Source organism: Cynocephalus volans, chromosome 6 (genome assembly GCF_027409185.1).
Source record: "Cynocephalus volans isolate mCynVol1 chromosome 6, mCynVol1.pri, whole genome shotgun sequence".
Taxonomy (NCBI): Eukaryota; Metazoa; Chordata; class Mammalia; order Dermoptera; family Cynocephalidae; genus Cynocephalus; species Cynocephalus volans.
Window position 1 is genome coordinate 60,153,513 of NC_084465.1, and position 72,089 is coordinate 60,225,601.

Consider the following 72,089-nt stretch of genomic DNA (forward strand, 5'->3'; position numbering starts at 1 on the left):
CCAAAATATGTCTGTCATTCAGTACTTGAGCACAGGTTGCCAGTAATTTTTGCTGACAAAAATCCAATTTTGTAGAAACTTGAAATATTCAGAGTATTGCCTCTCAACATCATCAGTGAGATTTAGCATCCTGTTGTGTGTTACTGAACATTTCTATTGCCTTTTAATCCTTAACTGACACCGTTAACATTCATTTTTCCTTGCTTTCCTTTTTTCCTGCGTCAATAGTATCCTATAATTCCTTTTAAATCAAAAAGTTTTATAGCATTCCTTTGTATTTCCTGATTAAATAAATTTGGGCTGATATTATTTATGTAACCCACATTTGCAACATAGTGGCAATAAATCTTGGTGTTCAACTTTTCTATGAATTCTGTACATGGTTTTCTGGCAGAGTTAAATATCCATTAACTAGAGTATATCTCCCATTCCCAAATTCAGCAGTGAGGCATATATGCAAATAGTGTTCCAATATAAACACAGAAATGGAAAACAAACATTTTGTAACAATTCTAGTTTACACTGAAAATATTTTTTGCTCTTTTTCTAATCAATTAATAGCATGGCGTATGGTGATCTTTCATAAGTTTTACATGTGAAAGATTTCTATAAAACCATTTATATGCCTTATTTCTATTAAAGAGTGTCATTCAAATTAAAATGAATAATATATGCATCACCATCATTATAGCATGTTCTCAAAATATAAAATGATTTTCACTTCTCTCTCATTTATTATTAAGCCCTTCTGAAACAGTTGGTTAAGTAATCAATTAGGCGTGAGAATATGCAGCATTATCATTTCACACATCTAATGTGAAAAGAGCACTGTTAAGAGTGTCAAGGAAAGGGAAAAAATTAATTGTTTGGATATTTTTGTATTTGTCAAGTTGACTTGGTTGAAAATTGTTTAAAAATTCAAGTTTTGAGATCTAATAAAAGTATCTGTAATTGAGAAATAGGACCACACATTGGAAAATGTTAATAATAGACCTTTTTTTGTTAGAAGCATGCTGTGTATCAACCTCTGTGTTGAATACTTTACATGCATTATCTCTATAGGAACTCAGCAATCTATCCCAAATATAGATCATATATGTGTGTGTGTATGTATATATACACACATATAAATACACTTGCACATGTTTCTGTATCTATCCCAAATATGTAGCTCATATATATATATATATATATATATACACACACATATATATACACACACACACACACAACTGTGTGTGTATATGTATACACAAGTATATAAAAACCACTGTTCAGAGAGACTTAATAACTTACCCACATCATAAAATATTAATCGATAGTCAGGATTCTATCTGTACTCTCTCAGAGCATTATTAAATTGTTTAAAATCCTACATATATACATATACCAAATTTCTACAAGGCTACAGAACCAATGTATCATTTACTCTATTGTGGAAAAAACACGTCATTCTTGTTAATTTACTTTATATGGAAAATTTGTTTACAAATTACTGTGTCAAATATGTCCCCCAAAAGTTCATGTGTTTGAAACTTGATCTCTATTGTAAAAGTGTTGAGGGTGAGAAATCCAATTATGGTATTTGAAAGGTGGGGCCTTTGAGAGATGGTTAGATCTCGAGGACTGCGCCCTCGTGAATGGATTAATCCATTCATGAAGCAATGAGTTATCACGAGCATGGACCTGATGGCATTATAAGGAGAGTGAGTGAGAAGGTTAGCTCCCTTGTTGGGACCCTTCTGCCATGTGACAACCCGGGTACCTTGAAGAGAATCACCACCAAGACAAAGGCCCTCACCAAATGCACCCCATGGAACTTGGACTTCCCAGCCTTCAAAAATAAACTGTAAGAAATACATCTCATTTCTTTATAAATTACCCAGTTTCAGGTATTCTGTTATAAGCAACAGAAATAGACTAATAGACAAATTGAAAACAAAAAAGTTGCATGAGTGAATGCTTCTTCTATTATTGATTAATTGATTTGATTGTGGATAAGTACTATCTAGATTCAGTAGACAACTGCAAAAGTTATATTTAATAAAATTGTTACATGCTGTTGCTAATTAGTAACCTGATGAGGGACTTAATTGTTTTAGTCCATTTTGTGTTGCTATAACAGAAATACCTGAGACTGCATAACTTATAAAGAACAGAGGTTTATTTGGCTTATGATTCTGGGACAGCACCGGCCTCAGGCTGCTTCTACTCATGGTGGAAAGTGGCAGGCAGCCAGCAGGTACAAGCAGATCACATGGAGAGAGGAAGCAAGAGAGAGGAAGAAGGAGAGAGAGAGAAGGTACCAGGGTTCTATAAACAACTAGCTCTCGTGGGAACTAATAGAGCGAGAACTCACTCATTAATCCCCTCTCCCCCAGGGAGAACATTAATCCATTCATGAGGGATCTGCCCCATGTCTCAATCAGTTTCCAACACTGCCACATTGGGGATCAAATTTCCATATGAGTTTTGGAGGGGACAACAGATCCAAACTCCATCATTTTGCTCCTGGCCCCTCAAAACTCATGTCCCTCTCACAAAGAAAATACAATTTTTCCATCCCAACAGTCCCAAAAGTCTTAGCTTTCTCCAGCATCAACTTAAAAGTCCAAAGTCCAAAGTCTCGTCAGAGACTAAAAGCAAGTCTTTCCAGCTATGAACCTGTAAAAGTCAAGACCGAATTTATCTACTGCCAAGGTACAATGGTGGAACAGACATTGGGTATACATTCCCATTCCAAAAGGGAGGAATAGGCCAAAAGAAAGGAAAATCAGGCCCCAAACAAGTCTGAAACCCAGCAGGGCAGACATGAAGTCTTAAAGCTCCAAAATAGTCTTTTTTGACTCCAAGTCCTGCATCCTAGGCACAATTGGGCATCTGGGCCCCCAAAGAATCAGGCAGCCTCTCTTCCACAGCTCTGCCAGGCACAGCCCAGTGGGCTGTGCTGGTGCCTGCAACATTTCCAGGCCCGCGTTTCATGTTACCAGTGGCCTTGCAGTTCTGGGGTCCTGGCAGCAGACCCACTGCCTTGACTCTACTAGACATTTCCCTGGTGGAGGCTTTCTGTGGGGGCTCTGACCCCACATTTCTGCTTGGCATTGCTCTAGTAGATGGTCTCTGCAGTGGCTCTGCCCCTGTGGCAGGTCTCTGTCTGGGCTTCCAGGCTTTTCCATACATCTTCTGAAATCTGGGTGGAGGCTGCCATGCCTCCACTGCTCTCACATCCTGATGGCCTGCAGACTTAACACAATATGGACACCACCGGGGTCTCAAGCTTCTACTCTCCAGAGCTCCTGCACAAAGCACACTTGGGGCTGCTCCAGCCAGAGCATCTGGGATGCAGGGAGCAGGATCCTGAAGGCAGCTGCACCCCAGGTCTGTCCTCTGGGACAACTCAGTCCTTCTAGGCATCAGGGCCTGTGATGGGTGGGGCACCCTTCCAGACTTCTCAAATGCTCTTAGGGTTTTTTCCCCATTGTCCTGGTTCTTAGCATCTGGCTGCCTCACTGCCAAGATAATGTCTTTAGCAACCAGTTTATCTGTTTAACCCTTGCATTTTTCTCTGGCTCTCCTCTTCTCTACCTCATGGCCAGGCTGCAAACTTTCCAAATCTTTACACTCTGCTTCCCTTTTAAATTCTGGCTTTACATCATGCTTTTGCCACCATAACTCAGCATAGGCTGTGAGAAGTAACCATGCAGCTTCCTTAGTGCTTTGCTGCTTGGAAATTTCTTCTGCCAAGCTTTCTGGTTCATAACTCTTCAGTCTCACCTTCCACAAAGTCCAAGGGCATGGACACAATGCAGGCAAGTTCCTTGCTATAGTGTAGCAAGAGTTATCTTTTGTCCATTTCCCAATAAGTTCCTTATTTCTATCTGAGACCTCATCATCCACATGGCCTTTACTGTCCACATTTCTATTAACATCCTCATCACAACCATTTAACCAGTCTCTACAATGTTCCAAACTTTCTCTCATCTTTTCTTCTTCTTCTAAGTCCTCCAAACTCCTCCAATATTTGCCCATTACCCAGTTCCAAAGCTGCATCCACATTTCCAGGTATCTGTATAGCAACACCCCACTCCTCAGTACCAATTTTCTGTTTTAGGTTATTTTGTGTTGCTATAACAGAAATACCTGAGACTGCATAACTTATAAAGAACAGAGGTTTATTTGGCTCATGATTCTGGGACAGCTGCATCTGGCACGGGCCTCAGGCTGCTTTGACTCACGGTGGAAAGTGGCAGGCAGCCAGCAGCAGGTACATGCAGATCACATGGTGAGAGGAAGCAAGAGAGAGGAAGCAAGAGAGCAAGGGAGGAGGTGCCAGAGACCTATAAACAACTAGCTCTCATGGGAACTAATAGAGAACTCACTCATTACTCCCCCCTACCCCAGGAAGAGCATTAATCCATTCATGAGGGATCCGCCCCCGTGACTCAATCAGTTTCCAACACTGCCACATTGGGGATCAAATTTCCACATGAGTTTTGGGGGGACAACACATCCAAAGTCTATCATTATTCTGTTCATTTCACCTAATTTTCAAGAAAAGAACTCTAACTAGGAACTTCACTATTTCAAGTGATCTCAAATAGAAATCCTCTATAAAATATGCTTTTCTTATTCCCAATGTAAGGATTCAAAGTATTAAAAAAAGAAAGTTGAAAAACTAATGTTTTATAGTACTCTAATCCTTAGCACTTTTTCAATTACTTTTCTCCCCAATGTGACTTCACTATATTTCAATATAGCTAATTTTTAGTAATTATGAACAGTTTCTTCAAATACGTTTCTTGTCAGGCCTGGTAGTTCTCCTGCCCAAAATGACAAAATCAATCTTTTATAAGCAGTTAGTATTTTCCACCACTGACACAAAAACAAAACAAAAGCACATACAGATTTGTCCTTGCAATGTCAATTTTTCCTCCAGTGTGGCTCAAATTTTCTGTTTTATTCTTTTCAAAATCCAAAAGCCTGGAGCAAAGTCTATAGATAATTGCAAGTATGATCTTCTAAGCAAACAGATTAATGGACTCATAATAGATTACATAGAGCTGTAGCTAGTACTTAACATAAGATACTTTTCATTGCTTTTTTGAAAACCCACAAAACCAAGACAGATTCTATTAAGTTTTACTTACATGTAAAAATTATTTACTAATTAGATTTTGAAAACAATCTGATATTTTGCTTTTGAATTTCTTTTTTTTTTTTTTTTTTTTGTCCTTTTCGTGACCGGCACTCAGCCAGTGAGTGCACCGGCCAGTCCTATATAGGATCCGAACCCGCGGCGGGTGCGTCGCAGCGCTCCCAGCGCCGCACTCTACCAAGTGCGCCACAGGCTCGGCCTTGAATTTCTATTAAGGAGAAAATGCCACTTGCAGCCTATGTGTAGTACCATGTTTGTCCTCAGACCTAGAGTCAACAAAATAGATGAAAAATTCTTTCAGACTTTAGCACACTTCTCTCAATGCAAAACAGAACAAGTAAACAAATATAACAATAATCATAAAGACCTAAAATATCTAATAAATTAAAAATATACTTATATAAAAATTAAACTCTGAAATAAATCTTGAGTATACAATTTATTTTTAAGCACAAATAAAATATTCTTGAACACTGGTTATATATTAAACCCAAGATCTCAAATTTGGGAAAGCCAACATTTCTGAGTAAAGCGAGGCTCGGGGGCTGAGGCCCGTGGAGCACTCGGGAGAGTGCGGCGCTGGGAGCGCGACGACGCTCCCGCTGCGGGTTCGGATCCTATATAGGAATCGCTGGTGCACTCACTGGCTGAGTGCCGGTCACAAAAAAGACAAAAAAAAAAAAAAAAAAAAAAAGCAAGGTTCAGGAATTTGAGCCTGAAACACTTCATGAACTGCACAGGGCAGGACATGGGAAGCTCATAATGCTGAGAAATCAAAAAGAGCTCAGGACCTGTACTGAAGTAGGAGCTCCAATAAGACTTTTGGAGGGCTATATCTTAGAAGTTGGGTGAACCAGAGTTAGACTGTCTCCTGAAAATTGCCATCCAGATTAGAATTTGTCATTTCTATGTGCCCAACACGTAATAAACATTCGCTGCAGGAAGAGAACATCATCCAACCCCTAAAAATATATTATATGCAACTACCTGTATTCTGGATAGCATTAAGTTAAATTAAAGAAGATCTAAGTATAAGGATGATGGAGTGAAAGACTTAATAGGATGGAGTGAAAGACTTAATAGGATAAAGATATTGATCCAACTTAATTTGATCTATAAATTCAATATAATTGCACTCAAAAGTCCAGCACTTTGTATTTAATGAAAACTAACAATCTTATTCTAACATTTATTTTAAAAGAGTTGGGAGGCAAAACAGCCAAGAAAAAATTTTAGAGGAATAAATGCCCTATTAATATTAATATTATTAATATTAATAATATTAGCATTAATATAAGTATTGACTCTTTTGTATTAATCTTTACTTATTATATTAATATTAATATTGATATTAATACTTTATTTCAAAGACAGAAAAATTGAAGAGTAGAAGAATAGTCTGGAAACACAACCATTTGTGGTCACTGATTTTATGACAAAGGTGACGTGTTGTTCATTTGGGAAGGTATCATCTTTTCAATAAGTGTGCTGGGCCAATCAAATATCCATATGAGAAAAATAAATGTAAACCTTAATTTACATGAAAATAATTCTGGATATAATGTAAAGACCTTAGCAAGAAATCTTCAGGATAAAAATATCAGAGAATATTTTCATACACTTCAGGTAGGTAAACATTTCTAAATTTAGCAAAATAAATAAACAAATTTATATATAAATGCCTAGTCTTAAAACAAATTTTGATAGAGTAGACTAGGTTAAAATAAAGATCTACTTATTAAAAGATCTCATGTGGAAATGAGAAGTCAAGACCGAATGGGAGAAGTAATAGGCAATTCATATATTTGACAAAGATTAGTAATCATAACATAAAATAAACTACAAATCAATAAAAACAATTGAGACATGCATAACATAAATGAACAAAAGACTTGAATAAGCTCTTACAAATGAGTTCATGTATAAAACCAATAAAATATACAAATAGCTGTTCCACCTCATTAGTCTTCAGAGATACGCTAATTAAAAATTTAATAGGATACCACTACATGCAATCAAAATGGCTAAATTTAAAAATAAACAACAGTACTAAGTATTGGCAAAAATGTGTAGCAACAGAATTTTTTAAACAGTAGAAATGTACATCAGTGCATCCATTTTGGAATATTGTTAGATCATTTGGCAATATCTACTAAAGCTGAACAAATACATATCCTATGACAAGCAATTTCATTCTTAGGCATTGACCTAAATTAATGTGTGTATTTATCCACCAATATCAACATTTAAAATATTTATTTTCCACTGTTAATATAGGAAAACTGAAAATTACCTAAACGCTCATTAACAATAAAATGGATAATTCTTTTTTGTTATGTTTATACAATGGAATACTATACTGTGTAATATAATAATGAAGGAACATTGCTACATGCAACAGAGTGAATAAATGCCAAAAACGTCAAGCAAAGAAACAAAAAAAAAGTGCATACTGTGCCTTTTCATGTATTTAAAGTTGACTAACCATAACTAGAAGTGGCAATAAGTTACTCTTGGGGAGATGTAGTGACATTTTCTAAGATGCTAGCAATATTCTATTCCTCTATCTGGAGGCTGGTAAATGGAAGGGTTCATTTTGTAAAAATTGATTGTTTTGCTTATAATTTGTTTACTTTTTTGTATGTGTGCTAGCCTTCAATAATTTTTAAAAGGTGATTCTGATTCACAGCCTTCACTAATAAAGAATTTTGAATTTCTTGATGAAAAACCATATATGTTTACAACTGTAATAAATTAGTAGTACTAAGTATCTCACGGCTAAAATTATTGCGTTTTCTGGGAATGTGCTTTCTCTCTAGAGAGAGAAAAATAGAATAATTTATATAATACCTTGTATTAAGTTTGAAATATTCAGGATGTTGGCAGCTACCTTACCTGCCATTCATTCAATGGCAGCTTTTGCTTTTAGTCATAGTACCTAAAAGGAATATGTCTTTTGAGTTCTGAATTAGCAAATAAAATCACATGTATATTTTGCAAAATGTGTTATAAGAATGAAAGACAGAAGAATATGTCTATCTTAATTACCTATTAAAGGCTCACTTATGAGCAGTTAAATTAGATTCATCATTGTGAGAGCCCCCCATTATTTCAAATGTTGAAATTATGAAACAGGTGATCTTTGCCACGTACTAATTTTTTAAGAAGATATCTAGATCTCTCTGCCTATATTGTTTATTTCTTTCGACTCATGGAAAGCTTCAGTTTTAGCATTATCTCCTTTCCAGTAGTGGAAAATACTAAAAAATCCACTAGTATCTTCTGCTTTAGCTTTAGTAATGTCCTTAATCCTAGGAAACTATCTCTGTTCACTGTATGCCTGTAGAAAGTGGATATAAATGGCCCAGTTTTATAATCTTTTATTGATGCAAATTTTATTTTCACAGTTTTATGTCTTCCCCAAATAAGGCTATGCTAAAACTCAAGCCTTCAAGAGAAATAGATTTGTATAGGAAAAATATAGCAAGAGGTTGAAAAAGTTCAAGGAATCAAACAAATAGAGCATGACATTTGGTCAGCATCTAAAATGGGAAAATCAAACAAAATATCAGTTACATGAGAATAACATGGATTTCAATGGCAAATAAGATTTGTTCGTGCCATGCTGAAATATTGTGCCAAAGCAAACATCCATCATTGTAAAAAAAGTACTGTTTTCAGGCTACCTAAGAGCCATGAAATAATATTTTCAGCCCAATTAAAGACCAAATGAAGGCTTTAAAAACTGACAGCTTGACATTTATCCCTCTTTAATAAATAAAACTTTTTACTTTACATATAGTTACTGTTTAGGACCACAGGACCACAGCCCAGGTCTCTGCTTTCCTAGAACACTGAAAGAAAACCCAGCACAACAATAAAGGTGTCTTGTTTCTATATAGGTTGTCAACTTTCTCAAGTGTTTGTAAGAATGCAGTATCTTTGAAAACATTTCTTTTGCTTAAAGGAATAAAAAGTAAAATCAGTTGGATCTTTAGCCCCAAAGCAAGATAAGATTCTCCCAATTGATATTTTTCTTTAAAATTTAATATTTAAATCAACTAGCTCCAGGCAAAGATAGTGATGATTAAAGGCAATAATTATGAAAACCAAAAATTAGTTTAAAAGGTAAAAAGAAACTATTTTGCCTTGTCATTAAAGATAATAGTGATACTAGTATACTCTCAATATGGACTGGTTGATATGGAAAGACCAAATGTTCGCAAATGCTTAGCAGAAATCCCTAGACCATTATACGAGGAGATAAAAAAGGGACAGTGGATATAAACAAAATGCCCTCATGTCTTTTTACTCAGATTTAAATCCGTCTGACTATAAATTTGTATATGAGGTTGAGAAGTGAGACTTTTATTATTCTGTATATTCATTCAGAACACTGTAGTAAGCTCCTTAAAACATAGTAAGTAACTTAGAACATAAAAATGTGAGTGGCTATGTTTTATTTGAGAGTAAAAGGAAAATTTATAATGTCAATCAATAAATATAATAAATCTTTACTAAGAGCTTATTGTGCTCAGCAATGTCCAGACATGAGACATATTAAAAAAGAGTTTTGAGGCATGATCTTAATGCTCAATAAGTTAAAAAAAAAATATTAGGTGGAAAAAATTAAAAACAATCTCTTACATAATGTAAATATAGGTTAAGTATAAAATCAAGAACCTACTTTTTGTGGATCAAATGAGTAGTGTTTAGTGCACAGAAATACTGCATGAAATTTCAATAATATCTATGGCATCAATTTAATTTTTCTTTAGGATAGTGTATTAGTCCATTTCTGTTGCTTATAAAAAAAAATACTTGGAACTGGGTAATTTGTAAGAAAACTAAATGCATTGCTTACAGTTTGGGAGGCTGGGAAGTCTCAAGTCCAGGGAACACATCTAGTAAAAGCTTTGGTGGTGGTGACAGTGACCCAGAGGTCTCACTTGGAAGAACGGTGAAGGAAAGAGAGAATTTCACATGCTCTTTTTTAAAGCCCTCAGAACCATACCCATGATCACCATTATTAATCCATTCACTAAAGCATAGTCCTCACAATCTAATCACCTCTTCAAGGCCCCACCTTTCAATTACCTTAATAGGATTTCCCACCCTCTTAACAGTCACAGTAAGGATCAAGCTTCTAATACATAAAACCTAGGGGACACAATTCAATCCATATCATTCTTCCCTTGGCCCCCAAAGTTTATGTTCTTCTCACAGGAAACTACATTTATTCCATTCCCAAAGTCTTAACTTGTTTCAACTGGAAAGGCCAAAACGTCAAGGTCCCATCAGTGAAATCAAAACAGGTTATCTATTTCCGAGATACAATGGTGAGGCAAACATAGGGTATATATTCCCTTTCAAAATGGGAGAAATAGGCCAAAAGAAAGGTGTAACAGGTCTCAAACAAGTCTGAAACCCAGGAAGCAGGCATCAAATCTTAAAGCTGGCAAATTATGTATGGTGAATACATGTTTGACATCCTCTGCACGCTGGTGCAGGGGTTGGGTTCCCGAGTCCTCAGGCAGCTCCACTCCTATGGCTTTCCTTGTCTCTGGCAATGTTTCAGCTCGCCCAGGCTGGCATTTCATGCTGACAGTTCTACAGATCTGAGGTCTCCGTGATGGTTCCGCTTCCATGGCTCCACTAGGCATGGTGCTGGTGCGGATTTTCTGCTGTAACTCTGAACCCACATTTCCACTTGGCATTGCTCTTGCAAAGGTTATTGGCAGTGACTCCACCCCTGTGATAGATCTTTTCCTGGGCCCCAGACTTTTCCATACATCCTTTCAAATTGCAGTAGAGGCTCCCAAGGCTCAGTGATCTGGCATTCTGCAAACCTGAAGACCTAACACCACATGGATACCACCAATGCTTCTGGCTTGTATCTTCCAAAACTGTGGGTTTAGCCACACTTGGGGCCAATTTAGCCACAGCTAGATCAGCCAAAGCAACCAGGGTGCTGGTGCTGGAAGCAGCTTCTTGTGGTGGCCCTGGGCAGTGAACCCATAGAGGGCACCTCAGCCCTATTCCCTGAGACCATTCTGTCTTCCTAGGCCTCTGGGCTTGTGATGGAAGCCCCCAGAGACTTCTGCAATGCCTTCAGGGCCTTTTTTCCCTTCTCTTGATAATCTCTTTCTTTTGTACTAATTTCCTTCCCAAACAGTCCCTGGGCTGTACCACTGCATTTTTCTCCTGAAAATGCTCTCTGCTTCTCTACCATATGGCCAGGCTGCAAATTTTCCAAATCTTTATACTCTGCTTCCCTTTTAATTATAAATTCTGGCTTTGCATCATGCCTTTTCTGCCATAACTCAGTGTAGGCTGTTACAAATAGCCATGCAGCTTCCTGAATGTTTCACTGCTTAGAAATTTCTTCTGCCAAATACCTTGGGTAAGCACCTTGAAGTTCCACATTCTGTAAAACTTTAGGGCATGAAAAGAATGCAGACAAGTTCCTTGCCAGTTCATAGCAAGGATGATATTTGCCCCAGTTTCCAAAAAACTCTTTCTTATTTATATCTGAGATCTCAGAATGGTCTTTACAGTCTTTATTTCTATCAGCATTCTGGTCACCACCATTTAACCAGTCTCTAAGATGTTCCAAACTTTCCTCACCAACATCTATGCTTTTCCTAACCTGTTCCTCCAAATTCCTCCAGCCTCTCCTCAACAACCAGTTCCAAATCTGCTTCCACATTTTCAAATATTTGTTATAAGCAACATCCCACTCCTCTGGTACCAATTTTCTGTATTAGTCCATTTCTGTTGCTTGTAACAAAATACCTGGAACTGGGTGATTTGTAAGAAAACAATGTTTTGTTTACAGTTTTAGAGGTTAGGAAGTTCAAAGTCCAGGGAACATATCTGCTAAAGGCCTTGTTGGTGACAACAGTAATGCAGGATTCTTACATGGCAGAATGGTGGAGCACAGAGAGAGAGACTCTCACATGCTCTCCTTTTAAAGCCCTCAGAACCATGTCCATGACCATTCATTAGGGTATGGTTCTAAAAATCAGGAACAAGACAAGGGTGCACACTCCTGCCACTTCTATTGAACATAGTACTGGAATTTCCAGCCAGAGCAATTAGGCAAGAGAAATAAATAAAGAGCTTCCAAATCTAAGAGGAAGAAGTAAAATTATCTCTGTTTGCAGGTGACATGATCTTATAGGTACAAAATCCTAAAGACTCCCTTCAAAACTTTTGGAACTAACAAATACAATAAGGATTCAAAATCAACATACAAACATCAGTTATGTTTCTCTACACTAACAACTATTTGAAAAAGAAATTAAGAAAAGAAAGCATCAAAAATAGTAAAAATGCTCAGGACTAAATTTAACCAAGGAGGTGAAAGATCTGTACACTGAAAAATAAAAATCATTGATAAAATAAAGAAGACACAAGAAAATGGAAAGATATCCTATGTTCATGGATTGGAAGAATTAATATTGTTGAAATGTCCATACTACTCAACAAAATCTACAGATTCAGTGCAATCCTTACCACAATCCCAATGGCATTTTTCACAGAAATATAAAAATACAACAATCACAATCTTAAAATTCATATGTGTGCTCGTTTTTGATAGGAAAAATTATACAGCTTTATATTCTCATGGGGATGATCCACTGGAAGATTAAACTTATTGACTCAGGAGGGAAAGCACAAATGCTGGAGCGATGTCTGTGAGGAGGAGAGAGGAGATGAAATCTAATGCACAGGGTGGTCCTTGAGTATAGGATCACAGGCAGTTTATCCTTCAGAATAGGAAGAAAGGTACAATATGGTAGTATGGATACAGGTAAGTAGATATGATGACCAGAATATGTGGAGATGTTTTCTGATTGCTTTTATTTTCTCAATGAACCAGAAACAAAGTAATCAGTTGAGTCAAGGATCAGGGAAGAGTGTCTCAATGTCTGAGAACAGAAGGGAAATATACTTATGTATATATTTTCTTTCATTCTTCCAGAGGGAGTGTTAAACAAATATGGATATCTTATAGAACTGAAAAAGAGCATTAAGTTCACCCTTGAAAATAGCGGTCATGAATTTCAAGTGAGATAAGTCTCCTCAGTTGTGTTTTCCTTTGTTCATAACTCAATAGGGAGGATTTACCATGGCCAAGGTTTTGCAAAAGCAGCAAAGTGGAGAGAGAGTGGGCAAAGAAGTTAAGTGTATTTTCCAGAGAGTAAATATAATGATGAATGTTGGAGTCTAAACTGGATGAGAAGAAAATTGAGGACTTTTGGGCAACTTCCCCATGATAAAGAAGCTTTGTCACACTGTTTGCACTTAGATGTCTCTGAAACTGCTTAGTATACTCTCTGTGAGTCCATTTTAGATTCACATTAGAATTACACAGATAAAATTTACATAAAATTTCTCATATTTATATATGTCATTGTGCCTCTGAAGCCACCTAAGTATGAAGAATTTTTTATAAGACAGAAATTGGTAGGCTAATTTTTTAAATTCCATATTGTGTAATAACCAAATATAAAATGGTGACTTTTCTACTAAAAAATCATTACCTATATTCAGATCTTCTTTGAAAAACATGAAATACTTTGTTATACACATAAACTTTTAGTTTCATAAACAGCATTTTTCCTTGCCGCCATGGTAAGTGACATATTCAATTGGTATAGGAATAAGATTGCACTTTAGTATCAATATATTTCCTACAAAAGAGCAAACTAATTTTTAAACATATATGATCAATTTTTTTATTATTTACAATATATAGGCACTTTTTTCCTTCATTGAAAGTATGTCCTTAACCTTTTTGTGCCTAACTTATTATACTGTTTTATTTCACACACTTCCAAAAATCTTTTTAAATTTATTAGTCAGTCAGTAGAAATTTATTGTGTCTATTGTGTGGTCCAGCACCATACCTATCTCCTGTGAAAGAATTAATAGTAAATTAATAAATAGTAAATAAGGAACAGTTGTTTATTAGTAAGTTCAATAGCACAGACGTAATATATAATTAATTCCTCGTATAGTCGAACATAATCAGACCATGTACATTAATTTCTTCCTTTTTAATTGGAGTTGCTTTCATGAGGCTGGAGATATTTCAGATTCTCTTACTGACCAAGTAAAACATTAATGTAAAAATCACCTCCGCAGTTTCTTTGTATGATGTTTCTGTGTCATATCTTTACTTTCCACTGCATAGATGCTGCCTTAGAATTTCCAGCATAGTCATAAAGAGTCTAAACATAGGCATCAAATTTGTGCTTGAACAGCATGCCTGCTTGCAAATTCCATATATAAGCTGTTGGAGTTTAGAGATGATGTGGTAATTTCTACCTCACCAGAGACCAAAGAGAAACCCTTATCTGAGAAGTACAGTAAATCACATTTTGATATAAGCCGCTCTAATACAGTCAGATCTTTAATTACTGCCTGCCTATCTGCCTACCTGCAGAGAAAACTTTTATCTAGGTCAGTATGAATTATTAGTAGTAGAAGGAGAGAAAACTACAACTCAACAACCACCACCACAAAAAAAAAAAAAAAAAAAAGACAGAAAAGAAACAAAAAGAAGAAACAACAGAAACAGCTTATGTCTGAAAATACAAGCTTAGGTAAACTAAGAATATTTTTTAGAAAATCTCGAGTCTGGAGCACCAAGAAGTGGCCCAAAATTAAAAATATGTGGTTTGTCTATACTTTCAATAAAAGAAAAATGGTTCATAGAGATGAATTCCCCAATTTGAGACTAAGCACCTCATATTGTACTGTGTTCCTGGTATGCTAACCATGGATTCTGAAAACACAGAAAAAAAATTTGGCATCTCCCCAGAAAACAATTCCTGCTTCTTCACTCCAGTTACAAATTGTAAGCCCTGAGGCTTACTGATTTGCCACTCAGTGGCTCTTAGCCGGTCATTTTGCTTTCTTTGAACTTGATTTTACTCAGTTATTGGGAGTGGGTAAAGTTAATACATAATAAAATGGGCTAACTTCTTCAGAAAATTGTGGATTAGGATCAATGGACAGTAATCATAATCATAATCACTTATACTTACATATTGGTTACTATGTACCCAATGTTGTACCTTATACATGTTAACTTATTTAATCATTACAACAACCATAAAAAGCAAGTGCTGTTATAAAGTTTAGTTTTCAGGTGCGAAAATTGAGTCCTAGAAGTGTAAAGGGACTTGCTGAAAAGCATTTAAATATTAAGTACCAGAAGTGAGGTTCAGACCCAAGGTCATCTGACTTTCGAACTGTAGAAGTTAATTTATAAAACCCAAAGGTCTGTGCAAAGCCCTATTATTTTCTTGTTGCATAAGATCATAGCAATTGTAATACTGACCAGCATGATATCAACCACCAAAAATCCCTTCCTCACAGTATTAAGAAAACATTAGAGATATGAGAAAAGATTCCAGAATGATGCTGCGACTATACTCTGATAATCTTGAGGCACCAATCAAGGGACAGAAAAAAAAAACCGTGTTCTAGGTCACATAATGCCTCAAACAATTTTGCAAACATTAAAAATTTGACAAAACCCAAACACAAATTGCCCCAGCAATTTTTATCCATTTATGCTTTATAAGTATGTGTATTTCTAGGGAACTGAAATCTCCAGTTGTCTAATTCAACTTATCAAAATGTTTCTGAGGGCTATATGCTGTTGTGAAGTATTTCTGATGATTCTTCGAGAAAATAAAAATGCTGTTTATAGGAAAACTAAAATAGCATGAGTTGGTTTAAACACACTTATACAGAATGTCTACATCTTTGCAACTTGATCTAGCATACCAAATTAGTTTCATTTTATTTGTTGAATATTTACTAAGTAATAATTACACTATTAACAATGACTGTTATTAATTGAACACTACTCACAGGCAAGGACATATATTATAACTTGTGGAGTATACTTACATTTACAAAGCAAATATATTTCACATGGCCTAGTTTCTTGTAGTTTCAGGTTTAGCTTAACTTCTTAAAAGTACATATAAAATGTTAACCTTGCAAAAGACAGGAAATTTTCTCCAGGCTGTAGTCTCTGTTGTAAGATAAAGAATTGTAGCACAGCAAGGTTGCTGGCTCAAAGGACACAGAGGTTACTGAATGATATGTAAAGATACTGGGAAATTGCTGTAAGGAGAGAGAATATTTGCTAAGATTAAGCTTTTGTTGGTGGATTGACTTAACTTCTTGCAAATTGCATTATGGAATGTCATCTTGCTTGTTTTACTGAATGTTACCAGCCTATATTGTTAAACTATAACCCCACCTATGTTCTTTCCCTGTAACTTCCTGGTCTGGAGAATAAATGTGGGAAGAGAATCCCAATTCATGGTTCATTTCCAAAATGGAAGGAATGCCTCTCGCTTCAGGGTTCTGGGAGATTAACCCCTTTGGGGCTTCTCACTGCTCAGAAGAGATGGGCTCTGAGTAATCTTTGGCGGCTCCAACACCCAGGCGAAAAGGGGTGGAAAATCTATGGGAGGCAAAGCAACAATCCCTAATTATAACATTCTTAAGACCCCTGCTTCTATCAAATCCCCTTCATTTGGGATTGTGGAACACCTCCAAGTTTTTCTGATAATCTTACAAAAGCGAGGTAACAAATAGAGTGGATCAATTAATTTGAAGCCTAAAATTATTCAAATGGTAAAAGAAAAAAGTTACTCAAATTTTTAGTGTTATAATTAAACAGGTTCATATAATAGTGCTTCAGTCTGAGTTCTTCATATACTTTCACTATGATATTACACCAAAACAATTTCTTCAAATCAATCTAGAACAATTGATCATTCCCTGTTTAGTTACCCTGCTCTGTAGATTAATAGCATGCATCTAGGATAAAAATGTAATTCAGTAAGTTGAGTATATACAGTTTTAAAAAGCCCAACAGACATAGTTTAAAGAAACAATTTATTCATTCTTATAATAGTTTATGTATTACTCTCTCAATAATAGCTACTATGTGCAAGCATTGTAATAGGCACTGGGGTAAGTGTAGATGTCATCAGACCCTTCAAAGAATTTACCTTCTATCTGGGAATAGTAAACGATATGAAAGGAAACAAATAATTAAAGAAATTACATTTTGTGATTGGTACTCTAATGTGAAAGAGTAATGGGAATCACTATTTTAATTAGCATAGTGTGGTATCGAGGCTTCATAGATGCACCTCTACCCCTTCCCTTCTGCTCCATGAACTATGTGCTCTTGTATTCATGCCCTTGCACAGTCCCCTCTCCTTATATCTGGAATGATCCTATGACTTAATTTTGGCTAATGAAATATAGAAGAAGTGATGCTATATGACTTTAAGGCTAAATTATAAGAAATACTGCAGCTTCTACCTGGGTCTCTTGGAATGTTTGCACTTGAACCTAGCTGCCATGCTGTGAGAAGCTCAAGCTACGTGCTGCTCAGGTGAGTAGCCCCACCTGGACTCCCAACCAACACAAGCACTGACTTCTAGCCACATGAGTCAGCCATATTGGATGTCTTCTAGCCAAATGAGTCAGCCTTCTTGATGTCCAGCCCAGCTGAGCCTTCAGACGACTACAGTCTTATCTGCCATCTTACTGCAGCAGCCAAGAGACCTTAAATAAGAACCAGTCAGATGAGCCCAGTCAACCCACAGAATTATAAGTGATAATAAATTATTTTTTTAAGCCATCAAGCTTTGGCATGGTCATGAAGCAATAGATAACCAAATTGTTGAGAAGCTTATAGCATAACTACTATAGGAGAAACGTCAGGTAAAATCATGAAGTAACAAAGTTTGTGTTTTCATATTAATTTTCTTTCCCTTTCTCAGATACCCCACTATCTTTGAACTAGTCTGTAGATAAAAAGCCTTAAAGATGAGAGTTACTTGCCTTATTAGATAGGATTCTTTCAGCTGTGAATGTTAGGGACTGAATGTAAATAAGTGTTGACTAAACAGAGAATTTAACAGCTTCTATAACTGGAAAAACCAGCGGTATATCAAATCCAGTCTGCTGGCTCCAGGGACTCAGAGCATTACTGAGAATTTAATCTTTTATTTCTCCCATCTCTTTGCTACGTTCTTTCTCTATTATTTTTGTTTGCCCTTTATTGCACAGTCTCTCTTCTGGAAGCTTCTGGATTGCATTCTAACAGTTTTTCAACCCCCCTCTTGGTTTGGGAGATAACTGTATACCTCATTCTAAGATTTCCAGGTGGAACTGATAATGCCATGACTCAATATTCGTTAAAGGAACACTCCAGGTCCCTGATCATAGTATCTGGCTCATATAAAAGATTCTCTCTCAAGCCAGGTCAAGGAAAAAAATCTGGTACATATGCTGAAACTAAAGGAAAACAGAAAAGACTTCCTCAGGACATTGAAAAGATGTTAGAATATTGCATAGGTATGCATGACATACTTGGGACATACTATACCAAAAAGGTTTTCATGCTTATATGAAGTTCGAATCTAAGTGGGTGTCCTGTGTTTTTATTTGTTAAATCTGGCAAGCTGACTCATGATATTATTCACCTACATAATTTTAATTTTAATTTAATTTTTCAAGATATATAAGTATGTATGTCCTATTGGGACAGTCATAAGTAAAATGATAATAAACTAATAATGAAACAAACAATACAGAGCGTGAATGGCATTATCTATGTGCCAAGAATTATCCAAAGCCCTTTTCACACAGTAACTCGTGTAATCTTACACAGGCATTGTGAAACAAGTAATGTTATTATCTGTGTTTTACCGATGAGGAATTGGGGCACAGAGAAGTTAAATAACTTGTTGAATGTGATACAAGAATGAAGCTAGTATTGAACTAATGTGTGTGGCTCCAGAGACCTGTTCCAGTTAATTCTTTCAATAGTGTCATCTCTATTGCATTCCAGGGTGGGATTAACAAAGCTTCTCTGATGAAGACTAACCTTTCATTTTTCTACTCACATTTTTATAGCCAGCTTTCTAGAGCTATAATTGCAAAGATCATACTTGCTCCATATACTTGAAACCGAAATGTAGTACTATTTTTTGATAAATTAACAAGACCCCATTTACCTAATTATCATGAAATCAAGTATCTTTTCTCATTCCCAAATAGCCTACTAAAAAGAGGGTAGATCTAGCTTCCCCTCTAGAGAACTTGTCTTATCAAGCTTCAACAGCATTTTCTTCTTGCTTTTGCCCTGTATCATTATGGAAGGCTAGTTTTTAACAGTGGGCCAGATGATGTTTTCCACTATTATAGGTAACTATTGTGGCTTTGCATCCATGCACAGAAGTTAGTGCCTCTACAAGAGAAGAATTAAAATTAGTCATGGGTTATGCATTATTGGGATATCAATATTCAAGGTATTAGTCCAAAATAATGGCCCCCAGAGCCAACTTTCACCTTATCCACCAGAATATACACAAACCTTTGAATTCTCTCAGGAAGAAAGAAGGAAAACTAAAATTACTTCTGGAAATCTCCTCTGGTTAAGTACCCCAACTTATGAACAATCAGAACAACACAACTCACCATAAGAAGAAATATAAGCCCAATCCCGTGGGTGGAGTGCTAGTCTAGGTCTCATGCCTACACCTCCCCCGTGCTGCCTGCATGGGGCCCCATGCTGCTCCTGTGCAAATAAAGCCTTCCGAGCCTGATTTCTCATCTCGGTACAAAGTGGGCAGGACCCAGGGCTGCCCACTGTGACCAAGGAGGCACAGGTGGGAAAAAGCCTTGGGCAGACTCCCCCTACCCATACAGAAGGCAGGAATGAGCACTGCCATGACTGGGAGGCCCCACACTGCTTCCATTGAGATGGTCCACTACAGCCACCACCACAGCTTCTACCACTGCAAGGATGGCTTGTCACCATAGTCACAGCCATGACCACTGTGCAGGTGGCCTGCCACATATTTGACTGCATTGACACAAGGAGAGTCACCAGAGGAGCCTGGTAAAAGAGAATTAAGTCTTTCTTTTCAAAGTCTACTCCCGAGTAATAGAAGAAGCAATTGATCTACCAGATGACCAGAAATCAATGTAGAGACATTAGAAGTAAAAAAAATAAAATAAAAAAACCAAGAAAATACAACATCACCAAAGGAATAGATTAAGTCTCAAGTACCAGACTTGAAAGAACAAGACACCCTTGAACTGAGTGAAAAGGAATCCTAAGAATAATCTTAAGGAAACTCAATAAGATAAGAGAAGACTAAGTTAGGCAACACTATGAAATGAGAAAAATATCCAGGATATGAAGGAAAAAATTATAAAGAGATTAATACCTTTAAAAAGAATGTAGCAGAACTCCTGGAACTGAAGGATTCATTCAGTGAAATAAATAACACAACCAAGAGCTTAAGCAGCAGATTAGAGCAAACAGAAAAAATGTATCTGTGATCCTGAAGATGAAAAAAGTCTAAGAGAGCTAGTAGACATGTTAACCCACAAAAATATCTGAATCATGCATGTACCAGAAGGGGAGGAGAAAGCTAAAGGCAATGAAAATCTAGTCAATGAAATAATAATGGAAAACTTCCCAGATATAGAGAGAGACACAGAACTTCAGTTCCATACTACTCTGCCATAAAAAGGAATGGAATTCTGCCATTCACAACAACATGGATGAGCTTGGAGAGACATGTTGAGTGTAATAAGCCAAGCACAGAGGGAAAACTACCACATGTCCTTACTCATAAGCTAAGAGAGAAAGAAGGAAGAAAAGACCACAGTGGTGCATTAGAGTTGCAGAGGGAAAGAACATACCTGGGTGCAAATTGGAGTAGGGGTAAGGAGGACGGGGAGTGAGGTTGGGGATTAATTGGGGGGGATGTGGGGTGTAATCACAATTTGTGGTAATGGGCATGCCGCCAGTATTGATCTGGACATCACATCTTCAGCACAACTGGTGATGGTCAGCTATGTACCCCATGTACCCCATAAGTATTCATAACCAATTAAAAAATAAAAATAAAAAAATAAAGAGCTTTAATTGTAGGAAGCTCAAAGATTCCCCAAACAGATTCAACCCAAAAAAAGTTCCTCTCAGAGATACATTGTAGTCAAACTGGAAAAGCTCAAAGACAAAGATAGAATCCTAAAAGTGGCAAGAGAAAAGCATCTGGTCACTTATGAGGCTGTCCCCATCAGACTAACAATAGATATCTCAACTGAAACTCTACAGGTGAGAAGAAAATGGAAAAACATATTCAAAATATAAAAGAAAAAAATCTGCTAGCTAAGAATACTATACCCAGCAAGGCTATCCTTCAGAAATGAGAGAGAAATAGTGTATTTCCCAGCAAAACAAAAACTGTGGGAGGTCATCACCACATAACCAGCCCAGCAAGTAATTCTCAAGGGAGTCCTGAATCTGGAATCAGAAAAACAGTAATCACTACCATGAATACACAAGAAAGAACTAAAGACATTGGTAAGAGACAAATGTAAAAGAGAAGGAAAAAATAAACTAAATCTTACCACATCAAAAAAAGGAGGAAGAAAGGAACAAAAGATGTTTAAAACATCTAAATAAAAAGCAATAAAATGACATGAGTACCTCCCAAAATGTTAATGGATTAAATTCCTCTCTCAGAAGACACAGACTGACTGACTGGATTTAAAAGCTAGACATAACTATATGCTGTCTTCAAGAACCTTACCTCACCTGTAAAGACACAAACAGGCTTATACTGAAGGTATGGAAAAATATATACCATGCAAATGGCCAAAAAAGAGCAGTAGTAGCTATTCTTATATAAGATAAAATAGACATTAAAACAAAAACCATAAAAAGAAACAAGGAAGGCAACTATATAATGATAAAGGTATCTATCCAATAGGAAGTCATAACAATCGTAAATATATATGCACCCAACATTGGAGCACCATGCTATAGACAGAAACTGCTAATTGACCTAAAGAAAAAGATAGACCACAATATAATAATAGCAGGGGACCTGAACACCCCTCTCTCAGCACTGGACAGATCATCCAGGCAATAAGTCAATAAATCAACAGAGAGAGTATTTAAACCACACTTTAGACCAATTGGACCTGGCAGATATCTATAGAACATTTCATCCAACAACCATAGCATATACATTTTTCTCATCAGCATATGGAACATTCTCCAGGATAGACCACATGTTAGGTCACAAACCAAGACTCAACAAATTTTAAAAAATCAAAATCATCTCAAGTATCTTTTTAGACCACAACTAATTAAAACTAGAAATTAATAACAAGCAAAACTCAGGATACTATACAAATAAATGGAAGTTATTTGATGTATTGATCCAAGAAGAAATTAAACAGAAAATCCAAAAATTTCTTGAAAACAATGAAAATAAAGATACATCACATCAAAACCTGTGGTATATTGCAAAAGCAGTATAACGAAGGTAGTTTATTGCAATTAATTTTTACAGCAAAAATTAGAAAGATTTCAAATAAAAAACCTAACACTACACCTCAAAGAACTAGAATAAAAGGAACAACCTGATCCCAAAGTTAGCAGAAATAAAGAAATAAAGATCAGTGAAGAACTAAATGATATAGAGACTCAAATTGATATAAAAATCAATGAAACAAAAAGATGGTTTTTTGAGAAGATAAACAAAATGGACAAACCATTAGCTAGTTTAGCAGAAAAAAAGGAGAGGAGACTAAAATAACAAAAATCATTAAGTGAAAAAGGAGATATTACAACCAATACCACAGAAATACAAAGTATTGTTACAGACTATTATAAACAATTTGTGAACAAATTTGAAAGGAGGAAATGGATAAACTTCCAGACACATACAAACAACCAAGACTGAACCGAGAAGAAACAGGAAACCTGAACAGACAAATAACAAGCAATGAAATTGAAGCAGTAATCAGCGATCTCCTAACGAAGAAAACCACAGGAACAGATGGCTTTACTGCTAAATTCTACCAGAACTTTAGAGAGGAATTAAACCTAATCTCTTCAAACTATTCCAAAAAATTGAAACATAGGCCACTCTCCCAAACTCATTCAATGGGGCCAGCATTACCTCGATACTAAAACCAAACAAAGATACAACAGCAACAACAAAAAGAAAGCTACAGGCAAATATCTGTGGACATAGACTCAAAAATCCTCAATAGAAAACTAGCAATCAGTATACAGCAATACATCAAAAAATTATACAGTGTGACCAAGTGAGATTCATCCCAGGGATGCAAAGATGGTTCAACATTTGCAAGTCAATAAATGTGACCACATCAACAAAGTCAAGGACAAAAACCATATGAGTCTCTCAATAAATGCAGAAAAAGTATTTGACAAAATTTAACAGTGCTTCATGATAAAGGCTTTTAGCAAGTTAGGTATAGAAGGGAAGTATCTCAATACAATAAAAGTTGTATATGACAAACCCACCACCAATATCATCCTGAATGGGGAAAAGCTTTCAGACAAGAATGTCCACTATCATGACTCTCATTTAACATGGTGTTAGCAGTACTACCCAGAGGAGTCAGGCAAGAGAAGAAATACAGGGCTCCAGACTGGAAAAGACAAAGTCAAACTGTCCCAGTTTGCAGATGACATGATCCTATGTATAGAAAAACCTAAAGACTCTACAAAAAAAACTCTTAGAGCTGATTAACAATTTCAGTATTGTGGAAGGAAACAAAATCAACACCCAAAAATCAGTAGCATTTTTATACTCAAATAACGGACTAGCAGAAAAAGAAATCAAGAAATCAAGCCCATGTACAACAGTCAGCAAAAAAACGAAATACCTAGGAATCAGTTTAACCAAGGATTTGAACGATCTCTACAAAGAGAACTACAAATCACTACTGAAAGAAATTAACGACGACCCAAAAAGGTGGAAAGACATTCCATGCTCCTGGATTAGAAGAATCAACATTGTGAAAATGTCCATATTCCCATAGTGATCTACAGAATCAATGTAGTTCTCATCAAAATACCAATGACATTCTTCACAGAAATAGAAAAAAAAAAAAATCCTAACATTCACATGGAAAAACAAAAGATCCTGAAAAGCCAAAGCAATCCTGAGCAATAAATAAATAAATAAAATAAAGTCAGAGGTATAATACTACCAGAATTCGAATTATCCTGTAAAGCCAAAGTAACCAAAACAGCATTGTACTGGCATAAAAACAGGCACTTGGACCCATGGAACAGGATAGAGAACCCAGAAATTAACCCAGGTACTTACAGCAAACTGATCTTTGACAAAGGCATCAAGAACATACATTGGGGCAAAGACTTCCTCTTCAATAAATGCTGCTTGAAAAGTTGGACATACATATGCAGAAGAATGAAGCTAAACCTTCACCTCTTGCAATATACCAAAATCAATTCAAAATGGATTAAAGACTTAAGTATAAGACCTGAAATTATAAAAAAACTGCTAAAGGAAAACATAAGGGAAATACTTCAGTACTTACGACTGGGCAAAGACTTTATAAAAGCACAAGAACGAAAGAAAAGATAACTAAATGGGATTATAGCCAACTAATAAATGGGATTATATCTGTACAGCAAAGTAAGCAATCAGTAGAGTAAAAAGAAAATGTACAGAATGGAAGAAAACTATACATCCAACAAGTTATTAAGATCCAGAATATACAAAGAACTCAAATAACTATACAGTAAAAAAGCAATTAACCCAATTAAAAAATGGGCAAAGTAGCTGAGCAGACATTTTTTGAAGGAAGACATACAAATGGCCAACAGGTGCTTGAAATAACGCTCAACATCAGTAATAATCATGGAAATGCAAATTAAAACCACATTGAGATATCAGCTCATCCCAGTTAGACTCACTATAATCAGAGAGACAGAATAACAGATGCTGGAGAGAATGCAGAGAAAGGGTAACTCTTCTACACTGTTGATGGGACTGTATATTAGTATAGCCACTATGGAAAATAGTATGGAAGTTTCTCAAACTACAGATAGAACTACCATAGAATCTAGCAATTCCACTTCAGGATATATACCCAAAGGAACGCATATCATCATGTCAAAGGGATACCTGTACTCCCATGTTCATCACAGCTCTATTTACAATTGCCAAGATACGGAATGAATTTAAATGTCCATCATTGGATGACTGGATAAGGCACATGTGGTATATGCACATAACGGAATACTACTCAGCCATAAAAAAGAATGAAATTCTGCCATTCGCAGCAACATGAATGAGGTTGGAGAAAATTATGTTAAGTTAAGTAAGCCAGGCACAGAGGGCAAAATATTTATTGCACATCCTCAACCATAAGTGGAAGCTAAGAGAGAGAGAAGAAGGGAAAGAAAGACCACAGTGTTGTGTTGGACTTGCAGAGGGAGAGAACAGACCTAGGGGTTGGGGAGGAATAGGGGTGTTGGGGAGAGGCAGGGTGGGAGACAGGGGGAATAATTGCAATTTGAGTTAGTGGGCATGCTAATAGTACTGATCTGATCACCACATTTTGGGTATAGATGCTGACAGTCAGCTATGTGCCCCATGAATACATACACCAAATACAAATTTAAAAATTAAAAATTAAAAATAAAACTAACACACCCGAAGGGAAAAAAAGTTGTAGGTGAAAAGTTTTTTAAGTAAATTTCATTATAACAACTTGGCTGCAGTTCTTCACTCTCAGAGGAACATATTTTTACAAAAGCCACTGATGTAGCTCAGTGGTCAATAGAATTACGATTAGAGGTTTTAAAATAGATTTACGAAGATATTTTAAAATTTCTCAAATAGAGGTTGACAATTTTTTGGCTGCTTTAATACTTCCAAAATATGTATAACTTCCTGGCTGATTTCCAACATTTCTACTAAAAGGTGAGTTATTTTAACATAAGTATATTATGGTTAAAATTGTCTGGTTTTAAAGCATATGCAATCTAGGTGGTCTTTTAGGGTAGATTTAGATATCACATTCTCACACATATATACAAAAAAAAATTCCCATTCTAAAAAAATTCTCACTACCTCTTAGCAGAAGAAATTGGAGAAAAATTAATTTACTGCAATGAGTCATAGATCCTTAGCTTCCCAACTCTCCTCCAGACACCAATATTACCTTTCCAAGACAGAGAATCACCATAATTTCATGAAAAATACCTTTACACAAAAATGTTCACATGATAAGCAGTAGGAATTTTTGCTTGCCAAGGCAGAGAAAGTTTTTTTAAAAAATTTGCAACTAGCTCCTTGTCAGTGGTCTTGCAAGAGGAGCCAGTGAGACACACTGCTGTGCCTGTCACCATTCATTCTCTTCCTTCCCCTTCATCTTAGCCACCTCCCGGGTAAGGTGAGACTTGTCTCAGGATGTAACAGCTTGATTTTTCCTTCACAAAGAAAAGACAAGTTGGGGAGCTGAGCTGCTGATACAAAAAGAGATGGAAGAAAAACATATAAGCATGTGATTTCTTAAAGTGAAGCTCTTGACCCCCTGCATTATGTCACCAGGCTTCTGTGTTAAAAATATTCATCCTTTGGGAGCACACTGGATAAATGTTCCATATCTCTCTGGATGGGGCAGAGGAATTGACAATTTAAACATTTAAGTCAATTCTCCAAATATGAAGTATTGTATACTTTTTAAATATCCGTGATCTAGAGGATATGGAAAACTATGTCATAAATTTGGCATATCATTCTGAAGGGTAATATTAAATGCATAGCCTGCAGAGTCTGATAAGTCTGAGTTCAAACTCTGACCCTGTCACTTATGAGATATTCATTAATTAACTGCTTGGACTGAGTAAGAAGATTGTGTAAAGCATTCACACAGTTTCTGGCACACACTGAGCACTCAGTAAATGGAAGCCATTATTATTACTTAAAAAGCATATTAAATAAACATATTACTAAATAGAATTCATACTAAGCATGATTTTCTATTAAGAAACAGGACATTTAAAGAAACATTTCATTTGAAGCTGGTCCTTTCTGACTATGCCTCCACCTGCTCTGCCTATATTCACACTTCCTTGGAAGGCTTAGAAAGCTCTGATCTGAGGGAAGAATGACTTTTTCTATTTTTTTCTTTAAAGGATTTCTATTAGCTAGTCCTTTCTTTGAAGTTTTGCTATTATTAGTGCTTGCTATTATCTAGTCCTTTCTCTGAATACATACTGCTGTAAAAGCCCAGGATTGACCATGCCGGAGAAAACGACTAATGCTAAGGTACAGTTGACACTAAGTTAGACACCAGAATGCCAAATCAATTTTAAACAGAATAAATAAACGTCAAAAAGATGGCAATTATATGTATTGGCATAATCACCATATTCTTTCCTTTAGTCAACCTATAGAGAAGGCAAAAATATTAAAAAGGCCAAATCTTTTGTTTAAAATGAGAAATAGTATTTGCAGAAATAAAAAAGAAAAAGTACCACAGGCAAAGTCTGAATTCTGTAATCTGAATACATAGAAATCAGGTGGTCACTAAAAAGGACATTGACAGGACTTCTATAAGGCAAATGTTAATGGCAGTACATTACGGTATAATTTTGCCACAGGTACTAGAATCCTCACTGCCTATTACCTAAAATCGCCTAGAGCCATTTCCGCTTGGAATTTATCTTTGCCATCAACACTGGCAAGTTTGAAATCTGTCAGCTAAGACTTCCTTTCCTGTGAACAGCAAATACAACATCACCTGCAAAGTTGTTCCCTTTGTTGATGTTTTCCTTGCTTTCTTCTTCCTTTCAATATCACAAAATACACTCTAACTTTACAAAGTTACTTTTTAAACATGTGACTACATTAAGCTATAAAGGCTGTGACCTGTTTATGAATCCTCTGTATCTGAAAAATGCTAAACATTTCTCTCTCTCTCTCTCTCTCTCTCTCTCTCTCATCTCTATCTCTCTCTCTATCTCTATCTCCCTATCCATCCACCATTCATCCATCCATCTTACTCTGATAATTTAACTTTCGAAGGGCAATGGTATTTCCTTAGTTCTAGCGCGGATGCATCTTTTTATAACCCTAAATTAAGCCCTTAAATACAATACTGATGCTAGAGCTTGATGAATTCCCATCCCTAGGGGTTCTGGCTGCCATTGCTCCTGAAGCTCAATGGATAAACCTAATCTAGGCCTGTATCATATATTCCCATCAATTATGAATTTTTGTTATAAACTATAGGTATTAATTGAATGCTAGCTCTAGTTACATAACTATGAAAATCCCATTTTAAGGAATAACTAGAGACATGTTAATACCAAAACACAGAATAATTACTTTTTTCTAATGACAAAAGCATTCTTTTTTTTTTTTTTTATGTTTTTCTACCTGGTGGTTATTCTCTAACCAAGTAATAATTTTCATCAAATCACACTGAACATTTTTTTGAGTCAGAATTCTTGTATTTCTCTTTGCACCTGTGAAGTTACTTAAGCCTCTTATGTGGACTGGTTTCATACACCTAGGCCTATTTTTAGCTTTATCATATGTTAGTTCAGGATTCACTATATATTTAGCAATTGCTGTGCATCAGGCTCTTTACCAGACACTAGAAGTAAAAGGTTATATACCCTGTTTGTATCCTTAACTATTTTATATTAGGAAGTGTACAGAGAGTCATGGGAATAGTGTACTTAAGTATTAGAGATACTTTGATAGATGAATATTGTAGTACTTAAAAGTACTGGTTTTGCAGCCCTAGCTCCAACTCTTCCTAGCTGTGAAGCCTTATGTAAGTTATGTAACTTTCATAAGAATCAATATCTTTAGTTATAAAAGAGATAATATTCTAATTCATGTGACTGTTGGGATAATAAACTAAAGCATTGTATATTAAATGCTTGACATGGTACCTACTTAGTAAGTATTAACAATATGGGAACACAATGTTAGCTATCATTATTATTATTATTATTTGTCAACCTCTGAATTAAATGTGGTATCAGAATGGCATCCTAACACAGTGTTTAGCATCGTGCACTCTGGGATAAATTTTAGCTCAACCATTTATAGTGAGGGAACACAAGGCAACTTAATATCTCTGTGTCTCTAAAAATAGTACTTAATCTTTAAAATCACTGTGAGAAAAAATATATGTTCATGATATATATATGCTATATACTGGATAACTAATACATGTCATATGGTAAGTTCTCAGTACATCTTAGACATTATCATCATTATTATATTTCATGCAACTGCAAGATCATTTTCTAGAGAGAAGTATCTAAATCGTGAAATCTATACTGCAATCTGTGCACCAGCAGCATCAGGATTACCTACAAGCTTGTTAGAATTCCTAGGCCCTGGTCCAGTCTGTCCAAGACAATTTCTGGGTAGCATGCCCGGAAATCTTTTATATCAAACAGATTTTTGTTGTTTTATGCATGCTTATAGTTGAGAAGCACTGGTCCAAGTGAGCACAACTAACTAACTACCTTGAAACTCACTATTACGTAAATATTGCTTGCATGCCACTTTTGTAATACAAAACCATTTTAATAATTCACATGAATTTTAGAATCAAGTTTCATTAAAGGAATGCAGCTTTATTTCCATGAATAACTATTATAACACACACTTATTCATACAAGAAAAAAAGTTACACTAAGAGTTACTACCGAAGCCCCCCAGAATTAATAGTAAAAGTAAAGGAATCTTAAATCTTTAATCAATTCAGAATCATTTCCTTATTTTTTATTCAGCAAATGTTTTTTATTCAGCAAATATCTGTTAAGTGCTAGGAACTATTGTAAGCATTAGTGACATAATTTTGAGGTTTGAGAGCTGAGTAAGTGAGGGAAACAGGGGTAGATATTAAGGTTACAGTGGTGAGAAGTAGCTAGAATATGAGGGACTGTAACCATGATAAAGAGCTTGAATTTATAGCTATGTGCAGCTATAGGAAAGTTTGAAGCAGGCACTGGGACAAGATAATGAGTACCCTAAAGCAAAATAACTCTCACCTCACTAAAAAGATTATCTTCCACACCTACCATTGTGAGTCATTTTACACACAAAGGTATACATTTGAGCATTTCCAGCAGTCTTTTGCGTTTGTCCATTCCTGAAATTTCAAAACATACCTGTAGAACTATATATATATATATATATATATATACAGATAGATAGATAGATATAGATATATATATCCTCAAATTTTAGACCCAGTAGTTATTTATTTATTTATTTATTTATTTATTTATTTATTTATTTACTAATGTTTGTTAAGGTAGATAGTATATTTGAAACTCTCTTTGAAAAGTATGGATGCTTGTTATTTGTTCTTGATGATTATTAGAGTGGATTTTAGTTAGAAGTGAATTACTGGGAATAAAAACAAAGAAATTAGCTGCATGCCAACAGCAAACATCATCTCTATTCACCCTGCTCTTGAAGGTTCGGAATATTATTTTACTGAGACAGATGATAAAAGTAAAAATGATGGCATTGAGCACGGCCAACACACTGGCACCACAGAGCATTCAACGTTAGTCTCATCTAGGATACTGATTGATTCATTTACTCTGAGCTGCACACCATGTGTACTGCAGATTTGGCCAACAGCCAGCTGATTTAACTAACCTAGGAAGCTGATTCTAATAATTAAGTTCATCAAAATAAATTTAATCCAAATAAAGTCAATTTGAAAATCTAAAATAATAAAATTTACCAAATAACTAATGAATTTGTGTGTGCGTGTGTGTACGAGGTGGAGAGAGAGAGAGAGTCTTGGCTGTACAGGATAATAAGTGTATCTTGGAAGGTTGTTCTATATTATCCTTTCATAGTTCACAGAACTCTTTAGAATAAAATGCTGAAGTAATTATACTTTGAAGTAATTCTTTATCCCAGAAATAGTATTAATAATAAGTAAAGACTTACTTTAGGTCCATCTTAATTCAAAATTTATGACAATTCATGAAAGATAGAATTGCATTCAGTTTTGCTTTAGCAAATTCTTTCTTCACACAAAAAATATAAATAAAATTGCATAGAAAAATATAAAATATATTAAACAAAAAAGAGATTTTCAGGGATAGTTAGACTCTCTCAAAACTTTCTAATTCCTGTTACTTATGTACCTCTGTATATTTATCCCAAGTTACCTAATTACCAGAGGAAACAGTTTCTAAAAACTAAGAAGCATATTGACGTGATGTTTGCTGATTCACATTGCTGAACAGGGAAATTAAGTGAAAATGAACAGGTAAGTGTTGTGTTCCTTAAATCATAATGTTCCAGCTCACAAATTTTCAGGTATTGTCAAAAGCACAAGGTAATCCTTTTGCTATATGCATTCCTAGAGACTTTAAACAAATTTACCTTTTTCTCATGACTCTCGGATTAAAATTTTCCCTCAACTCAAGCACGTGGTATTCTTCTTAGGAACTGCTGTGATTTGAATGTTCACACTAAAGTTCATGTTGAAATTTAATTGCCATTGTAATAGTGTTGAGAAGCAGGACCTTTTAGAGGTGATTAGGTCATGAGGGCTCATGAATGGATTAAATACCATTATTGCTGATGTAGGTTAGTTATTGTGAGAATTTTTTTGTTTTTATAAAAGCAAGTCCAGCTCAATGATCTCTGTCTCACATGCCTGTTTCCATATTATGTAGAAATTGTTATTTATTTCTTATTACTTATTTTTTATAATTAAATTTATTTATTTGTTTAATTGACACATAATGTACATATTTATGGAGTACAATGTAATATTTTGATACATGCATAAAATGTGTAATGATCAATTCAGGATAGTTAGCATATCCATTACCTCAAATCTTTATCATTTATGTGTGTCAGTAGCATTCAAACTCCTCTCTTCTAGCTATTTAAAAAAAAATAAATGAATTATTGTTTACTATAGTTACCCAACAGTGCTGTGGAATACTAGGACATTCTCCTCAATAAATGATGTTGGGAAAACTAGATATCCATATGCAGAAGAATCAAACTAGACTCCTGTTTCTCACCAGGTACAAAAATCACTCAAAATGGATCAAAGACTTAAATGTAAGATCCGAAACTACAAAGCTACTAGAAGAAAACATAAAGAAAATCCTTGGAGACATTGTTCCGAGCAAAGATTTTATAGTTAAGACCTCAAAAAGCACAGGCAACAAAAGCAAAATAAGACAAATGGTACTATATCAAACTAAAAAGCTTCTAAACAGCAAAGGAAACAATCAGTAGAGTGAAGAGATGACCTGAAATATAGGAGAAAATATTTGCAAACTGTTCATCTGGTGAGGGATTAATATCTAGAACATAAGGAATCAAACAATTCAACAGAAAGAAACCAAAAAATCTGATTTAAAAATGGAAGACATACAAATGGCCAACAAATATATGAAAAAATACTCAACATCACTAATCGTCAGGGAAATACAAGTCAAAACCACAATGAGATATCATCTTACTCCATTTAGAATGGCTATTACCAAAAAGACAAAAAATAACAAATGCTGGTGAGGATGTGGAGAAAAGAGAACTCTAATACACTGTTGATGGGAATGTAAATTAGTACAGCCATTATGGAAAACAATATGGAGATTTCTCAAAAAGCTAAAAATAGAACTATCATATGGTTGAGCAATCCCACTACTGGGTATATAACCTAAGAAAAGGAAATCAGTATCTTGAAGAGATATCTTAACTCCCATATTAATTGCAGCACTTTTCACAATGGCCAAGATACGGAATTAATATGTGCCTATTGACATATGAATGGGTAAAGAAAATGGGGTATATATACACTATGGAATACAGCAAACTCTTGAACAACACGAGTTTGGATTGCTCCAGTCCACTTACATACAGAATTTTTTTCAATAAATATGTTGAGAAATTTTGGCTTCCATTTGTCATGAATGCATGGTATACTTAGGGGTATACATGGTATACTTTGGTTATATACTTATATAACCAAATGGTTAACTAGCCAATCTAACAGAAGGCTATTAGTAGTTAAGTAGTTAACTCCTTAACTAACAAGGCACCCACACACCTACCCCCTTCCCCACAGAGCTCTTGGTTCCCACTGCATTGCAGTGCGATCTAGGGGAAAGATATGAGTTGGTTTTCCACTGTGCAGGGGATAACCACCCCTAACTTCCATTGTTTAAGGATCATAAAAAAATAATAAAATCCTGTCATTTATGGCAACATGAATGAGACTGGAAAACATTATGTCAAGTGAAATAAGTCAGGTATAGAAAGATAAATACCGCGTGTTCTCACTCACATGTAGAAGCTAAAAAATTTAATCTCATGGAGGTAAAGCATAGTATAGAGGTTACTAGAGGCTAGGAAGGGTCGGGGGTAGGGAGAAGTTGGTTAAGGGATACAAATTTACTAGATATTAGCTAGATAAGAGGAATAGTGCTTTTTGGTTTTGTTTTTGCTTTTTATTACTTACGGAGGATGACTGTGTTAAAATACCCCAGTAGGTACATTTTGTAGTTTACAGGATACCAGCATCATGTAGGATCAAAGAGATTCTAAGAATAACTACAGGACTGCAAACTCAGATAAACACATTTCAATAGATTTTGTTATGTTATATAATTATGCCCTTGGTCATAAGATTTTAGTACCTTTTTCTCCAATTCAAAGTCATTGATTTTTCTAAAAAGGTTATGTTAGTAGGTTGAAGACAACAAGGTATAGAATAGTATATAGCAAATGCTAATTTGTGTAAAAGGTGGAAAGAATAAAAATATGTACATATATTTTCTTATAATCGCAAAATGAAATCCTGGAAAAATAACCATAAAAATGATTACCTGTGGAGAAAGAAGGAAACAAGGTAGAGGGATTAACTATAAAAATTGGTATTCTTTGCACACGTACTGATTACATGTTTTGACTTTGGTATTATGTAAATGATTTCATATTTAAAATTTATTTCATTAAAATTAATTTTAAAATAACTATAGTACAATCTCTAAAATTGAAATCAAATTTATATATCCAAACTAAATATCACGTTGATTGTATAGTCACCAAAAAAATAACAATTTTGAGTGACTTTAAGATTTAATATTTTGAATGTATATCTGAAATGGAATGCAGTCTAAAGGCAAATTAAAACTGTAAAGAAATCTCAAACTTCACCCACTTTTGGTTTTCAGTGATTGTATTGATTGGTATTATTATTCTGAATCTAACTTATACACATACACACACATATAGCAGATAAGTAATTATTCTAATGTGTTAGGATCCAAGGTTTTTAGTGTAAGAAAATAAGATACAAATACAACATCAAAATAAATTATAATTAGAGAAGTTCCTTTTTTTCCGCATCCTTGTCAGCATTTGTTATTCTCTATCTTTTTGATAATAGCCAATCTAGCTGGGCTATTATATCAACCACGATATCTCAATGTGGTTTTGATTTACATTTCCCTAATGATTACTGATGTTCAATATTTTTTCATGTACCCGATGCCCATTTGTATGTTCTTTGAAAAATATCTATTCAGCTCATTTGCCCATTTTTAATTGGATTATTTGGTTTTTTTACAGTGAAGTTGTTTGAGTTCCTTGTACATTCTGGATATTAATTCTTTGTTGGATATATAGTTGGCAAATATTTTCTCCCAATCTGTAGGTTGTCTTCTCACTCTATTGATTGTTTCTTTTGCTATGCAGAAGCTTTTTAGTTTGATGTAGTCCCATTTGTTTATTTTTTTCTTTTGTTGCTTGTGCTTTTGAGGTCTTATTCATGATGTCTTTGCCCAATCTTACGCCCTGAAGTGTTCCCCCTATATTTTCTTTCAGGAGTTTCATAGTTTCAGGTCTTATATTTGTCTTTAATCCATTTTGAGTTGATTTTAGTATATGGCAAGAGGTATGGGCCTAGTTTCATTCTTCTACACAGGGATATCCAGTTTTCCCCACACCGTTTACTGAAGAGGCTGTTCTTTCCCCGATGTATGTTCTTTGTGCCTTTGTTGAAGATCTGTTGGCTAAGTACCTGGGTTGATTTCTATGTTCTCTATTCTGTTCCATTGGTCCATGCCTTTGTTTTTGTGCTAGTACCATGCTGTTGTGGTTACTATAACTTTGAGGTATAGTTTGAAGTCAGGTAGTATAATGCCTCTTCTACACATTGGTGGGACTGTGTGTTAGTACAGTCATTACGGAAAATAGTATTGAGGTTTCTCAAATAACTACAGATAAAACTACCATATGATACAGCAATCCCAACTCTGGATATATAACCAAAGGAATGGAATTCATCAAGACAAAGGGATATCTGCATTCCCATGTTCATTGCAACTCTATTGACAATAGCCAAGATATGGAACCAACCTAAACGTCCATCTAGCAGATGACTAGATAAGGAAAAATGTGGTATATCTGCACAATGGAATACTACTCAGCCATAAAAAAATAATGAAATCCTGCCATTGTCAGCAACATGAATGAGCTTGGAAAAAATTGTGTTAAGTGTAATAAGCCAGGCACAGAAACAGAAATACCACATATCCTCATTCATGAGTGGGAGCTAAGAAAGAAAGAAGGAAGAAAGACCATAATAAAACATCAAACTTTCAGAAGAGGAGAATAGACCTATAGTTATTACAGGAGTGAAAGGCAGACAGGGAGGGGGTTAGGTAGTAATTAATGTAAGGGACACAAAGAATAATTACAATTTGTAATGATGAACATGCTAATAATATTGATTTGATCATCACATGCTGTACACAGATATATCTTAAAAATTTGTAATGATATATTGATTCGGAAATATCTATATGAGCTCATATATCCTAGCTCTGTCCACTCAAAAAGCTTAGAAACAATAACAGCCCAGTAGGATAGGCGCTCTTATCTCCAAAACTATGACTTCTGAAATTTAGTGCATCTAAATATTGGCTGAGTCCAGGGCTGGTATAAGAAATGTTTCAGATGAGGTTTTGATATTTTTAATGAGAAAGAAAAGGAACAATAAAGCCTGATAGTGTTATATAAAATATACTTTGGGACTAAAATGAAGAATCTCCAACTGAACAAAGGTGGGAAAATTGTGTAGCAGGTTCTATTGATTTGTATACATAGAATATATTTTTAACAGAAGAAGAAATACTGAATGTCCTCACTCATAATGGGGCACTAATAACTAACTAACTAACTAGCTAAGTAAATAAACAAACAAACAAACAAACTAATAAATAAATAAACAAATAAATAAATAAAAGCAACAACAATCACAATAATAAGTTGAACTTTTAAAAGGAGAAAACAGAACTGAGACCACCAGAGGTGGGAAAGAGGGAGGCTAAGGGGAGTTGCTAAGATATTGGTAAAGGGCCACAAAAAATGATTACATTGTGCAATGTTGAATATACTAATTATCTTAATTTGAGCATCACATACTGCACAAGGTATTCATATTCAATGTGGTACACAATAGATATGTACAATCAGTTATGTTTCAGTTAAAAAAAGAGATTCTTTAAACAAATAAATAAGAAAGAAAGACACATACACAATAATACACTGAACTTTCAAGTGAAGAGAACAGTACTGTGGTTACTAAACATGGAAAAAGGAGAGAGGAAGGGAGGCTAGTGAGAAATTGGTCAAGGGTCATAAAGAATGATCACCATATCCTTATTTGATCATCATATATTATACACAGGTATTGATATTCAACTGTGTATCCTACAGATATGTATAAGAAACTATGTTTCAACAAATTTAAAAAAAGAGAAAAACAAAGTAAGTTAATGAAGATACTTGAAGAAAAGATGTAGTCAAACAACAACAATCACAACAAATAACATAAACAAAAACTTTATTGATTACCATGTAGGCATCTAGAGCACCACTTCCTTACCCTGGAATAGTCAATTAAAGGAAAATTTAATATCTTCCCCAGGGTTCTTATATTAACTGTATTTTACCATAAGCCAGTAGTCCTTGCTAATGATGAAAAGTGCTTTTTAGAGAACAATTTAGCTAATAAGTGAGGAATAAATACGAGAATAATATGAGAATTATTTCATTACAAATTGTGAAATGGCAAATTGCAAAATGGCAATCAATACCTGTGTGCAATATGTGATGCTCAAATGAAATAATTGTTTCATGGAAAAGCATAAACAATTAGATGAAAGATTGGTGGAGAACTTTAAAAAGGAGAAATTAGGCTGTTTGCCACCAGGAACCATGATCAATCTTATTGTTATTAAAAGTGAGAAAACTAGGTATTTTGGTATAATACTTCCTAGAAACAGTATTACCAAAGTTGAAACTGTATCTAAGCAAACTTCTAGCTGCCACTTCCAGTTTTTCCTTCAGCAATTTAAATGGCATCACAAGGAAAGAGAGACAAATCAAGAATGCAGTGTCTACCACTGGACAACTGATTTGTTTTTTGCAACATGGTAAGGGCGTACGACTAAAGAAAGCAGAGGTTGGAGAGAAGATATCGTCTAAATTAACAGACCTAAGAAACTTAACCACCTTGCAACTTGAGTGGGTACTAATTTAAACAAACTGACTTTAAAAAGACATTTTTGAGACAATTGAGGAAATATGAATATATACTAGAATTAAAAAATCAAGAAATTACTGTTATGTTCTTAGATATGACAATGGAATTGTTCCCAAAAAGAAAATTTTCATAATTTTCAGAGATATTTATAGAATTGTCTAGGAGTTGAAGGGCATAATGTCATTGCTTTAAATAATTTGGGGAAAAGGTGATAGATAAAACAAATTGTTGCAAACCTGATCATTGTTGAATCAGGGTCCTGGAAATATAAGGTACTCATTTTTTTGGAGTCTGGCTGGTAAGGGGATCCAAATCCTCTACTTTAGTGTTATCAGCTCCATGCTCTAACCAAGTAACCAAGTGAGCTAACCGGCCAGCCCAAAGTTCTCTTAACTTCTGTTTACTTTTCTGTTTATTGTTGACTATATTTGGAAATTTCAAATTTTAAAAAAATATATAATTTAATATAAATAATTATTCTGCCAGTATGATTTTGTAAAGTATCATCAGTGCTCCAGCTTGGATATTTACATCTGTATACTCTGTATGCTTCTCATTGCATCAATTGAGCCATTAATACCTGGGGAAAAAAAAAGAAACTAAAAATGGCATCCAAGGTAGAAAAAAAATTTCAGAAACAAAAACGACAGAGCTTGACCAGAATATTCTTTACTTTTACTCTCTGCTCACAGCAACTACATATCTTGATTATATTAGAAGACAATTTTTAGAAAACTACATTAAGGAAAAGACCTATATTAGAGATGTGTGAGATATATTAAAAGTGTGTCAGGGCCAACTTATATTGGCTGATGATATCTGATTGTGAGCATCTTTTCCCAACACTGTGATGCCATATTAATAGCTAGCAAATGCCCATAGTGGGCATGGGAATATTTATGCAGCAGAAACTGATAAAAAATACAGGTTATGCTCAGCTCATCCCTGCCATTAAGCAATCACCAGCACACCAGTGTTTACATGAAATGTTGGGTTTGGAGTGGGGCTCAAAAAATGACATCTCTCTCTGCCCATATCAGCTTACAGATCTCAAAATCACCACTTTCATTATTAATAAAGCTGATACTGGATAAAAGTGGCTTAGTTTGAGAAGAATATTTATTCCTCTCTGGTTGGATGGTGTGCTCAGTATATGTCTTTTAGTGTAGTTAATTTACAATGTTGTTCAAATTTTCTATTTCCTTGATATCATCTGCCTTGCTGTCATGTATGTACATTATTGAAAACAAAGTTTGAAGTCCTAACTATTATGCTCAATTTTCTTTTTCTCCTTCAATTTTGTCAATTTTTGTGTATTTGGAGGGCTGTAATGTAAGGTGCATATTTGTCTATAATTGTTATATCTTCCTGGTGGATGGGCCCCCTTTATTATTTAAAATATCCCTACTTGTCTGTAGTATTTTTTTGTTTGTTTTAAAGTCTATTTTGTCTGATATTTGTATAGTCACTTCAATGTAGTTGTGATTGCTGTTTGAATGATATATTTTCCATCTTTTTACTTACAATGTATTTGTGTATTTGAATCTGAATTCTGTCTCCTATAGACAGGATATAATAAGAATTGTTTTTTAAAATGCAATTTGAAGATCTCTGACTTTTGATCAATGCTTAATCTATTTATATTTAATATATGACTATTAATATGTTTGCAGTTCTATTCCCCCCCTTTTGTTGTTGTTGTTGTTGTTCCTTCATTTCTCCTCCTTTGACCTCCTTTGTATTAAGTGTATGTTTTCTATTATAATGTTTAATTCTTCTAATAAATTCCAATTTATTTTTTGAGTTCTAATATTCTAAGTCAGTGGTTGTAAGGAAATGAAAGAGAAAAATGTGTGTATACCTCAGTGAAGGTGAATCATAACCACCCAGATTTCCAGTTTTCCTATCTGGAGAGAAATCATTCTTAACCCCCAAATGAATCACTGTTATTATCAAGGACTAGTTTTTTTATTATTATTTTAGTTTATCAATATACAAGGTAGTTGATTTTTGTGTCCCTTTACCAATTCCTCTTCCCCCCTCTCCCTGCCCCCCCCCCATCAACATCATATCTGTTCACTTGTCTTAACAAGTTCAAGGCATGTTGTTGCATACATTTCCCAGTGACTCATAGTGTAACTCTCTCCTGCTTTACATAGCACAGTGGTTCTCAATTGCTTCCCTCTTTTCCCCACATAGAAGACACTCCCGTCAATTATTGTCTTCCCATCATAGTGTCTGGTGGATATGGATGGTTGTATTATTTCCAGGAAAATCTCTCTGCCTGATTTTGTGTCCTACAGAACAAATCATTCCTCTTCCCGCCCCCTTCCACCTCACTCCTCCTCAGAGTTTGCAGACATTGTATTAGATGATATCTTTTTTTGAAGTTTTCTTGAATTTTTAATTTTATTTTGGAGTAGTTATACATCTAGGAGCTGACCATATATAGGAGGTAATAACAAGTCTTCTGGGTGCCTTGAATTCCTGGTTCTCTGGCATCCACAAACTTTTTTGAAAGCAAAGAAGTTTCTGCACAATGCCATCACAGGAATATTCCTTGTTCATCTTGCCACTGTGTCTTCCTGAAAGAAAGACTGCAGATTTCCCACTAAATTTTGGGGTTCAAATTCTGTGAACATATAATTGCACACAAAGAGACATCAAAAATGACTTCAAACATTTATTTAGACATTTATTTTTGAAATAAATGTTTTCTATTTCTAAATGAATGAGTGTTTGCTATGATCCTAAAATATTGATTTTTAATGTTTAAATTAAGACAACACTAAATACTTAAAGACAATATTCATATGCTGTGCAGGTAAGATCACTCTCTAAAAATGAACATTTCTTCTTAATCATGAAAATAAATTTACAATTCAGTTTTTTAAATAAACATAATCTCACTCTTCCCAGACAATGTTTTGAAAAACAGTAGACTTTTTCATAGCACAATGATTACAGTTTTTATTTTAAAACTAAAAATTGTCAGGTTGTAACCTGAAAATGCCTAAAAGATTTTTTTAAATGCCATCACTGAGAAAAATAATCTTCTTACTTTGTAGCTGGCTCTAGCCAATATGTCTGAAGACATCATTATAACAGATCAAGAGTTTCAGTTTCTCAATTTTATCAGGTTTTGGTATATGTAGTTCGGTTGCTGACTTGACAATTTTTTGATAAGCTCTAGTGAAAAATTCAGACAGAAAAGAAGTTGCTATGATTTATTTTAAAGATAAAGCTGTTAAACCGTGAAAGTGTTTTGCTTGGAATGAAGCATGATAGGAAGTAGTGAAGGAAATGAAGAAATAGGAAAAATAACCACCAAATACAAAAACATGCATATCATTTGAAGACAAAACCCTCTGAATTCTGGTTCTTTCTTTAAAATCCAGCACTGAATGCTTGTAGCTGAATTCAAATGATAGTATACAGATTCAAGAATAAACTTTATTTTTTGTTTATTAATTATTCCTTCTGCTATATTTTATTGGCCAAAACAATTCCAAGGGAAGCCTGGTTTTAAGGGCTAGGGAACTATATTCTTCTTGATGGGAGAAGTTGCAAAGTCATATTGCAAAGGCATGGATACAGCACGTGTTAAATAATTGGGGCCAAATATATATTGTAAAGGAATAAAGACATTTCTGTAGGAACTAAACACAATTTGAATTTATATTTCTGGTGGAACTTTTATACATATATATACACACACATACACACACCTGTATTATAGGATATATTAAGGAATATATATAAATATAATATAATGTGATTATATGTATATTTTTTCCAAGAATCCAGAGAATCAGTAGCTAATGTATTCCTTCTCTGATTAGTTCAAATATCAGCCATCTCAACTGTTTATTTTACTAATTGTTGGGCTTTAACCCATTTATGATTTATTTTCCAACAATCTCTTATAGGGCTAATGCACTATTCTGCTCATTAAATGAAAATGAGCCTTTCTCAGCTAGTGACACAAGAGAGAAAGAACTCCTAATACCATAAGGCATCTATTGGGTGTAATGAATTAACTTTTTTCCTATACATCTAGTATGTTGCTAGCTATGTACTATCTTTGGGAATATTGAGAACATGTAATTAATAAATTAAATAATTACTAAAATTTAGATATTGATTTGTGTTTTAGAAAATTAATTCAGTTTTACAAAAAAAAGTAATAAAACTACTTGGAATTATAGCTTTCAATGAATATCTGGTGATCAATATGAAGAATCAGTGTCATGCTCCATTCATGTCACATCTGGACCCACAGTATAGATGGTTTAATAAAAACAAAGACTGTTTAATATGTATCCCCCAGGTATTACCTGCAAATGTGAATATTGCACTAAATTATGAGTACCTCCAGAATTATAATGGAAACCATCAAAGGAAAAAAGAAAACAGCTGCTTGGCATTACTGGGTAAGGCCATCATTTTGTGCAGAAATCTACTGCATTTTTGCTATATGAAAATGATTTTGTAGGTTAAAAATAAAAACAAAGAAGTATTAGTGTTTTCTCACCTAAGCACTTTCTGCTCAAATATTCTCTATACTCCAGAGCAATGTTTGTCTTTAACACCAGTAGTAGCATAATCCACGGTACTTGAATGCCATCATATTTTCCTGTTAAAGACATGGAACAACAGAGGGAGAAAGGCCTCTGCCAGCTTTAACAAATAAAACTCAGGATGTCCAGTTAAATTTAAATCTCAAATAAACAACAAATGTTATTTTTGAAAAAGTATATCCCAAATATTACAAGGGACATAATTGTTCATATGAAGTTTAAATTTCACTGGGTGTCCTGTGTTTTCTGTGGCAACCCAACATTATTCATGAGAGGTGATATTTACATGTATGGGTTAAAAACTTTACCAGTGCTGAGCACAAAATCCTATTGACAAACATACCCATATGCTTTTTAACAAATGTATTTTTTGTTTGTTTGCCATATTCCAGGACCTCAAAATTACTAAACATTTTGGTCCACAGCAGGGGCACTTCTGCTGTGTTCGAATGCTGGTGCTAGGCCTAATTCCTTTTCATTTTTCTACTTTGTCATCATAGACCTTTTGTCTAGCTTCCCTCATCATCCTTTAACACACCTCTGTCCAGAGGCAGAAAAGAACCATTCCACCCCCACCTGCTATGTACATCTATATTTAAAGGCAAGAAAATTTTAACAGAAACCGCCAAAAGAATTCTTCTTGTATGTCATTGGCCCAAACCTAGTTTCCTTCCTGTGTCAAAACCAATCATTGACAAATGAAGTCAGAACATCATTGTTAGTGTAGAACAATAACCCACTTATGATCCAAGCCCTGCAAGGATGAAGTAAACAGAAACTAAACATGCAATCTGCTACACAATCTTATTACAGTTCCTTTGTCAGTCAACTCTTCTACTTTCCGGGATGACAATTTTCTCTCCCTGTCTCTGTCTGTCTCTCTCTCTTGGTTCCTTCATTTCATCAACTCATAATTGTGAGGCTTTCTATGTGCCAAGTATTATTCTTGGTGCGATAGACATTTCAATGGGGTAAACTCTTTTCACAAACCTTTCATAGCCCTCTTTCTATATCAGCTAATGACTCCACTTGATAACTAAATAAGAAAATAGGAGTGATCAGTTGGGAGGAATTCAACTTCCCATCACAAAATCTATCTGTGTTTGCTTCCACATTCTGCTGCCTCTGTTCTGTGCTAATAGAGGAAATATAACTTTTTTTTTTTTTTAATAGGGAAACCCCCATGTGAGCTGCAGATCCAGGACCTGCAGATCCAGCTGCCTTCTCAAGGTCTTACCCCTTCCAGGTGTACCTCCTTTTCCCTACATCATCAGTCTCTCCCTCTCCATCAGCTTCTTCCATTGTTACATTGTTATCCCCCAACTTTAAAACGCATTCTCCCTTAATGGGTGCCTATTTTTCCAGCAACCAATCAATTTCTGTACTTCCCTTCCAGCAAAACTCAACAATATCATTTGTACGTTTTTCCAGTGCTTCACTTCACATTCACTTTTCAACCTACTCCAATCTGGCTCATGAACTCCATATTCCACTGGAACTGCATTTGTCACCATGATTAACAACCTTCCTTTGGATGATTCCAATGAAATAGTTTCGTGTCCTCACCTTAGGCAACCTCTCATTAAACTTGACCATTGAATTCTTCCTAAAAGACCCCCTCCCTCAGTTTTTATGACTTCTCATTTTTTTTCCCTATTATTTTTTATTTTTCATTTTTTCTCAGTCTATTTGCTGACACCTTCTGGGAGGGATTCTTTAGGCTCTGTTGCCGGCCTCTGTTTTATTTCCTGCTCTCCTTTGGTGATTTTATAAATTCACACAGCTTTAAATACTGTATATGGAGATGGTAATTCCTAAACATATATCTCACCCGAACTACAGCATTTTACATCTCATTGATTACTGGTTTTTCCACTCAAATGCCTTATAAGCATGACAAAATTCACAAAACATGTTCTTGATTCTCCCTCTTTTCCTACCGAAAATCAATCCACTAATTAATATTCCTGTTTATCCCCTAATCTTTCTTATTTCAGTGAATGCTTAGACACATCTCCCAAGTATTTTACCCTGAATTCTTCCCATGTGTATACAAGCACCTATACAAGGGTACTTCAAAAAGTTCATGGAAAAATATAATTACGATATGAATATTTCCATATGCTTTTTCAAGACCCCTCATATGTGACTTGCCACGTGCAAATTCTGGTGCCCTATCTTAAAAATATATCATAAAGTTTTCTACTTCTCTTCAACTCCACTATCATCACCTCAGTTTAATCCAGCATCAGTTTGCTTTTACAATACTGCAATGACTTCCTAAAAGGCTTCTCTTTTCACTTCTGTCCCCTACATTTTTTCCATTGAACCATCAAACTGATCTTTTAAGAATGTGATTATGTAATATACCTCTGCTACCTATAATTCTCCAGTGCCTTCTCTTTGCACTAAGAATAATGTCCAAACTCTTTCTCATGGCCTGCAGAGCCCTGAAGGATCTGGCCCTTGCCTATCTCTTCAGATTTACATTATGCCCATTCCCTTTGCTGGGTGCATTCCTACACACAGGCTCTCCTATCGTTTTGAAGAAGTATTAAGACTTTGGGGTTATGTTGAGAGCTTATAGATTGGCTTATAACATTAAACTGCCAATATATTCAATAAATTTTAAAATGTTTAACGTAATGAAACAGTATAGCACTTCTGAACAAGCCAAGTTCATAACCTTTGGAACTGCAAATTTGCTTTTCACATTAGAAAAGTGCTCTTGAGTACCACCCCTAGCTCAGTTTGATTCCATTTTCTGAGACCAAACTTGACCTGAAACAGAAGGAATCTAATCATCGCACTTCCTCGTGCTCACCCTTATCATTGCTGCTCATTCCAACGTGGTGCTGTTTCATTTCTGACTATTAAGTTTACTTTGACAAGTCCTTGCCATATCACAAGACACTGAATTATTGCTTTTTCATGATAAGGTGCAGTCTTTGCCCTTACTGAGTTCTCAGTCTTAAGTTTCCCATACCTATTCCTCAGCTCTATGCCTTCTTTTCTAAGATCCTGTCCCCATCTTTTCACCCCATTCAAATGTACAATCTCATAAATGTTCTTCAGGTTCAAATCCCATGTTACTCTTCTTTTCCTGAAATATGATCAAGAAGTAGGTCTTTCTCTAGGCCTGAGGGACTGTGTTGTACTGTTATTCCCTCTCCCAGAAACAGGCATTAAGAGATCTTCCAGTATTTGGTTCAGCTTCAAGAGAGCCATTGGTGATTTGATTTATTAGTGATGTGCCCTTTGTTCCTCTGGCTCTGCTGTCAAGCTCTCTCCTTTCCTATCTTTCTAATATTTGCCACGGTAGTAAACAAAAGATATTCTTCACAACTCCCCATCGATTCAAAAACACAATATAACAGTGATTACTGGTGGACTCATTACACCACCAAACATTATTGACAAAATAACACATTTTGTGTTATTTCATATACGAAATATTAGACCCTGATTTTTACAAGAGAAATTAAAGAGCCTGGAAATTATGCCTATCTAACAGATTAAAGGGTCTATTTTTGCTAAATTTCTGCTAAAGGTAAATGGACGATAAATAGTATTAATAATTTGCCAAGACTTGGGTTCCACTCTTCAAAACATTTTAGAAATAATCCAATTTTTGATGAAGGAGCTGATATTTTTAAGTGGATGTGTTTACCAGATCTACAAAGTCTGATATTCTCATAAAATTGTGAATTAAATTGAAGAATTTATCCAGGCAATTGCTGTAAATCTGCAACTACAAAGTCTCTTGTAAAAAGTAATAAACCAAGGACATATATTACAAAGACAATAGAGGGACAGGTTGGCTCTAATCTGGTATTCAACATTTTTATCTTTATAATTTATTAGTGTCCTATAGCTATTCTAATAAATTACCACAGACTTGGTGGCTTTGAGCAACATACATTTATTATTTTACAGATCTGGAAGTCATACGTCCAAAATCAGTTTTACCCGACCAAAAACCAAGGTGTCAGCATTCCTCTGGAGGTTCTAGAGGTGAATCTGTTTCCATAGCTTTTTTTTGGCAGCTGGCCAGTACAGGGATCCAAACATGTGACATAGGTGTTATAAGGCTGTGCTCTAACCAACGAAGCTAACTGGCCAGCCTGTTTCCATAGCTTTTGCAACTTCTTACAGCAAGTAGAATATGGATATTGCTGGGAGTATGTAAAGATTATTCAGCGTGCCACAGTGACCTTGTGTAACCTTTGAACCTCAGTTTCTTCTTCTATAAATTGTGCTAATCAAGATATTTTAAGAATTGAATAAAGTAAAACTTGAAATCACCTAGAAAAATGCCTCAAAGTGACAGAAACCTAATGAATTAAATTTGTCATATTACAAGCAGTAACATTTCCTAATTTACATTTATCATTTGCTTTCTGGTTTAATGTAAAACCTCTTCTTGACATTTTATGTAAACACTATTTCAAGAGCAAGTGTTGTTAAAAAAATAAAGATGTTATTTTACTAAGTTTGTATGTGACTGCATGTAACTGCTCATTGAGATATGCTACTTCCCTGACATTTTTCAGTTCACTATTTTGTATTATTGGAGATTTTAACATATCAGGAAAAGGTAATCAAATCCCTGATTGCCCAGATATAATGCCACAAAGGCAAATACCAGCATATCGACTAAAGTTCAAAAAATTCATTTTGAGTGAATTGATGAGAATTATTTGGACTTTGTATTTGGAGCTGCAGACATCTTTCTTCTATCTTAAACTTACCAGCTAAGTCATCACTTCCTTTATATGTAGAGTCAGACATTATTGTCATTAATGGCCATAATACTGACAGAGTAAGTTTGAGGGGAAACATATCTCCTTTAAGCCAGTATAAATTATATACCTCAAAGTCTCAAAAGTTCTTGTAATAGCTAAAGCTGTTTTAGAATATCTAAAGTAGAGAAAGCTGTCAAATTGATACAGACATTTAAGAAAGAAGTTACTTCTCAGAGGCAGACACTAATTAAGACATAACAGCCTAATCTTATCAGGGACCTAAACCAGGGTTTGGAACAATAGATTGACGCCACAAGCATAGTGCAGGAACTAATCCTCTGCTTTTGGCCATAAATAGCATCAATTATCCCACACTGGTTTTTATTTACATCATTTTATTTTAATACCATGTTTTTTTTTAATTTATTTTTTGTTGTTGTTGAAACAATTGATTATATATACTTGTGGGGTATATATCAATACCTGTATACAATACATCATGATCAAATCAGGATAATTAGTATACTCATCTTTACAAAATGTAATCATTCTTTGTGACCCTTAAGCAATTTCTCATTAACTCCTCTCCCTCCCGCTTTCCCACTCTGATAACCACAGTTCTGTTCTCTCCTTTTGCGAGTTCAATGTATTATTGTGATTGTCGTTTCTTTCTCTTTTTCTTTCTTTTATTCTTTCTATCTTTCTAATTAATTTATTTTTTAGCTTCCACTTATGAGTGAGGACATGTGGTATTTCTCTTTCTGTACCTGGCTTATTTAACACAATTTTCTCCAAGTTCATTCATGTTGCTGAGAATGGCAGAATTTCATTCTTTTTTATGGCTGGATAATATTCCATTTTGCATATTTACCACATTTTCCTTATCCAGTCATCCACTGATGGACATTTAGGTTGGTTCCAAATCTTGGCTATTGTAAATAGAGCTGCAATAAACATGAGAATGCAGGTATTTCTTCAACATGATGATTTCTATTGCTTTGGGTATATACCAAGTAGTGGGATTGCTGGGTCATATGACAGTATATCTGTAGTTGTTTAGGACACCTTCATATCATTTTCAGTAGTGGCTGTACTAATTTACAGTCCCTCCAACAGTGCAGAAGAGTTCCCTTTTCTCCACATCCTTGCCAGAATTTGTTTTTCTCAATCTTTTTGATAATAAACAGCCTAACTGGGGTGAGATGATGTCTCGATGAGGTTTTGATTTGTATTGCCATGATGCTTAGTGATGTTGAGAATTTTTTCATGTATCTGTTGGCCATTTGTATGTATTCCTTTGAGAAATGCCTATTCAGCTCCTTTACCCATTTTTTAATTGGATTATTTGTTTTTATACTGTGAAGTTGTTTGAGTTTCTTGTATATTCTGAATATTAATCCCTTGTCAGATGTACAGTTTGAAAATATTTTTTCTCATTCTATAGGTAGTTTTTTCACTCTGTTGATTGTTTTGTTTGCTATGTAGAAGATTTTTAGTTTTATAGAATCTCATTTGTTTATTTTGTTGTTGTTGTCACCTGTTTGGGGTCTTATTCATAAAGTCTTTGCCCAGACCTACTTCCTGAAGTGTTTCCCGTATATTTTCTTCTAGGAGTTTTAGATTTTCTCTTATATTTAAGTCTTTATAATCTATTTGAATTGATTTTGGTACATGGTGAGAGGTACAGGCCTAGTTTCATTCTTCTACACATGGATATACAGTTTTCCCAGCACCATTTGCTGAAGTCTGTCCTTTCCCCATTGTATGGTCTCAGTGCCTTTATCAAAGATCAGTTGGTTCTAAGTATATGGATTGATTTCTGGGTTCTCCATTCTGTCCCACTGGTACATGTGTCTGTTTTTATGCCAATGCCATGCTGTTTTGGTTACTATAGCTTTGTAATATAATTTGAAGTCAGGTTATGTTATGCTTCTGGCTTTATGTTTTTTGCTCATGACTGCTTTGGCTATTTAGGGTCTTTTGTTGTTCCATATGAATGTTAGGATTTTTTTCCTATTTCTGTGAAGAATGTCATTGGTATTTTGATAGGGATTACATTCAGTCTGTAGATTGCTTTGGATAGTATGGACATTTTCACAATGTTAATTTTTCCAATCCAAGAGCATGAAATATCTTTCTATTTTTGCATTCTCTTTAATTTCTTTCAACAGTGATTTGTAGTTCTTGTTTAGAGATCTTTCACCTCCTTAGTTAAACTTATTCCTAGGCATTTTAATGTCTGGGTAGCTATTATAAATGGGCTTGCTTTCTTGATTTCTTTTTCTGCTAGCTTGAATACCATATTTGAAAAGAGACTAAAATATTGGATTCAGAAGATTTTTTTTTCCTAAACCAAGTTTTTATACAAACAATGTCAATGCCTTATTGGAGGTCTAGACATTATCTTTGTATTTCCAATTCCCTGGGCATGATATTTATTTATTGTGAAGTATATCCTAAAATATTTAATTCGCAGATTTTCCATGGTTGGCTACTTCTCATTTTTCGAGTCTTGGCTGAGATATCACCTACTTGGAGACATCTTTCATGAACACCTATTCTAAATTAGTATTTCTTATCCAGTTACTCTCTGTAACATCACCCTATTTCACTTTCTATATAGCATTTGTGTCTTTCTGAAATTATCTACTCATTATTGTCTGTCCTCCCATAGCATGTAAGCCCCATGAAAATAGTGACCTCTATACCTCAAGTGCCTGATAGAGAACTTATTTCCTTTAGGTTCTATACTTGTAGAGTAAATAAAAAAAATCAGAAACACTTTTATCATTTCTGGATCTTGGAATTTTATGATTGCATGTCGACTGACTTAGTTTTTTCTAGGATTGACAAACTCACTGGTAACTTTCAATACTCAGGAGATTACCTGAAACTTGACAAAGTCAAAGAACATTAGAGAGTTTTGCTCTCAAAGGACCCTGGAATGTATTTCGAGAACTGATTACAAAAGAAAGTCATGGGGTTTATCTTCTCTATAGAAGCGTGATCTAACTAACGAGAGTCCTAACCTAGACAAATGTTCTTTAACTTTTATACAGAGACAAGGTTGGAGTCTTCCCTGATAGAAAGGGCATAGATTGACTCAGACATGTGCTGGAGGATGATTGGTATGAAAGATAATTTCATACTTTAGTTGAGATGCTCTGTTGTGCATCCTTCTAAAAGATACGATGAAAAATTCCTAATTGTTTATTTCTAGAATTTATATCAGTGGGGATATTTACTAGAAGAATAGAGAAAATTGCCAAATTGGTGCAGAAATAAGAGATGTCATTTTGCCTGCTAGTATCCAACATTCACACCTTTTTCCTGATAAATAGAACCATCTTTCTCCCATTCTCAATACTTACAGTTTTGAGGGGTTGAATCAATTCAACTCTCAGATCCAGAAGAAGGCCTTGATTAAGATAATCACCAAATTTCACTCCTAACCCTCAAATTAGCACAAAGAAGACAACCGAATGACATTATCTAGACCTTGAATCAAGCCACTTTTTAAACCAGTCCCATCCCTGGATTTTCCGGGTACGTGAGTCAATAAATGCCCCTTTTGGCATTATGGATGGGTTCTTTTACACATGCAACTAAAAAATTACTAATTAATAGTCCAGTCCATGTGTTTCATGTGTAATATTACTGAATTTCCCAAAAAGAGTGTTTAGGACCAAGGACAATATACAAAATTAAAATAAATGTAATCTCAGGTTTTTAGAAGATTCCCTGTGAAGTAAATGCTTAGTGCAAATTTTCTTGTTTATGGGTGAGATCAAACACAGGATCCCCCACTCCCACAAAAAGTTATATGCACTTAAAGTATTTAAGCATGAGAAAAACATAAATGTATGTTGGGAAAATATAGGGAAAAATATGGTCAGGGCCCCTCGGATGTTCGGAGTCTCGCCCAGCAGCTGAGGTGGGTGTGCGCATGCGCACGGGTGTTCCTTGTTATTGTCTGGTGTGAGACCGCATGTGCATCCGGGTGTTTTTTGGATTATGAACTTGAGTATAAAGGACTAAGGACGCAGGTGCGCGAAGCTTCGAGAGGACTTCAGGGAAGTCGTATTTGGTCGGCTGCTCCTATCTCTGAATAAAAGCATATTATTTCTTCACTAACGGCTCCAAGGACGTTTTCCTATTATGTATTCTGTAGACCTGCATGTGAAGAGTTTGTGACCCAGGCTGGACCACGGGCTCAAGGGGTCTGTGAGCCCTAGCCCTAGCTCTACAATGTATATATGCTTTCTGTAGAAAGATAGATAAAAAAAATTAAACGCGTAGAGAAAATAAATAGGAGTAAAGGGAAAATAGCGAAAGAAGTTTGTTCGCTTAAAAAGATGTCACTAAGCATAAGGTAAAACTATTATACAAACATGAATGGCTAACAACAAAGATCAGATACTTTGAGCATCTAAAGCAACAGAATTTTTTATTAAAAGTTTTTAAGCCATATGGTCGTTTAAAGACATAGAAAGTCATAATGTAAGAACCCTTTGGCATTGACTCTCTAGAATGAGACTAACTTATTTGGGGTGCAGAAATGCCAATTAATGAAGGGAAGGCCTCCTGATCCTTGATGGCAGCCAAGCCCAAGCAAACAAATGGACTAATTCCTCCTGATGCATTCATATCTGTCTTCCCCTTAATATTGCAAGCTCCCTTAGAAAGAGTTTAGTCACAGACATCTTCACAACCTCAGCACTTGGTTCAGTGACTGGCACAGAGAAGATAAATAATAAAGTAAGGGATGGCTGAATTAATGAGTATATGAACGAATGAGTGAGTGAATGGATTGTTTAGCTCCTACCAATCTTAAGAGATTGCCAATTTGAGTTTATTTATATCTTTAGAATTTCAGGTCACCAAAATAATAAATGCCCTTCAGATACCCATTTGCAAAATTCAGAATAAACTGCAGAGTTGCATATTCTGTCTCTGCAAAAATATTCATTATCATCTGGAGCATGCCCATTTATGATAATTCTGCTATTTGAACATCATCCCAGAAAAAGAGTGGGACTGCCTATTAAAAGAGCCAGCTAATCTGCATCCAACATTTCCAAAATAGCTAAATAAATAAATGAATAATACAGGAAAAAAATCCTGTAACTTCCCAGTAGGAACAAAATCACCTAAACTAGGGTAGCAATCAAGTATCCTCAAAAATATTTAAATATTTATAGTATTCATTATTTCTCATAAAACTATATGCTGTTTTTTGGTTTTTTTCCCCCACTTGGAATATGTCTAAACTGTGTATTTTCTAAAAGATAAGATGTATTTTTAGAAGCAAGTTTTTACTAAGAAGCTAGAACTTTTACAACTTCCTCATGGGAAATGAAATAAACTGAAAGAGTGTATTACTGAAATATATAAAAATGTTATCCAGTGATTGTGAACATTTTTAAGACACAAGAAGAAAGTTGTTTGGAATTCTAAAGGCAGGATTAAATTGAGCACAGCAGAATTCAGAGTACCCTTTGAACCTCATGCTTTTTATTCTCAGGATGTAGGCAAGGAAGCAATTTCCCTTAGATTGAAAAAGCAAAATCTTTTGCACCTACCTGTAAACAATCCAAGACTTTTTGCTCTAATCTAGACTTAATTCATTTGGACTGTTCAAACTAATTCTCTCAGCATGGGCTTTTAAAAGAGCAGAGTAAAAACCAAGATTAATAGAGTAACTTTCCAATAATCTTAATTTTAATAAAAACTTGTGTTTGTATAGCTCCCTAGAATTCAGGAAGCAGTTTCCAATACCTTATCTAATTTTAATTTCTAAATAGCCTATGTGAGAGTCCTGAGAATATTCCCTTGACCACTTATAGGTCAATAACTCATTCAATGTTTAATAGTTTGTAAGTACAAGATTTCATGAACCTTTCATAAAAGTCTCTTTACATCACAAAATGCACTACATATGTATACATGCATATCATGAAGAATAGATATTGCCAACTGTTATGATATCTGCCACGAAGAGAAAATGGCATTATTCATTGCATTCCCTAGTAAGATACATCTAAAGAAATTGTAGCATCTATGAAGGTACTTTTATCCTTCAGTTAGTATATGAGTAAATTCTTTGTTGACAATTTTCAATTGGTATATGATTAAATTCTTTGTTGACAATTACAAACAAACCACCTCAAAACACAGAGGTTCAAAACAACAATATTCAGTTTTTCTGCTTACACATCCGCAGTTTGGTCAGGCGATGATGCGGACAGGTTGTCTCTGTTTCAGCACCATCAGGTCAGGTGGCCCAGCACAGTATTGGAGAACCTGCTCTTAAGAGGATTCACTCACAGAGAACTAGTAGATTGGTGCTGGCTGCCGGCTAGGAAGTCAGTGAGAGCAATAGTCCGGTGTTCTATTCCTTTCCCGGTGGGCCTCAGCTTGGGCTTTTTGTGGAATGATAACTTGTTTCAAATAGCAAGAGTCCCAAAAAAGGCAGAAGCTGAATCAACTTAGTTTATGACCTAGTCTCAAAGGCTCCATAGATCATGACCACCATAGTCCACAGTCATAAGCCTGCCCAGATTCAAAGGGAGGAAACATAGACCACATTTATTGATGGTAGAAATGGAGGATGGGAGATATAACCATTTACAAATATTTAGAAAATAGTATTACAATTTTATTTTCAAGACCCTAACTTTCAGAATTGAGTTAGAGACAACCAGGTAGTCATGTTAGATGACAAACTTTTTGAGAAATTTTTGAATTACCATGTCACAATTTTATTAATCTTGCCTATTTTTTAAATTAGTGATTTCGAAATAAAATTCTCAAAATATTTATATGATATATGTATAGGCATCTAATGCTTGTAAGCCTGACTAAAATTGTAAGAAGGTAATAATTTACTTTATTTTTGATAGTATTTTTAAAACTTTGAAATCTTATCAACATAAAAATATCCTGGTTGATGGTGTTTAGTAGTAAAATTATGCTGTAGTCATGGTGAACCATAGCATTTCAACAATTTTTTTTTTCACATGCTTCACTAATAGCTGGTTCCAGCTACTTAAAATAATGATCCTCGGTCCTAGAAAAATTAAATAATCTAGTCAGTGAAAAGTCAGTCTTAAGTTGGGAGAGTCAACTTTTGACTTCTTGGTTAGTCTATTTCTTTAGTTAATGATTTTTATCTGTTTACGTAATGAAAATAGAATTTCTACATTTTCCAAAATTTTTTTTATGAAAATGTTCAAATATATAAAAGTAGAAAAAAAATAAGCACTTATACTATTCACAAAATATAGTCATGTCAAAGTCTTTTTAATATTTGCTTTATCTCTCCCTTCCTCCTGAACCACTTGAAGATAATTTATAACATTATGATATTTTATCTATAGAACTTCACCTTGAAGTCTTTAAGAATAGGACTTTCTCATCCATACCCATAACTATCACTGTTAAGAACATTAACTAATTCATAGTGAAGGAAGTGTTTTTCTTTTTTCTTTTCAAGCTAGCCGCAGTATAGGGAAAATACAGCCAAAAAGTCAAGTTAAGAAACAAGGGGAACAGAGTCAAACAGGATATCTGTGGTTATGCACCTGGGCCCCGGCCCGAGGCAAAGGGCGGATAGTTCCCAGAAATAGACAAGTCAGTTAAAGTTTCAAGAGTGCCCCTCAGCTGTTTCAAGGACTCCCACTTGACCGAAGTTCACCCCTGGCTTGATTTAAACTAACCAATTACCTTGCTTCTCGCTTCTGTACCCGCGCTTTTTGCTATAAAAAGGACCCAGGAGCTCTACTCGGCGCGCCAGTCTTTCGAAAGACTGAGTCGCCCGGGTACCTGTGTGTTCAATAAACCTCTTGTTTTTGCATCCGAAGCCGTGGTCTCGCTGTTCCTTGGGAGGGTCTCCCTGAACTGACTGACTACCCACTGCGGGAGTCTTTCATTTGGGGGCTCGTCCGGGATCGGAGACCCCTACCCAGGGACCACCGACCCACCTGCGGGAGGTAAGCTGGCCAGCAGTCGTTCTGTGTCTCGTTTCTGTGTCTCGTCTCTGTGTCTGACTCAGTGATTTCGACTGTCTTTTCTGAGCGCGCGCATTTTGGTTTCAGTTTGTTCCGGGTTAGTCGCTCTGGGAGCGAAGTGCGGGTAGCGAACAGACGTGTTCGGGGGCTCGCCACCCGGCAATCCTGGGAGACGTCCCAGGATCAGGGGAGGACCAGGGACGCCTGGTGGACCCCTTGGCAGAGGATTATTGTGTTTTGGTCTCACCGCGTCTCGGGAGGCGCGCTCTGCCATCGGACTCTTTCTTCTATTTCTACGGCACTCGGTCTCGTCGCCGTTTCTGGTTTCTTTTTGTCTTAGTTGTGATAGGTCTTTGCGTCGTCGTTCCCCTATTGGAAATTTTCGAGATGGGGCAAAGTGCCCTTACGCCCCTCTCCCTTACTCTAGATCATTGGAAAGATGTCAAAGCCAGGGCTCACAATCTGTCCATGGAGATCAAAAAAGGAAAATGGCAGACTTTCTGTTCGTCTGAGTGGCCCACATTCGGCGTAGGTTGGCCGCCAGAGGGAACCTTTGATCTTACTGTCATTTTTGCAGTTAAAAAGATTGTTTTTCAGGAGACCGGAGGACACCCGGACCAGGTTGCCTATGTCGTGGTATGGCAAGACCTCGCCCAGAATCCCCCTCCCTGGGTGCCACCCTCCAGCAAAGTCGCTGTTGTTTCGGGATCAGAAAATACTCAAAGGCCACCTACAAGGAAGCCTTCCGCCCCTCCCCAACCCCCCGTCCTCCCGACACCAGATGACCTATTTTCTCTCTCTGAAACCCCACCTTACCCGGCGGCTCCGCTGCCCCCTCTGGCCCCTCAGGGAAACAGATCGGCACCAGGCCGAGCGCCCGGTGATCCTAGCCCTGAGGGACCGGCTGCGGGGACTAGGAGCCGCCAACCTCGCAGTCCGAGAGACGGCTCCGGTCCTGACTCCACCGTAGCTTTGCCCCTCCGAGCCATAGGGCCCCCAGCTGAGCCTAATGGCTTGGTCCCTCTACAATATTGGCCTTTTTCCTCAGCAGATCTTTATAATTGGAAATCTAACCATCCTTCTTTTTCTGAAAAACCAGCAGGACTCACGGGACTTCTTGAGTCCCTTATGTTCTCTCACCAGCCCACTTGGGACGATTGCCAACAGCTACTCCAGATCCTCTTCACCACTGAAGAGCGAGAAAGGATTCTTCTGGAGGCCCGCAAGAACGTTCTCGGGGACAACGGGGCCCCTACACAACTCGAGAACCTCATTAATGAGGCCTTCCCCCTCAATCGACCTCAATGGGATTACAACACGGCCGAAGGTAGGGAGCGTCTTCTGGTCTACCGCCGGACTCTAGTGGCAGGTCTCAAAGGGGCAGCCCGGCGCCCCACCAATTTGGCTAAGGTAAGAGAGGTCTTGCAGGGACCGGTAGAACCCCCCTCGGTTTTCTTGGAACGCCTGATGGAGGCATATAGGAGATACACTCCGTTTGACCCCTCTTCTGAGGGACAGCAGGCGGCAGTTGCCATGGCCTTTATCGGCCAGTCAGCCCCAGATATCAAGAAAAAGTTACAAAGACTAGAGGGGCTCCAAGACTTTTCCTTACAAGACTTAGTAAAGGAGGCAGAAAAGGTGTACCACAAGAGAGAAACAGAAGAAGAAAGACAGGAAAGAGAAAAAAAAGAGACAGAAGAGAGAGAGAGGCGGCGTGATAAACGCCAAGAAAAAAATTTAACTAGGATTTTGGCCACAGTAGTAAGTGATAAAAGGTTTACAGATAAGCAGAAAGGGACCCTGAGCAACCGGGCAAGACCGACACCTAGGGACAAAAGGCCTCCTCTCGACAGGGACCAGTGCGCCTACTGCAAAGAGAAAGGCCACTGGGCAAGGGAATGCCCCCGAAAAAAGAAAAACGACAAAAAAGCTAGGGTTCTATCCCTAGACGACTAGGGGAGTCAAGGTTCGGACCCCCTCCCCGAACCTAGGGTAACATTGACAGTGGAGGGGACCCCCATCGAGTTTCTGGTCGATACCGGGGCTGAACATTCGGTACTGACCCAACCCATGGGGAAGGTAGGGTCCAGGCGGACAGTCGTAGTAGGAGCGACCGGCAGCAAAGTCTACCCCTGGACCACACAGAGACTTTTAAGGGTCGGACATAAGCAAGTGACCCATTCCTTTTTGGTCATACCTGAGTGCCCTACTCCTCTGTTGGGCCGGGACATCCTGACCAAACTAAAAGCTCAAATCCAGTTTTCTACAGAGGGCCCACAAGTAACATGGGGAGATCACTCTACCATGTGCTTGGTCCTAAACCTAGAAGAAGAATACCGGCTGTATGAAAAGCCGGCCTCTCCCTCCATCGACCCATCCTGGCTCCAACTTTTTCCCACCGTATGGGCAGAAAAGACAGGTATGGGACTGGCCAATAACGTCCCACCAGTAGTAGTAGAGCTGAAATCGGGTGCCTCACCGGTGGCCGTCCGACAGTATCCAATGACTAAAGAAGCCCGGGAAGGCATCAGACCCCACATCCAAAGGTTCTTAGACCTAGGGGTCTTAGTGCCCTGCCAGTCGCCCTGGAACACCCCTCTGCTACCAGTAAAAAAGCCAGGGACCAATGACTATCGGCCAGTCCAAGACTTGAGAGAAATTAACAAAAGGGTGCAAGACATTCATCCCTCAGTCCCAAATCCATACAGCCTCCTGAGTTCCCTTCCGCCTAGTCACACTTGGTACTCAGTCCTGGATCTCAAGGATGCCTTTTTTTGCCTCAGACTACACCCCAACAGCCAGCCACTGTTCGCGTTCGAGTGGAGAGACCCAGAAAAAGGTAACACAGGTCAGCTGACCTGGACACGGCTGCCACAGGGGTTCAAAAACTCTCCCACTCTCTTCGACGAGGCCCTCCACCGAGATTTAGCTCCTTTTAGGGCTCTCAACCCCCAGGTCACATTACTCCAATATGTGGACGACCTCCTGGTGGCGGCTCCCACATATGAAGGCTGCAAAAAAGGGACACAGAAGCTCTTGCAGGAACTGAGTAAGTTGGGGTACCGGGTATCAGCTAAAAAGGCCCAGTTATGCCAGAAAGAGGTCACCTATTTGGGGTACCTGCTCAAGGAGGGAAAAAGATGGCTGACCCCGGCCCGGAAAGCTACAGTTATGAAGATCCCTACTCCCACAACCCCCAGGCAGGTCCGCGAATTTCTGGGTACTGCCGGATTCTGCAGGCTCTGGATTCCTGGGTTTGCTTCCCTGGCTGCACCCTTGTACCCCCTGACAAGGGAAAACATTCCTTTTACCTGGACTGAGGAGCATCAAAAGGCTTTTGACCACATAAAAAAAAAAAGCCTTGCTGTCTGCCCCCGCCTTGGCTCTCCCAGACCTCACCAAACCATTTACTCTATACGTAGATGAAAGAGCCGGTGTAGCCCGAGGAGTGCTTACTCAGACCCTAGGACCATGGCGACGGCCAGTAGCTTATCTATCAAAAAAACTGGATCCAGTGGCCAGTGGGTGGCCAACCTGCCTAAAAGCGGTTGCTGCAGTGGCACTCCTCCTCAAAGACGCTGATAAGTTAACCTTGGGGCAAAATGTGACTGTGATTGCTTCCCACAGCCTCGAAAGTATTGTGCGGCAGCCCCCCAATCGGTGGATGACCAATGCCAGAATGACTCATTACCAGAGTTTGCTGCTAAACGAAAGGATATCTTTCGCGCCCCCTGCTGTCCTGAACCCAGCTACCCTACTACCAGTCGAGTCAGAATCCACCCCAGTACACCAATGCTCAGAAATCCTTGCTGAAGAAGCTGGGACTCGACGGGACCTGAAGGACCAGCCATTGCCCGGAGTGCCTGCCTGGTATACAGACGGTAGCAGCTTCATTGTGGAAGGTAAGCGGAGAGCAGGGGCCGCCATCGTAGATGGCAAACGGACGGTATGGGCAAGCAGCCTGCCAGAAGGGACATCAGCCCAGAAGGCCGAGCTAATCGCCTTGACGCAGGCATTACGCCTAGCCGAAGGAAAAAACATCAACATCTACACGGACAGCAGGTATGCTTTTGCCACTGCTCACATTCATGGGGCAATATATAAACAGAGGGGACTGCTCACTTCGGCTGGAAAAGACATTAAAAACAAGGAAGAAATTCTGGCTCTGCTAGAGGCCATTCACCTCCCTAAGCAGGTCGCCATTATCCACTGCCCGGGCCACCAGAGAGGAAATAACCCTGTGGCGGCCGGGAACCGGAGGGCCGACGAGGCTGCAAAACAAGCCGCCCTGTCGGTCAGGGTGCTAGCAGAAACTATAAAGCTTCAAGAGCCAATCGAGCCTGCTCAAGCTAGGACCAAGCCAAGAGAGCTCACTCCTGACCAGGGAAAAGAATTCATTCAGCGGTTACATCAGCTAACACACTTAGGACCAGAAAAGCTCCTTCAACTGGCAAGCCGCACCAGCCTCTCCATCCCGAATCTCCGGTCCACCGTTCAAGAAGTCGCCAATCGGTGTCCGGCTTGCGCCATGACTAATGCGGCTACCACCTACCGAGAGACCGGAAAAAGACAACGGGGAGATCGACCCGGCGTATACTGGGAAGTAGACTTTACAGAGGTAAAGCCTGGCCGGTATAGAAACAAGTATCTGCTAGTATTTGTAGATACTTTCTCTGGATGGGTAGAAGCTTTCCCTACCAAAACTGAAACGGCCCTGACTGTATGTAAAAAGATACTAGAAGAAATCCTGCCCCGTTTCGGGATCCCTAAGGTGATCGGGTCAGATAATGGCCCAGCCTTTGTTGCTCAGGTAAGCCAGGGACTGGCCACACAACTGGGGATAAATTGGAAGTTACATTGTGCGTATAGGCCCCAGAGCTCAGGTCAAGTAGAGAGAATGAATAGAACCATCAAAGAGACCTTAACTAAATTGGCCTTAGAGACCGGTGGAAAAGACTGGGTGGCCCTCCTTCCCTTAGCGCTGTTCAGAGCCAGGAATACCCCTGGCCAGTACGGTCTAACTCCCTATGAAATCCTCTACGGGGGACCCCCCCCCATACTTGAGTTGGGAGAAACACTGGGTCCCGATGATAATTTTCTCCCTGTCTTATTTACCCATTTAAAGGCTCTAGAAGTTGTGAAGACCCAGATTTGGGACCAGATCAAAGAGGCATATCAGCCCGGTACCATAGCTGTCCCCCACCCGTTCCAGGTCGGAGACCGAGTGCTGGTCAGACGCCATCGACCCAGCAACCTTGAGCCTCGGTGGAAAGGCCCGTATCTGGTATTGCTGACCACCCCGACCGCAGTAAAAGTTGATGGCATCGCTGCCTGGGTCCATGCTTCCCATCTCAAGCCTGCACCACCCCCGGCACCAAACGAGACCTGGGAGCTGGAAAGGACTGATCATCCTCTTAAGCTGCGTATTCGGCGGCGGAAAAATGAGTCCACCGGGTAAGAACCCCCACCGGCCTGTGATCCTCACCTGGAAGGTACTGTCCCAAACTGGAGAAGTTGTCTGGACCAAACAGGCTACCCAGCCGCCTTGGACTTGGTGGCCCGATCTTAAACCTGATATATGTGCCCTGGCGGCGGGTCTCGAGGCTTGGGATATTCCAGAAATTGATGCACCGGCCTCTAAAAGAGTCAGGCCTCCTGACTCAAACTATGAAAATGCTTATAACCAGATCAAATAACTCCCCTTGGTTGACCACCCTACTGTCAACCATCGCCGGGCCCCTATTACTCCTCCTTCTGTTGTTCACCCTTGGGCCCTACGTCATCAATAGACTAGTCCAATTCATCAATGATAGGGTAAGTGCAGTTAAAATTCTGGTCCTTAGACAAAAATACCAAACCTTAGATGACGAAGATAACCTTTAATTCCGCTCTAAGATTAGAGCGATCCACAAGAAAAAATGGGGGAATGAAGGAAGTGTTTTTCTTTTTTCTTTTCAAGCTAGCCGCAGTATAGGGAAAATACAGCCAAAAAGTCAAGTTAAGAAACAAGGGGAACAGAGTCAAACAGGATATCTGTGGTTATGCACCTGGGCCCCGGCCCGAGGCAAAGGGCGGATAGTTCCCAGAAATAGACAAGTCAGTTAAAGTTTCAAGAGTGCCCCTCAGCTGTTTCAAGGACTCCCACTTGACCGAAGTTCACCCCTGGCTTGATTTAAACTAACCAATTACCTTGCTTCTCGCTTCTGTACCCGCGCTTTTTGCTATAAAAAGGACCCAGGAGCTCTACTCGGCGCGCCAGTCTTTCGAAAGACTGAGTCGCCCGGGTACCTGTGTGTTCAATAAACCTCTTGTTTTTGCATCCGAAGCCGTGGTCTCGCTGTTCCTTGGGAGGGTCTCCCTGAACTGACTGACTACCCACTGCGGGAGTCTTTCAATAGTGTATATTCAATTTTTCCCACATGAAATTTTTCCCCAAGAAAGCATTTGTATCAAATTTTACATTTGGTTGCTATGTCTCTTTAGTCTCTTTTTAACATAGAACAATACTCCTCTCACTTATTTATTTTTTTCATGAGCTTGAGTTTTTTTCATAAAAATAAGATAAATTTGTCATAGAAAGTTGTAAAACAATAGAAGTTACAGTCTTAAACTAAACATTACTCTTTATCAGGTATTTCTCCTAACAATATTGAAACATTTGAATACTACAAGTGATTTAAAAGCAATAGTCTTTAAATAGTCTCTTTCTCCCATAGTTTAGAAGTTTAGTGCACACGTGCACGTGCAAACATGCAAGAAGCATTGACTTCAACTGGATTGGGTAAGAAAATTATCAGCATTCCTTCACTCATATATTCAACAATAAGTTAAACACCTAACTTGTGCTAATTGTAAAAATAAAGAAATCAGGGTTTTATATCAATTCAGATTTGGTAAAGCCTAACAAAACTTTGCTTAGACCAAAATAAAATTTTCCTTGAAAATTTTCTAGGTAAGCAAATTATATTTATTTTTGTTTTTTAAATCAATCTAAGTACAATAAACTGCACCTGATGTAAGTGTATAAATTACTGTGTTTTGACATATGAAAACAAAGCCAGAGTCAAGATACAAAATATTCCATCATCCCCAAAAGTTTTGCCTCATCCTTCAGCAGTCTATCCCTTCTTCTATCCAGACAGCCCTGATCTGCTTTCTGTCACTACAGATTAATTTGCATTTTATAGAGTTTATATAAGTGGAATTATACAATAAATATATTTTATAAATGACTTTCTCAAAAATAATGATTTTGTGATTTATCCATGGTGTTATACGTATCAGTAGTTTGTTGTGTTTCAATTGCTGGGTAGAGTTTCTTGCTTGGGTTATTTCCTATTTGGGGCTACTGTGAAGAAGGCTGCTATAAGCATTCACAGACAAGTATTTGTGTGCATGTACATTTTTATTGTTTTTCCTTGGCAAATATCTTGGAGTGGAATGGTTCGGGGATTTTTAACTTTATAAGAAGCTGCCCAAAGTGTCTTCTAATGTATAATTTAACATTTTCACAAGCATTTTATGAGAGTTCCAATTGTTCAGATCCTTACCAAAACGGAATATACCAAAAACCAGATATTGACAGCACTTTTGAGACAGTCTAATGAGTGTGCAGCATCTCAATAAAGATTTAATTTGCATTTCCCTTATGACTAATAATATTGAGCATAATTTCATATTTAATGGTCATTCATTTCATAGATCTTCTTTCATGAGGCATCTGTTGAAATATTTTACCCATTGATCTACTACCCATTTTTAAACCATTTTCCATTACTTTTTTTTTTTTTTTCTTCAGTTTTAGGAGTATTTCACACATTGTGAAAACAGATGCTTTCTTAATTGTGGAAGAGCAAAAATTTTAAATTCTTTTAATTCTAATTTATAACTTTATTGCTTTTTGTCTCTTTTATCATTTCTTTTGTGCTTTTTTGTGACCAATCTAAAACAACTTAGCCTCCCAAAGGTAGGTTTTCTAGTAGAAATTTTGTTTTAGAATTTATTTCAGGTCTCTGATCCATTTAGATTTATCCATTTTTTTGTATGGTGTGAGCTAAGGGTAATTTTGTTGTTGTTCTGACAGATATCCAGTCTTTCAGCACTATTTGTTGAATAGACTTTTCTTTCCTGTTGGCTTTGCCTCACACAGGGTGATGGAGATGCAAAAGTATTACTCAAAGCCCATTTATTCTGAGCTGTGAGATACCCCAACGTGGTTAATTTCCCAGAACCCTCAAGAGAGAGGCATTCCTCCTTGGGAAATTAACCATGAACTGGGGTTCTGACTCAGTATTTATTCTCCAGCCAGAAAGTTACAGAAAAAGAACATAGGCGGAGTTATGGTTAAGTATAGTTTAACAATAGAAGCTGGTAACATCAGTGAAATAACAAAGTGACATTCCATAATGCAGTTTGCAAAAGGTTAAGTCAATCCACAAATAAAAGCTTGTTCTTAGCAAATATTTTCTTTCCCTATAGCAATTTCCTTAGTATGTTTACATAACGATCAAGTAACTAGTCTGTCCTTGAGCCGGCAACTTTGCTGTGTTGCAATTCTATATTCACAACAGAGACTTTAGCCTGAGGAAAGTTTCCTGACTTTTGCAAGCTTAACATTTCTATATGTAATTTTAAAAAGTTAGGTTAAACCTGAAACTACAGGGCTTTGGAAACTAGGCCCTGTGAAATACTTTTGCTTTATAAATGTTAGTATACTCACACTTTTGCATTTACTTGACTTGCTACCTTTGTCAGACATCAAGTGATCATATCTGAGTGGGTTTATTTCTGGATTCTCTATTCTGTTTCAACGACCTATATGTCTATTCATTTTTGACACTACCACACTGTCTTGATCACTTAGCTTTATAGTAAATCTTGAAATCAAGTTGTGTAAGTTCTTTCCTCTCTTTTTTAATAGCTGCTTTAAAAATAGGTTTAAAAAATATCAGATATAGATCATTGATATTCCTCTGAACAAGCCTGTTGGAAGTTTTTTTTATTCTGTTGAATTTACAGATTAGGATAATGAGAATTGACAGCTTTAAAAGAGTGGGTCTTCCAATTCAGGAACATGAGATATCTAAACGTTTATGTGGTCTTTAATTTTCCTCAGAAATCATTTACAGTTTTATTGTAAAGAATGTGCATGCTTTTAGTAAATTAATTCTCAAATCTTTTATGTTTCACATTATTATAAAAGAAATTCATTTCTCAATTTTTTGTGACTAGTCTATAAAGTTGCAACTGTTATTTCTATATTAATCTGGTGTCCTTCCTACAACCTTGCTAAATTCACCTATGTTAATTAGAAGTTGTTTTAAAGACTTTTAAAAGTTTCCTACATAAATTGTTATTTAATCTGCAAACAGAAACAGTTTCACTTTTTTTTTTAGTATTTATTCTTTTTGTTTATCTTTTTATTTATTTGTTTGTTTCTCTCACTCAATGACTATAATGTCCAGTATAATTTTAAATAAAAGGGCTGATTTGGGGCATTGTTGTCTTGTTCTCAATCTAAAAGAGAAAACATCCAATATTCCACCATTAAGAATAATGGTTGCTATAATTTAAAATAGATGCCTTGTAATTTGCTAAGCATTTGTTTTTGATTTTCATTTTTGTTTTTTAAATTGGAACAGGTATTGAATTTTGTGAGTCTTAATAATCAGTGGGTTTTCTCTTAATCTTTACTCTTATAATAAACTATCTTAATTATTTTTAAAATATTAAACCAACCATGCATTCCTGTAATAATATGCTACATGCTTATGATGTACTATGCTTATTTTACATTGTCAGATTTAATTTGCTAATATCTTTGTTTTGTATTTGAGAGATATATGTTCACAGTCTTGAACCATCAATTTATTTTTCTGTAATCCTTGTCAGGTTTTTGGTCAGGGTAATGTTGAGCTCATTTAAAAGAGTTTGTGAAAGATCAATATTATTTCTTCTCTGAATGCTTCAGAGAGTTAATAAAAATATCTACTCCTGGAGCGTTTTTTCCCATGAAGACTTTGGATTAAATGTTCATCTTATTTAATAGATATAAAGCTGTTTATATTTTTCATTTAATTTTGTGTCAATTTTGTTAAATTAGTTTTTCAAAAAGTTGTCTCTTTCATACTATTATTTTATGTCTTGGCATAAAATTATTTATAACATTATCATATTATTTTTTAATAGCTATGGAACCCATTGTTGTAATCCCATTTAATTCCTAGCATTAGCAATTCATACATTATTCTTACATTTTTGTTCATTCTAGCTAAGGTTTTACCAAATTTGTTGATCTTTTTAATGAACATGGTTGTGGCATTATTAATCTTCTGTCTTACATATCTTTGTGCTATTTCATCAATTCTTACTCTTATTGCCATTATGTACTTCTTTTACTCAAAGTGAATTCACTTTGCTCTTCTTTTTCCAGCTCCTTATGATAGGAACTTCAGCAATGTTTTAGTATCTTTATTTTCTCATATAATCAATACTCTGTAAGCATTACTTGGCCTCCCATAAATTTTGATATCTTGTATTTTTACATCATTCTGTCTGAAATATTTTCTAATTTCCTTTGTAATTTTTTTTTGAACCCATCTCCTGAGTTATTTAGAATTTCCTTGCTTAATTTTGAAATACCTGTGGTTGTCTTGGTTATCTTATGGGTTTTTTTAAATTTATAATTTAATTATGTTATGGGAATACAACATACTCTGTATTATTTTAAATTTTTTAAATTCTTCGATGCTTGTTTGGGGTTCAGTATATTCCCTACATTGGTAAATATGCTATATTCATTTGAAACTAATACAGTTCTTGGATATACTGATCTATAAATATATATCAATTAGATCAATACAAGTGATAGTATTTTTCCAAAAATCAATGATCAAGTTATGAAATTATTTAAAGATAATTACTAATTTTTAATTATTTTCTATCAGTTAATGGGAGAAATGTGCTAAATATATCCTACTGCAGTTGCAGAAATTTCTGTTTCCCTTTTCTTTCTTTTTCTATGTTAATTAATTATTACTTATTTTACATTCTAAGGTGTTGTGGAGCAGTTGGGGGGCAGGAGAAAAGGGAAGGGGACAGGTTGAGAGGAGGAAGAAGGAGAGAAGTGGGGTGTGGCCGAGGCCCGTGGCAACCCCTCATTCTGGCAGGGGAACCCAGGGGGCTTCTGGTAGTGGCTCTGCAGTTGTCATCGGGCTGGGTGCAGACATCAGGGGCATGGCTGAGACAATCATCCCCCACCACTCTGGTTCAGGAGCCTGTGGCCCTTCCTGCAGTGGCTCGGTTGTCATGGATGGGCTGGATGCAGATGTCACAGGGGCGTGGCTGAGACCCTCAGCCCTCCTCCCACCCCAGGTTGGGATCCTGGAGGGCTTTCCAGTCTTTCTAGGTTTTGTAGGTGTTCTTGCTGGAGTTAAACCTTTACTGGTTAATATCAGAACTTTGTCTCTGATCTGTGGGTTGTTTGTTTATTCTTTCAGTTCTGTGTTAGATTATTTGCTATTCCGACCATTAAACTCTGCACTGGAACTTATTTGTTGTCCTCTGCTTACTTCTAAAATTGGGGGACTTCCTGTGGGAACCAGCACTTGAGCTCTGTGGTTGAGTTAAATTGCTGCTTTGCAGCTGATTCTCTAGTGAAGGCTTTTACTGCAGCTTAGGTTTTAATGCTTGACCTTGTAAGCACTTCTCATCTCGTAAAGTCTGGTACAGCTGGGTTGTGTGGAAACTCTGGTCTAGTCCTGAATCTTTTCAGCAAACTGAACCCCTTGTATGTGGGGTCATACACCTCCCCGATTAAAACAGCACCTGGCCTAACGGATAAAAGATGGCGCCCAGGGGAAGTTAAAGGGCAGGGATTTCTTTGTTCCGCAAATATTTTCATTGGTAGTTATGCTCTTCCGCACTTGTGGACAGTGCATGATACTTAGGTTAAGCAGAGAGAAATGAAACTCGTGCATATTTGCCCTTTTCACTGATTGGTTCTAATGTGGAAATCCCCACTTGCTAAACATATAAATGTAGCTGTTTGTACAATAATAAATGGAACTGCCTGACAGAACCCCTGCTGCATGTGTTCATTCCCTATCTGGGTGGGCAGGGGCGCGCTCACCCATCTCTCGGAATCCCTCCTAGCCCCGTCCTCCAGGGGAGGGAGGGTAACCTCTTTTGGTCTTAGCCCGGCGGTGGGGGGAGAGAAATTCTGTTGGGGTCCCAAGCGGCCTGAGGTGACGCCCAACACTTGTAGTTTTAGATTCCTGACTAATCTCCACTGAGTGGGCTTGTGCGTATTGGTGGACAGATCAGCTGTCCATGCTATGCCCCAGTGTTCCCCCAGTTGGCCGGTTTCCCCCATCCCTGCACTCCAAACACTTCCAATGAGACGGGCCATGCACCAGTCCTTTGCAATTCCTCACTGACCTTTGAGTGGCTCCTTTTTTAGTGTGGCCCCTCATTCCTATGTATGTCCATGGGAACCCTGTTAGTGGTCTTGCTGGCCTGGGGGCCACTAAGGCCCTCTTCTCCCTTGCAGCCTCTAAGCAACTTCATATGCAGGGCACAGCTGTGGCTTTTGTCAGCTTTTGCCCCGTGTGCTCACCAGGGCCAGCCTTGAAGTGTTCAGGACTCTAAATGGTTGGAGTTGTCCTTTCTTTCTCTCATCATGGCTTCTCCTGTCTTCACGCACTCCGCAGGTCTCTCCTCTAACAACCCCAGCTTGGTGCTCGTTGCTTTTTAATAGTTGTCAATTGGTTGATCGTGGGAGAGGGTGATGCTGGGAACTGTGGATTCTGCCATCTTGATCAGAAGTTGTCTCCCTTATCTTTCATCAATTACACATATTGATTGTACATATTAATGGGGTACAGAGTTATATTTCAATACATGTATACAATCTGTGATGATCAAATCAGGGTGATCAGCATATTCATAATCACAAAAATTTATCATTTCTTTCTGATGACAGCATTTGAGCCCCTCTCTTCTCGCCACTTGAGAACATAAAAAATATTGTTAGTTATAGATGCCTAGCACTACTGTAGACCACTACAACTTATTTTTCCTATGTAACTGTATATATTTCAAAGTTCTGGTATTATCCCCATACACAATAATTGTCATGTCTTCTTTATGAGTTGATCCTTTTATCACTATAAAATGTACAATTTCGTTTCTAGAAATACTCTTTGTCCTGAAGTCTATTTCATCAGATACTTATCTAACATTCCAGATTTTTAAAACTTACTATCTGAATATTATCTTTTTCATCAATTTGCTCCAAACTTACCTGTATCCTCATATAGTTTCTTCTAGATATCATGCAGTCACGTTCTGATTGCTTTCTGCATTCTCATACTCAGTGCTTTCTTTGTGGAGTGACCAGTCAATTAACTTTTAAGATCAAAAGCATTAGATTTAGACATAGTATGTGACTGTTTGTTTACTGGTTTTCCCTTTGTTTTTGTTATTGTTTTTCTTTTGTTCCTCTTTTTTTTCTTCTTTTAGATTATTTGAATAATTTTAGAATACTAGTTTATCTCTTAGATTTTTAGTTATACAACTGTGTGTGTGTGTGTGTGTGTGTGTGTGTGTGTGTGTGTGTGTGTGTGTGTGTGTGTGTGTTTAGTTGTTGCTCTGGGAATTACCACATATTTTCTTAACTTTTTAAAGCACATGCTGTCATATTTCCCTAGTTCTTCTTGTGTCAGTAATTTTGAATTTTTCCTATATATTTTATTTTTATAATGTAGAGACTCTCATATTTCTAAGTTGGTTAGACTGTAACTTCAAGTTCTGTCTTTTGGGCATCAGCTCAAATCTCATTTCAAATTATTTGTTTCTAATTGCACTACTTTGAGTGTGCCCCCCCATACACACACAGTTCAAAAGGAAGGAAGAGACTCTGGCAGTCATTAAACACACACCTGGAGCTCCCTTTTCTCAGCCTTTCCCATTTGTAGGATTCCTAGGCCACTCAGGAGGTAGTGGCTATGGCCAACATAAGATCCGTTCTCCAATTCTTCATGCTGGAAACATAGTGGACTTTCTCTCATAGCTTCTACTCCCCACACCATCATGAACCATGGTCCACCTTCAAGCTAAATCTACACAAATGGCTAACTCACCACAAGCTGATCCATTTTCCAAGTTTTAACTCTGCCCCAAAATCTCTATGTCTTTGTTCAATCTCCAGGAACTCCAGATGGTTGATTTTGGTGTTTTATCCAGGTTTTATTTTTCTTTTATCTGAGGAAATTGCTTCTGTTAAGAGCTTATTTTGACAGTCTTTTTGAAATGTGCGAGGCTTTGCCTTTTACAATGTCCTATACACTGTATTTCACTAATTGTTCCCTCACAGTGTTTATTTCTCTCCCCTCTATATTTCCTTAAACATAGATATATGTTTTGAGGCTTTTTTTTTTTTTTGGTTTAGATTAATTATTTTTATGTTAAATAATTTTAATTATTCAGATTAAAATTATTCGGATTGTATTGCATGGTGAGTAATGCCAGATGCCTCTATAAAGTAAGCTATGCTGATTAAGGAAGTCATTCCCATCTCTTCACTGCAAAAACAAAATTTTCCCTTTGCAAAAGGTAAGTACTCTGCCACATTATACTTCTGCACTGTGCCAAGTACTGTGCTTTCGCCAGACACTTCGTCAGTGAGGCCTTTCCTAAATTATCTTATTTAAAATTGAGCTTCACGGGCCAGCCCCGTGGCTCACTCGGGAGAGTGCGGCACTGGGAGCACCGAGGCTGCAGGTTCGGAACCTATATAGGGACGGCCGGTGCGCTCACTGGCTGAGCGTGGTGCAGACCACAACGTGCCGAGGGTTGCGATCCCCTTACCGGTCAAAAAAAAAAAAAAAAAAGGTGAGCGGAACCATTCTCTTCAGCAATGCTTTCCCTGTATTTTGCTTTGTTTTCATCTATGGCACTTACTGATATCTAACATCCTATCTTTTAACTTAATTATTTTGGGTCTGTCTCCTTCCACTGAATGTAAAACTAATGAGAGCTGGAATTTTCACTTTATACTTCTCTGTTCTGCCTTCAGAGTACATCATTCAATAAATATTAAATAAATAAATGAATGAATTTTGAATTTTGTGAGTTTGTTTTGCTGAAATCATAGATGAGTAAACTTGCCCTTTAGCTAAAACTGTCAGAAAATCCTTGCCTGCATCAATTATTACAGTGGAAATTGCAAAATGATGCTTTTCCTAATTCTGTCACTTCATTTACTAGTTGACATTAACAGATTTTTATTTATTCAAAATGTGACAATTAATTACAGTTATTAATTCCAGGTGACAGGTCTACAGCAGACAGTCAAGACAGCAGATTCTGCAGGTAACCTTTGGGAATATCCCTAAGGGCAATGGGAGAAAGATACAAGGAGTATGACATGTCCAGTACTGAGACCAGAACACAAAAGCAGGTAACTCCAAAGGTACAAAATTAACCTAGAAATATGAAAGAAACCACTTGCCAGCTATTCAGGTCTCAGACACTATTTTGCATCTACATATCTAAGCCTAATATAATAAAAATGGCATTTTAACTGTTTGAAAATAGTGACTTAACAATACCAAATAAAGCTTTGGAATATCATGGTAAGCATATGTGTAAACATCCCTTGGGTTTTTAGAAAGGGAGCACAGACATTTATAGAAACTTCTAAACAAAAGGAAGAGAAGGGAAAGGAGAGGGAAAGAGACAGAAAGGAAATGTATTCTGATTGACCTTTAAGAATGCTAGAGTAAAAAGCAAATTGATATGATAGATTTAGACAATTTGATAAATATATTAGTTATTGCCTGTGTGTGTTTAAAACATCTCAGGAATGGAAGAGACTTTTAAAGTCATCTAGATCAATGATGCACTTGATATTTGATAAAGGCATTGAGCTGTAACTGACTGAAAATTTTCCAAAAGATACTCTGTTCCCTGGAGGGCATCTATCTCATCTTTAGACAGCCCTATTTCTTTGCATTATAAATATAAAATCCATTGTTCTGCAACATCCACACACTTACCCTAGTTTCAAACAAACAAATATTAAGTATCTACTACATTAGAGTATGCTGGTTCATGTACTAGATTCCATACATTGTAAGAACTATTCCTTTTATAGGAGTCATATATAACAACCCTTTAGATATTTGAACTGATGAGTAAAGATTTCAGTGCAGACACAACTTTGAATATAATCCATAAAGATTCACTTAATTTTCAAGAGAAAATAAAATACTTGCATTTATTAATAATATTATGCTTATAATGATGTAAGAACTTCAGTGGGATTGATTTTTTTGAAACTGTTTATCATCACCATTTATGTTAAATTATTGTAATTTTTATAATTTAGGAATTAGTAGAAAGAATTAATTTAGGTCTCATACTGGATTCTTGGACTAACAGTTAAAAGTTAAATTAAGGCTCTACTATGATATTTACATTTCTAAAATCATATCTACACATATATTTATTGACTATTGGTATTTTAAAATGAAACAAGATGGTTAAGCTTCAGTAAGGATTCAAATAATTAGCACTCAGGCTTCTGGTTGACTGTATACTTCTCAATTGCTAAATGACCTCCCTCTGTATTTAATTTGAATGTTGTTCTGACAGCTTTAATCAACCGTAAAATGTAACCAGCAGAAAACAGACTGAAAACTTCCGATGGTTTTGCATTAGTATTCAGTATTGTCATGAACAACGAGCTTTGTTTGCAGTGTTCACTCTTGCCCTACCTCAACCCCACCAGTGCTTTTCCAAAAAAAATGAGCTACACAATAAAAAACTTGCTAGAATATGATTAATTAACATCAATTTCCCCCAACAATGGGATCTTTCTCTTCAGAAATGGAAAACAAGGGGGAAATATTCTTGCTGAACAATTTGGCCAGGAAATCTCTTTCACTAAATAAAAAAGGTATATAAATTTAGCTCTCAGGTATTCAAATGGAAAATGCATACCTGTTGATATTCTGCCTACCCCCACTGAAATACACAAAAGCAATAGTAATAAAAGATTAGGTGAGAATTCCATTGTGCTTTATTTCCATGAAGTAAG